General features: G+C 35.9%; 3 protein-coding genes, 2 long non-coding RNA genes and 1 pseudogene across 6 annotated transcripts; 3 read left to right on the plus strand and 3 right to left on the minus strand.

Moving 5' to 3' along the window:
• The first annotated feature begins 18,901 nt into the window (after nt 1-18,901).
• On the plus strand, nt 18,902-19,936 carry LOC110804825 (glutathione S-transferase T3-like). Its single transcript, XM_022010433.2, has one exon. It carries the CDS (start codon nt 18,902-18,904, stop codon nt 19,934-19,936), a length of 1,035 nt encoding a protein of 344 aa, XP_021866125.2.
• Nucleotides 19,937-20,593: 657 nt separating this feature from the next.
• LOC110780447 (protein ALP1-like) lies at nt 20,594-22,179 on the plus strand (annotated as a pseudogene).
• Nucleotides 22,180-22,742: 563 nt separating this feature from the next.
• Nucleotides 22,743-25,230, plus strand: LOC110804816 (pentatricopeptide repeat-containing protein At2g02980, chloroplastic-like). Its single transcript, XM_022010425.2, has one exon. It carries the CDS (start codon nt 22,743-22,745, stop codon nt 25,089-25,091), a length of 2,349 nt encoding a protein of 782 aa, XP_021866117.1. The 3' UTR covers nt 25,092-25,230.
• Nucleotides 25,108-31,843, minus strand: LOC110804817 (uncharacterized). The gene is made up of 5 exons (XM_022010426.2): nt 31,511-31,843; nt 29,458-29,747; nt 29,251-29,340; nt 25,598-25,941; nt 25,108-25,514 (listed from the first exon to the last, which is right to left on the minus strand). The coding sequence occupies exons 1-5, from the start codon at nt 31,728-31,730 to the stop codon at nt 25,250-25,252; spliced, it is 1,209 nt and encodes a 402-aa protein (XP_021866118.1). The 5' UTR covers nt 31,731-31,843; the 3' UTR covers nt 25,108-25,249.
• Nucleotides 31,844-36,390: 4,547 nt separating this feature from the next.
• LOC130459292 (uncharacterized) lies at nt 36,391-37,834 on the minus strand. Its single transcript, XR_008918589.1, has 3 exons — nt 37,779-37,834; nt 36,629-36,682; nt 36,391-36,540 (listed from the first exon to the last, which is right to left on the minus strand). It is a non-coding gene; the product is annotated as an uncharacterized lncRNA (long non-coding RNA).
• Nucleotides 37,835-37,916: 82 nt separating this feature from the next.
• On the minus strand, nt 37,917-40,608 carry LOC130459293 (uncharacterized). Of its 2 annotated transcripts, none has more exons than XR_008918591.1 (4): nt 40,166-40,608; nt 39,908-39,936; nt 39,171-39,292; nt 37,917-38,620 (listed from the first exon to the last, which is right to left on the minus strand). It is a non-coding gene; the product is annotated as an uncharacterized lncRNA (long non-coding RNA). The 2 variants fall into 2 exon arrangements; XR_008918590.1 differs by having other exon boundaries at nt 37,924-38,623.
• Nucleotides 40,609-71,773: the final 31,165 nt, after the last annotated feature.

Genomic DNA, 71,773 nt, shown 5'->3' on the forward strand with positions numbered 1-71,773 from the left:
TTTCTCAGATGCTCTTCGTGTTCCTCATTACTCTTAGAATATACCAAAATATCATCAATGAAAACAACTACAAACTTATCAAGGTATGGTTTAAAAATACGGTTCATCAAATCCATAAATACAGCTGGCGCATTGGTTAATCCAAAAGGCATCACAACAAACTCATAGTGATCATATCTGGTTCTAAAGGCTGTCTTTGGAATATCCTCGTGTTTAATTCGAAGTTGATGGTAACCTGACCTCAAATCAATCTTAGAAAACACTTTTGCACCTCGAAGTTGGTCAAACAAATCATCAATACGGGGTAAGGGATACTTATTCTTAATGGTAATCTTGTTTAACTCTCGATAATCTATGCATAGCCTCATAGTTCTGTCCTTTTTCTTCACAAACAAGACAGGGGCTCCCCAAGGCGAAACACTAGGTCGAATATATCCTTTTTCAAGTAACTCATCTAATTGTTTCTTTAATTCTTGTAACTCAGCTGGTGCCATTCTATATGGTGCCTTAGAAATAGGGGTGGATCCCGGAATTAATTCAATGCTGAAATCTAATTCTCTTGGTGGGGGCATACTAGGTATTTCTTCTGGAAAAACATGTGGGTACTCACAAGCAACAGGTATGTCGGTAATGGAAGGTCCAGAGGTATTTAAGTCAATAACACTACACAGATAACCAGATAAACCACTCTCAATCATTTTATGTGCTCTCAAAGCATGGACAATTTGAATCGTTGGTTTTCTTACTAACTTATGGAATGAAACTCTATCTCCATCTGGCGTTATAAGGGTCACACTTTGCCTCGAACAATTAAGGTTAGCTTCATACTTAGTCAACCAATTCATTCCCAAGATTACATCAAATTCAGATAGGTCAAAAGCTATTAAGTCTGCTCGAAACTCAACTTTCTTTATTATAATAGGGCAATCCTTATACATGGTTCTACATTTCACAATTTCTCCACTAGGAAGGGAAACACTCATAGCATGAAAGTCACAACATGGTTTCAAATTTAAATACTTTGCAAACAATGGAGAAATAAAGGAATGTGAAGCTCCAGAATCAAAAAGAACATGAGATGGTAAAGAATGGATAGAGAAGGTACCGGTGATAACATTATCATTCTCATCTGCCTCATCTTGTCTCATCACAAAAACTCTTCCAGCTGGCGGTGGTCGGGGTGGGTTGCGGTTTGAACCTCCTGTGTTGATGTTGTTCCGACCACGATCGTTGTTAGTTGAAACTGGTCCTCTCGTGGTTGGGGTTACCTGCTTCGGACAATCTCTGATGTAATGATCATGGCTCCCACATCGAAAACAAGTGTTCGATCCTACACGGCATTCACTCTCGATGTGGCCTCTTCTCCCACATTTGGCACATTCTTGCGCCCTATTATTCTGGTTTCCACGATAACCTTGTCCTTTGTTTCCAACATCGTTCCTCCTTTGGTTTCCTTGATAGCCTTGGTTAGGCTTCTTTGCTCCTCCTTGACTCTAGTTTTCATTCCTCCTTTTATACCCAACATTCTTCGCTTCTCGAAGCAGTACCACTCGCTCTACGTTAGCTGCAATATCAACCATATCCTGGTATGAAGTAAACCTCTGAGTGGACAACCTATCCTGGTACTTAAGGTGCAGTCCTCGCTCGAAACGGTTCATCCTGGACTGCTCTGTCGACACCAAGTCTGGTGCAAACCTTGACAACTCCATAAACTTATTTGCGTATTCCAACACGCTCATTGTTCCTTGTTGCAAGTGTAGAAATTCATCTTCTTTTTGTTTCCTCAGGGATGGTGGATAAAACTTGTCTCTCATTAACTTTTGTAGCTCGTTCCAACCAAATCCAGACCCATTCTTTCGTTCCTTGTTAACTTTCCACCATAATCCTGCTTGACCCGTCAAGTAGAACACTGCGAAATCAACTCTCCATTTCTCAGGGCATTTCAGGGTTTCAAACAACTGATCAATGCGACTTATCCAATCCTCGAACTCAACTGGATCGGGCTTGCCATCATAGGACGGTGGGTTAAGCGATGAAAAGTTCTTGAACATCGTTGCGCTCTCGTTCCCATTAACATCTTTCTTTTTCCGAGAATCATGGACTAATTCGGCCAACATTGCACTCACATTTTCCAATCGTTCCATCCTTTCCTCATGGCCATTAACATGGACATACTCCTCGTGAGTAATGTCGTTATCATCGTGAACATGATGCTCGTTGCGAGCTCCGTTGGTAACATCGTTGATATCATCAATGGTCGACATTCTGCATAACATATCTTATCAGATTGAAGCGAAATAATAATATAAAATAAACCCTTTGATCCCGTTCCTACACTCACACTCATATTCATTTTAACTTAGCAAGATTTTAGAACATTCTATTTTAACTCATTCCTTAAAATTCTTCACTTAAAGCCTAATGAATTCTATTCGTGCCAAAACCCGTAAGGTTTAGCACTTATGGTCCAGAACATTTGCTCTTGATACCAAACTGTAATGCCCCGACCTCTAATTCAATAATTAAAGCATAATTAGCAGCGAAATTAACCTAATTGGTCAGGGCATTACCTGCCGTAACTTCCTTTTCGGAAATTACAAGGCAAACATCAATCATAAGCCTTTAAATACTCCAAAATATATATAATAATCCTTTAATATTATTAAAATGAAACTACATAACTTACTAAGAGTCTTTAATTAAAACTATTAAACTATTAAAACTGTAAGCATAAACTAGGTGGATGATAATAAAGTGAAACTCCTCGCCACTACTCGTGTCCATCATCCCCCGCAGTACCTAAAACGGGAAACAAAACGGTGAGCCGAAGACTCAGTAATGAACTATTCTAGCAGCGTAAATTCATTTCAATTCATTTTATTTAATAACACAGGGAGAATAGAATAAGTAAAACATTTAATAAAACATCATATTCACTTCATTCATAAACTTTGCAATTTAACATGCTAGTTGTCGGCAAGTACGAACCGTGAAGGAATTCTCCACTGGGCCTGGGCCCACAAGAGCCTAGGCTCATCGTAACATGGGGCCTGGGCCCTGAGCATGGGCTCATAAACCATGGGAGTCTGGGCTCGTGATCCATGGGTGGACAGGTGTCCGTGGTGCATGGATGACCGATAGATAGGAAGATGGTAGTTTATATACCGCCAGACAAACCAGGTCTTTCACTTTCATTTATCATGTTTTGTATAATTTTACCAAGCCTTGGCTTGTATTTCAGTTCGAAATAACATAACTTATTTAGCTCATAAAACATCATTTTGATCCTGGGATCAATAAACATATTATTTCTTTCAAAGCATTGCATAAACATAATTTTATGAGAAAACTCAATCAAATCATATTATAATAAACAATTCAAACAAATCATATTTCATCCCACAATCCATAAAACACGTCAAAACATTTAATTCATAAATTCAATCATAACGTCATAATTTCATAAATCATATTTATAAGGGGATTGCGGGGACTAGCAATAGCCGTTACCTCACTTCCACGACTTTGCTAAGGATTTACGTTGGTTCGTTCGTCCTGAGCTCCGAGTCCAATTTCTTTAAAAAATATTAAATAATTGAATTAGTACCAAAATGATAAATAATCTAACTTAATAATTTTGAAACTTTATAATTAACCAATTTTCTAATAATAATGTTAAATATATATATATATATATATATATATATATATATATATATATATATATATATATATATATATATATATATATATATATATATATATATATATATATATATAATTTCATAGTTTTAATGAAAATATAATAAAACGCCAATTTTAGTGAAGAATATAATTAATTGAAATTTCAATCGAAACATGTATATATTTTCCTTAATTAATTTACACGAAAATCTTATTTAAATTTTGCCCTTGATAAATCCATTTAGTAACTTATTTTAGTTAAATCGATAATATAATTTAAAATCAATATTTTATAAAATCATAAATTTTATACGTAATGAATTTTATAAATAACGAGTTTTAATATAAATAACGAATTTTTAATTAAAATTATACTTTCGAAATTTAACGAAAATGTTATTATTAATCGAATTTTCAATCGAAATACATATATATTTGATAAATAAATTTCCATGTAATTAATATTTAAATTCCATTTGAATAAATAAAACTTGAATCTTTACTCTCATTAAATTGGTTATAAAATCTGAAAATAATAAATAATTTATTAGTAATTAATTAGATTATAAAAGATATTTATTAAAACGTAAATATTATAGAAATTCTGAAAATAATAAACAATTTTTATTAGTAATTATATATTTTGTAAAAATTATTAAACCATAAGTATTGACAAATGAAAAATCTGAAAATTCAGATTTAGCCTTACCAAAGGCCTAAATGGAATTTGGCCCAATTGTATGGGGGTTTGAGGAGAATAAAAACAAAGCCTTATAATCTGATTTATGGTTTTGGGTTTTGGTTGAGGCAAGAGCCGCACGACAGGGGAAGGGGAAACGAAGGAAGCAGGGGAGGAGGGAGCACGGTACAGGGAAGGAGGGGAAGGGAGGTGGCTGGCTGGGCGACGTGGTCTGACGCGACCGTGATGGCGGTGGTTTGCGGCGGTGGTACAAGCGAGAGAAGGAGGGAGTGCGAAAATGAAGGGGAAGCAGGGGAGGGGTTGTGAGGGAGAGTTCTGGCGATTTTGGGCGGAGCACCGGGGGTTTGTGTGGCGGCGGAGGTTGGTGTGTGGGTTGGTGATGGTGAGCGGTGGTGGAGTGCGATGGGGGGTGGTGCTGCGAGGTGGAGAAAGGAGCAGGAACAGGGGAGGGGGCAGGGCGTCGCGAAGGGAGGAGAGAGCGGGGAAGGGGATACGGTGAGGTGGTGGTGTTTGGATGGTGGTGAAATGGTGGTGGACAGGGGTGGCAGACGGTGATTGTTGGCGGTTGTTGTTATTGGTGGTGGTTCAAGCAATTGGAGGAACAAGGAGGAATTGCTTCTCAGTTTTGTAAATCGATTTTGGTTGAGAAACAAAAGGTGTTGTCTGATTATAAAATCAAGAAGAGTGAAGAACAAGGTGCATTCCTTGGGCTCCAAGGAGTGAATTTGGACAGCATATAAGGGAAGGAAGGAAGTATTGACTTCCTGGTTTGAGCGTGGAGAGCAAGCAAAAATAAAGCTGACATTTTCATTTTTTTATTATTTTTTTTATTTTTTTTTAATAAATTCACAATATTTGGCGAAAATTCAGGATTTGTAATTAATTTTCAGAAATAAAAATGTTTAATTAAAATAATTCCTTAAAAATAAATAAATTATCGTTAACGAAAATAAATAATTTCAGTTTATAAATTTATCGTTTAAAATAAATCGTAAAAACGATTAAAATAACGAAATTCGATTATTCGTAATTTAATTAAAAACGAAATCAAGTTAATAAATATATTTAATTTTAATAAATCGAATTTAAAATTCCGGGGTATTACATTAATTCCCATATTTGAATCATCAAAATCCATCTTCAATCCATTGTTTCTCTCACTTTATCTCTCCGAAAACTCACTAAAACCCTAAAATATTAGAGAACTAATCTAAATATATGTACATGGTTCTAACTCTCCCCCTCAAAATAAAATAGCTAAGACTATTTAAACTAAATGATAATAAAGAAATTAAAAAGAGAAAAGAAAACAAAGTAAAAGAAAACAAAAGAAAAGAACTAAAAAAGAAGAGGAGAAAATGAATTATAAAAAGAAAAACCAAAAAAATAATTAAAAACCTCCCTTTTTGTTAAAACCCACCCCGTAGCTTTCTTTTCTCTTTAAATAAGTCAGCCCCTTGGGCCTCCACCCTCCTTCGTTTCTTTTTAATTCGCAGCCCCCATCCCCTCTTCGTCCTTTTCTTGAGATTTTGCTCCCTCATAATTTTCAGCTGCTTCACAATTCATCATCATCAACATCGCCGTCGATCTTCCATCATCAGACCACCGTGCATCACCGTCCATCCACTTCCTCGGTCGATCCAGACCATTGATTTTCTTTGCTTCTCCCCTTCTTCACGCAATCGTGGTCGTTGAATTTCAAATAAATCACAACCGTCGGAGTTCATTAATCCGTACAACAATTGAGCGCCCAAAAGTTCGGTCGAACTTTAATGGAGGTTCGGACGAACCCGTTTCGGTTAGGGCGAACACCATTGAGGTTCGACCGAACCTCATACAATCAGGAACTCTAAATTTTCGGTTCAGCCGAACTAATTTACGGGTTCGAACGAATCAATTACTCTGTTTTTACTCTGTTTTCTGGGTTCTATTTTGATTGATTTTGATTGTATTTTTGCTGGGTTTTGTGCGAATTGGGTTGAGGTGGCCAGTTGTGGTGCTGTTGGCTGCGTTGAAGGTGGCGAGAAGGTGGGTGGCGATTGGTGTTGTTGTTGGTTGTGGTGTGGCGTGGAAATGGTGTACGGTGGCAGGTGTGAGGTGGTGTGAAGGGGCGAGAGAAGAGGATGGAGATGAGAGGCAGGGTGGTGTAGGATAAGTTTGAGGGGTGGTGTAGGATAAGGGAGAGGGGTGGTGGCAGCAGGGCAGCTTGTTGCTCTAGCTTGAAACCGTTGACTTTTCCTGACCGACCTAAGACTTGACTCAACCTTTGAAACTCGTGTTCGATAATCCACACCGTTCATCTATACAATTAAAATAAAAAATGAAGGGAGAAACAAATAAATGTAAAATAAAAAAAATAAAAAAATGAATAAAATGAATAAAAACTAATAATAATAATAATAATAATAATAATAATAATAATAATAATAATAATAATAGAAATAAAAATAGAAAATAGAAAATTAATAACGAAAACTAAATAATTAAACGATAAATTGTAAAACAAGTAAAATAAATAAATTACGGAATTAAGATATAAAAACTAACAAAAATAGCTAAAAATGCTAAACTAGGTTATAAATAGTCGGAATAAGAAATTAAGGAAAATAAAGATTAAAAATACTAAAAATAGAATAAAACGACTCAAATTATGCCTAAATCACTATCCTATGAGCGACATAAATGTCACTCATCAAATGCCCCCAAACTTGAGCTTTTGCTCGTCCACGAGCAAAACAAAGAAACACAAAGGGAAATAGGATAGAAAATTTGGGCAAAACGAGTTATTAAGAAGCTAATCAATATAGAAAATAGAAATTGAGATAGAATATACACTAACTCACTGTCGTAGGAATCACGATTGCATTTAAGCACATGCAATAAGCTCTTTAAACCCCTAAATCGCTCTAGAGGGCGAGTGAGATCTCGCAAGGGTTTCCCACAAGATTAACCCATAACTCTTATTAAGCACAATCAAGACAATTCACCCAAAGTCATCTCATCAAGTATGGTTCACCAAACATGGTCGATTCAAACAAACTTTCAAAGCATAGCCATCATCAAAATGCATCCATGAATTAGGAATATAAGGGATAGACTAATCTAAGGTGCAAGAGAATCACAATCAAAGCATCGAATCATCAATTAGGTTTACTAATGCATCGAAAAGTCAAAAATTGTTCTCAAATGGATAAATATGATCACAACCACCTAAAATGCACATTCACTCCCCCAAACTTGACTTTTGCTAAGAGGATCTTGGAATGTAAGATTAAGGGACTTGAGTAATGGGTCTAGAGTCTCGATTCTTGAGCCGCAATGACATTCATCATCACTAGGGAAAACTTTACTTAATAAATCTTCAAGCTCCCACTCAATCATCTAAACTAACCCACTTTCTCATGGACTTGTGGTATTTACCACTTATTGACTCTTTTTTTTTTCTTTTTGTAAACTTTAATAGGCTTATTATGCCTTGTGGGCTCATTGGCGCCACTTATTGACTCGGACTTGACACTTTGGCTTTCGCCTTGTGGGCTCATTGGCTCCACTTATTGGACTCAAAACATTAATCACAATCTTTTTGTTCTACAATCCAATGAACTCTTAGCATTGGTCTTACCTAAGGGAATGAAGTGTGCATCAAAGGGAATTAAGGTAGCAAAGAATTTCCAAAAGAGAACAAAATAGACTCTTTTCAAACCCAAGCTTATCATTTAGAATCATCAAAAAAAAATTCAAGGAGAGACTCAAGCAACAAAGATTAAGCTATCTCTAATCGCCCTAACTCATACATGTAAAAATTCAACGGAAATACCTTTACTCAATTATCCAAATGACAAGCAAGGGAATCCACATTAAAAATCATCAAGATTCTTCCTTTGGACGAACAAATCATTTTTTGTGCTTTTATTCAATCACTTGAGACTTTTTTTGGATTTTCTAAACTTTTTTGGATTTTTTTTGATTTTTTTCAAAAGTTTGAAAGAAAAGATAAATAAAAACAAATAAATAAAGAAAATATTTTTGGATTTTAAATTTTATTAAAGAAAAGAAAATAAAGAAATAAAAAGAATGAAGCCTCCCCCCAAGCTAGCGAAAAGCTATCCCCCCCAAACTAGAATTAAGCATTGTCCTCAATGCTTGAAACAAAGACTCAAGGGAAGGGAGGGGGGAAAAGAAAACACGCATTCAACCAATATACATAGTTCCACAAATCACAACACATTAGAGAAAGAGAAATGGAGGCATCCAAATCAATATTTTAAACCATCCAACCTCATGCCTCATCATTTCATACGCCCAATCAACCAATGGAGTAACGAAAAGAAGGAGAGGAAGGACACTACCGGATAGTAGGTGGGTGTAAATACCCGCAAATGATCCAATTTCTCCATTTGAAATCAACTTTCACCAAAGTCGCGCTTTGTTTTCATATGCTATCGAGAATGAACGTTTATTCCACTTAAGTACCTAAAACAAAATTGAAAAGAAACATAAGTAAGAACAAAAATAAAGAAAATGAAAGCAATAAAGCACGGGTTACTTCCTGAGAAAGGCTTGTTTAAGGTCCCAAGCACGACCTTTCTAGTAAATAACCCGACAAAGAACGCAAGAGTTTGTCAAATGCATCGGCACACATTTCAAGGAGTAAAAAATATGCAATGCTTAAAAGAAAAACATGCACAAATATTAGTGTCATTATATGCCAACAAGGAGAAGGATGCCGAAAAGAAGTAGGATCAAAAGGGAAAACAAGAAAATAAGAAGAAGAAAAATCAAAAGAATTAGAAAAAGAAGAAATAATCGGCAAACTCTCCTCTACAAACTCTTTTTGGGGGGGCAATCTCACTCTTTTCCTTAAACATGATTGAATTGGGAACTTTGAGGACAATGGAGGAAAGATTATCATCTAATGGAGATGGTTTGAGAAAAGAAAAAGGGTTTGAGGTGGGAAAAGAAGGAACTAGGCCAAGCTTTCTTGAAAATAGGACATAAAGGGAAGGGGTAGAAACAAGGGTTTCACAAACAACTCCTCCCGCATCACAAGACTCCAAAACATAAGCTTTTTCAACCAAAGGGTCCTCAATCAAGGATTTTTCCTCCAAATCATTCGCCTCAAAAACATCCTTAACGACCAAATGAGATGTCTTAATTTCACATTGACCAAAGAATTCACTCAAGGAAGGAGAGATACGAGAGGATGGTGCTCTAAAGATAGCGGAAAGGGAGTGAAATTAAGGTCACTTGAGATAGGAGTAAGAGACTCAAGAATCGAATCATCAATCAATAAGGGCTCATGATTCTCTACACCCTCAACTAACCAATCCCCAAAAGAGGCTACCTCACTCTCCTCAACATCATGCTCCTCATCTTCATCATCCCAAAAACCACCATCAAGATTTAGACTACTCTTTCCCAATTGATTTTCATTCTCAACCTTCACCAAATCATCATCAATAATAGCAAAATGGTCTATGGGTTTCCGAATAGCATTGATTTTAGCCTCAAGAAAGGTCATATGATCGGCTATTTGGTTGGCCCTAGAATTAAACTCTTTGATGCAATTCTCAAGGATAAGCTCTAAGTTAGGTTCCGATGATTCTGAATGCATAGAATATTGAAAATCAACAAGGGAAGAAGAATCACAATCAAGCATATGAGGGAGATCATGCGAATTCTTGCAAATAATTGAAGGACTTTGATAAGAAGCATCAAAAACATTTACATTAGAATGCAACTCATCAACATGAGAATAAGGGGAAACGAGATTAGAATCATGCATATTCGGCTCACTATTGAAAGCATGCGACATTTCAAGGAAATTCATGCAAAAACTAGAATCAACATTAGAAACATGAAAATCCCTAACACATGTCCTATGATTGGTCATTTCCAAATCATAGGTATCTCTAGCTAACCAATTATAAAAATTCCAAGCTTCATCCAATGATTTAGCCCGAAATTCACCATGAATGATATTCTCAACCATTCCCCTAGTAAGTTCATTAAGACCATCATAAATCATTTCACATAACTCCCACAAATCAAACCTATGATCACTTCCAAGAGATTCCTCAAGTCTTTCAAAATACCTCCAAAACCCTTCATGCTCAAATTGAGGAAACGAGAAACTTGCCATTTTTTGAATTTTTCAAAATAAAACAAATAAATAAGAAAAACAAAAAGAATTATGCACAATGACCTAGACTCATCTAACTAACACAAACTAATGCAAACCGAAGTCCCCGACAACGGCGCCATTTTGATAGGAGAAAAACTAGGTCGTTACTAGTCTCTCCTAATCAAACAAATTACCTAAACTAACCACTAAACACAAGTAAAGCGGTAAGCAAGGGTCGGAATCCACAAGGACTAAGGTGCGCTAATTTATGCTAATCGAACAACAAGCTAGGTCGAAACGAGTTGGAAAATCAACTAACCAACTAAAACTAAATCAACTAAACTAACTACCAAAGACAAACGAGGTTAGGGAATGGGGATCAAACGCCAACAATAATGAAACAAGTATATGAGAAACAATTCAGAACGATGATGCACAAGCAAAGCATGAATGAGACGTTGGTTAGAAATAGATCCCCAAATGACTCCCGCCTTGGATCAATTCTTAGAATAGTCAAATGCGAACTCCCGTCCTACACACAACTACCCTTAGGTCACGGTTAAGCACAAACCAAACAATAGTCAACTTAGGTCACGATCCCTCGATTTTCCTAAAGTCAACTACCCCAAAATCTAAGTCATACACAAGTAGCTAATTTGCATACAACAAAGTTTGAGTATGCTCAAACAAACAATAATTTAATCATGCAACATCACCAAATTCAAACTCATTTGCCCAAATCAATCATTGTTAGGTTTTCACCCAAACCCTAACCAATACAGTACTCAATCAACATAAAAATACTAAATTTAAAGACTTTAACAACTAATAACATGATACTAAGCAAAAACAACTAATTTGAAGATTAAATTATAAAACTAAACATGAAACTAATCTAATCAAGGAAACATATGAAACAATAAATAAGACAATAAATGAAGAGAGAAAAGTAAGAAATTCTCATTGATTAATTGATGGAGATCTCCAAATCATTAATTCCCATATTTGAATCATCAAAATCCATCTTCAACCCATTGTTTCTCTCACTTTATCTCTCTGAAAACTCACTAAAACCCTAAAATATTAGAGAACTAATCTAAATATATGTACATGGTTCTAACTCTCCCCCTCAAAATAAAATAGCTAAGACTATTTAAACTAAATGATAATAAAGAAATTAAAAAGAGAAAAGAAAACAAAGTAAAAGAAAACAAAAGAAAAGAACTAAAAAAGAAGAGGAGAAAATGAATTATAAAAAGAAAAACCAAAAAAATAATTAAAAACCTCCCTTTTTGTTAAAACCCACCCCGTAGCTTTCTTTTCTCTTTAAATAAGTCAGCCCCTTGGGCCTCCACCCTCCTTCGTTTCTTTTTAATTCGCAGCCCCCATCCCCTCTTCGTCCTTTTCTTGAGATTTTGCTCCCTCATAATTTTCAGCTGCTTCACAATTCATCATCATCAACATCGCCGTCGATCTTCCATCATCAGACCACCGTGCATCACCGTCCATCCACTTCCTCGGTCGATCCAGACCATTGATTTTCTTTGCTTCTCCCCTTCTTCACGCAATCGTGGTCGTTGAATTTCAAATAAATCACAACCGTCGGAGTTCATTAATCCGTACAACAATTGAGCGCCCAAAAGTTCGGTCGAACTTTAATGGAGGTTCGGACGAACCCGTTTCGGTTAGGGCGAACACCATTGAGGTTCGACCGAACCTCATACAATCAGGAACTCTAAATTTTCGGTTCAGCCGAACTAATTTACGGGTTCGAACGAATCAATTACTCTGTTTTTACTCTGTTTTCTGGGTTCTATTTTGATTGATTTTGATTGTATTTTTGCTGGGTTTTGTGCGAATTGGGTTGAGGTGGCCAGTTGTGGTGCTGTTGGCTGCGTTGAAGGTGGCGAGAAGGTGGGTGGCGATTGGTGTTGTTGTTGGTTGTGGTGTGGCGTGGAAATGGTGTACGGTGGCAGGTGTGAGGTGGTGTGAAGGGGCGAGAGAAGAGGATGGAGATGAGAGGCAGGGTGGTGTAGGATAAGTTTGAGGGGTGGTGTAGGATAAGGGAGAGGGGTGGTGGCAGCAGGGCAGCTTGTTGCTCTAGCTTGAAACCGTTGACTTTTCCTGACCGACCTAAGACTTGACTCAACCTTTGAAACTCGTGTTCGATAGTCCACACTGTTCACCTACACAATTAAAATAAAAAATGAGGGGAGAAACAAATAAATGTAAAATAAAAAAAATAAAAAAAATGAATAAAAACTAATAATAATAATAATAATAATAATAATAATAATAATAATAATAGAAATAAAAATAAAAATAGAAAATTAATAACAAAAACTAAAATAATTAAACGATAAATTGTAAAACAAGTAAAATAAATAAATTACGGATTTAAGATATAAAAACTAACAAAAATAGCTAAAAATGCTAAACTAGGTTATAAATAGTCGGAATAAGAAATTAAGGAAAATAAAGATTAAAAATACTAAAAATAGAATAAAACGACTCAAATTATGCCTAAATCACTATCCTATGAGCGACATAAATGTCACTCATCAAATCTTCAATTGTTTTGAAAATAATACCTGTAAGATCATGTGCTTTTCTCTATCTCATTCGATACATTTGTTTTCGATTTTCCCGGTGCATAATATAATAATTCTTTAGCTTCACCTGAAATAAATACATTTTCTTGTATATGATATTACAAGACTTATCCATACACATTGGACATATATACCTTGTTCTGGAGGTCATAAATTGTAGTTTTTGATCAATGTTGATCAAACTTTGTTGGTCATACTTTCATGGCAATACATGATAAATAACAATATCATCGTCCAACTTGGAGGTATAATATAGCTAATAATGTTATTTATGGTTCTTCTAGACCATGACATAATATCCATTGGAAGGACATTACATACCTTTATCTTATATTTTAAGATGATTCATATTTGTACAAGAATTCTTTCATGAATAAATTAATATGTATATTTCAAAACTCTCAAGTACTCAAACTACTGGTTGAGAAAACATTCCAAAAACACTCTTTTAGAGTTTTGATAATATCTCATCAATGTTGGGATGTTTGTATGCAAAACTCAAAAGGCTAGATGTTTAAGAACATCATGAATAAGTTTTTCAAGAACTTTTCTTATTTGCATGATTCATAACATACTATTAAATCAATATTATATTTCTTTTGCAACTACTAGCCCAATGAAGCAGGAATCTCATCTTATAAATTTCCATAAAGTTGCAAATCCGTCTTACCATTATTTGGATTCATATTTCATATACGACATCATAATAGTTTTGAAACACGTATTACGAAATTATAACTAGATAATTCTACATCATGCCATGATAAAACATAAAACAAACTAAATGTATGATGAATGATGCATGATGCATGATGCATTTACCTATTAACTACACATGTATATGAATGTAAGACTCAAATGCAAAACAATGTACAGTGTGGATATTTCAAATCCATAACTTGTTGGACTTCAGGCCCATGAGCTCATTTGATCATTATAGTCATGTCTACATCGAAACAGACATAGATTTACGATCCCCTATTCAAAATCCATTATTTCTCGCATATGCATTATATTTCGGTTCCATCATCTACCGGTATCATCAAAATTCTTCAACATATACTTTGCATGCTATTTATGAATGATATCTGAATACTTATTCAATAGGTACCATTCATCTTTTCTCACAGGCCATCTATTATATTTCAGATATCTATACCACTTCAAGGGTATTTTATACACTATATAATTAATAGTGTTTTCTTTATTTTCAAAAATATCATCAACTGCATTATCTTTCCATCCTTATCATATAATCACTATGTTGGAACCGTATATTTAATCTACACTTCAGGTGTAGAGATTTAAATAAATATTTGCAAGATATATATTTCTCAACACTTACTATATGTAACATCTAGCACTATGACTATCATACACCTTTATGCCTTTGAACATGTAACAGTTTAACACAATCAAGTCATAGATATTTATGTCCAAACATACTTCGAGGACATAAAGCTGGCATGTACACTTACTCATATGGGGATCAATTTATTATCTTTCAATTTTGCCAACTTATTCTTGCTCGTCTCCCCTAAGTTGGGAAAATATTTTCAATATGTTACGGGGGCATAAAAAATTTCACCAACTAAATAATACACTTTTCAACGTGTATTTTGATAAATATTACATACTTTTGTTCTCTTCTGGAGATCAACATTGATTATGGGGAGTAGATATAATATGCAGTTGTTTTCTTCATATTTTCTCTTTTTGTGCTGACGTATGATTGCCCCGATCAAGAGATTTATGATGCTTATTTATGATACTTAAATCAATCACAAAATACTTGTAAACTTATTGGTGATCTTCAAGTCACCTACTATCATTCTGGTGAAATTCAGGCCACTTACTATCATGGTGAACTTCAAATCACCTATCATTATACAATTTTCAAAATCATTAATATCTCTTGTATTTATTTTCTCAATCGATTCATTATAATTCGATTGAAATACAACTCAACCTCATCATTTTGTCCTGCCTTTGAATATATACAACATATGAGGGAGTGTCAGCACATAAAATTTTATTTGATAAGAATTTTCAAATTCTCATAACGGGTGTTCTTAAACCCGGATGGCCTGGATTATCACATCATGCCTATATAATATCATATAAAATATTTCATTCGATAAATGCTGGTTATCTTCTCAAAGTGATCACTGTAATTATAGAATACTATAATTTGAACATATTGTGATGTGATATAACGACACAAACTGGTGTCTCAATTATAACTGCAAGACAATCTAAACAAAACTTATGGAAGATAGCTTGTACTCTTCAAGAGTATTCATTACAACTTTGGTACATATCACAAAAGTATACATCTTCATAATGTAGTATATTACTCATACTCATAGAGCGAGTCAATAAGACATGATCAAAGATTTGTACCAAGTTTAACATATTGTATTATAATCCTGATCATATACTACTAATTTTATTATGTTGAGAGCTATTTCCCACTAATCCTTGCATGTATTCATGTATAAATTTGGTTTGGAGAGCGCTACAATGTTTACTAGACATATATTTTCATACACCATGTTTATCTACAATTTATTCCCTTTTGATGGGTGCTAATAAAGCTCAACAAGATGCTTTGGTGTAATGGGCCAAACATTTGTTAATTTTTCCTCTGCAACCAACCAAAAATATAAAATTTGTATTTTCTCATTATTAACTTTCACATGCTTTTCAACATTTACAATCTCACTTCTGGTGTGTATATGTGTATTTTGAAATTACATTTGTACTCATTTATTCACCCATGATTATATTATATTTTACTTTCACATCCTCGATCATGACTATTGACATTATCTTCACTATCTTTAGTCATACAATTTCTCATTCACTTCTGGGAATGGTTTACCTAATTGAATGTGATCATAATGATTTTCTTCAGGATTTCGTTATTTGTTTCCTCCACCAAAAAGACAATATATAACTATTTAAAAACACTCTTAAATCTCTCTCAAAAATATCGCGTCTGCAGGACCACACTAGTTTCATGAAAGAAATGTAGGGTATCTTGACAACAAGATTTAGAAACTATTATAGTTTTCTAGGTCATATTTTCTTCACTTCTCCAAAAGGTCTGCGGGCCTTTAATGGTCAAAAGTCTAAACTTAAGTCGTGAACCTATTTTGACTTGTAAACAACAGTCAAGGGTATATTCGCATTTCAACATATAACACCCTTGATAAAAAAAATTCTTCAGAAAGAGCAAGACCACATATTTAAGTTTTTCAATATTATCTAGTAAATTTTACTTGTTTTAGTAGACCAATATCCTTTTTCTCCATAGCGGTAACATACATTGGTCAAGTATCATTTTTATCTTGTTCTTGTTTGTTGACATCCTTGTCCCACTTCTGGTGAGGATATGAGTTATTGAGAGAACCATCTCGGCCTCAAACTCGACCATATTCGTATCCACGCCAACGTCCATGACCACGTCCTCGACCACTTTTGTTGTGTGGTATTTTTCTTTCCCATTATGGGATGTCCCATTCGCTTAAGGGAATGGAGCAGGACCAGTTGGACGTGAATCTTAATTTTTAATCAATAGCTCATTATTTTTAAAAAAAATTTTTCAGCCACAAGGAGACAAGATATAATTTCAAAATATTTCTTAATCTCTTTTCACTGTGTCTGCAGGACAACTTATTTGAGTGAAAGTTAGAATAGGTTTTCTCCATCATTACGTAGCATGACATATATATCCATAACGTAGCATACGTTTATATGCAAATCATATTAGTCAAACTATAGCATAAGTTTAGAGGCAAATCAAATAAGGCAAGAATCATTTACTTTGTAGATAAAAAAAAATGCTAAAAAGCCTGACCCATAACTATTGTAAATACATAATGCGGAAGTTCATACGGAGTACTCAAAACTACCGCTTCGCATGCATCCTTTGTTTGGTTAATGAGGATTACTATGTCGTGAAAACGGAATTATATAGATCAAGATTAAACAATCAAGTAATTAAAATAAGCTTATATTGATGGTTAGTTATGGTGTGATACAATCATAAAGGAAATAAAATAAACAACGATTGCGGCAATGCAATAACTCTAACCATTAACGTAACTCCAATTGACACATACTTTAATATGTTGGCATTAACTCCACCATTAACTCCAATCATTAACAATCACATATGCAAAATAATCACATCAATTCGCAACTCATAGCTGTCAACGATGGATCTCAATACCAACTAACAAATTTCAATCGCAGTTAAATGCTATAATCGCAAGTATATATGCTATATCAATCTCAAAGATTTAATAATAAGATTAGCAAATATAACAACATTTACCTCAACGATGAATGCATTTCTTTGGTTTTCGTCTGCTCAGCGGTTAGGGTTTGGTGCTGATAACGTGTTGTGAAATAGAGAGAAATGGAGGAGAAATTGGGAGAGAACAACTGTGTGTTTTATTCCATGAACAATGGGGTATATATACATACAATACAATAGGGTTTGTTTGGGAACAATAAACCCTAAGATCTAGAATATTCTGGAAATATACTAAGGGTATAATGGACATCTACATAATATTCATAACAGTTAGTTCTCTAAATCCGTACTTAATACATCGTAATAATAATTGTAGATGCCATATGTAATAATCCGTACATATTATTTATGACATTTTCTTCTTCCTGTCCAGAAAAATAAATGAAACAGAAGTCACAAAAATAATGCATACGATTCGATCTAAGAGCACTCCCAACAGTGGGGAAAAAATGTGCTCACGAGTAAAAATCGGTGAGGAAAAAAAAGAACACGGACAACATTAATGGGTGAAATGAAAAATGCTCGCGAGGAAGCGTAAATGTGCTCGCGCGGCATTCTGTTTGAATTATTTGCTCACGAAAATGTGGGCCCCGAATTGCTGTTTTGCAGGCGAATAATGCAGGAAATTGCAGGCAAATACTGATGATATGCAGGCGAAAATGGCAAAAATGCCGTTGGAATTGCACAATACAGCCAAAACATTTAAAGCAAAGATTCCACTAACCCACCATATCCAATGGACGGTCGCCACGTGTAACATCATCAACCAATCACAAAATTGTACAATTTACAACGGCTATATTTCTTTTAACGGGTAATTTTCCCTGAAATAATTTAAAATAAAATAAAATTATACCAACGGTCATAAAATTTCAAGACCTATAAATAGAGACCAATTTTGTTATATTTTGACACACTTTCAAAAATCATTTTTCTCTCTCTAAAATCATCAAAATCATTTTTCATATAAGTATTACTATAATTTGTGTTATTTTTTGAAAATTATTGAACATTTCCAGTAACATATATTTTCAAAAATCTTATTTCCGGTTGTTATTTATTAATTGTATTATTATTATTATTATTATTATTATTATTATTATTATTATTATTATTATTATTATTATTATTATTATTATTATTATTATGGGAAAACACCAAAACGTTACAAGCTTAACAAGCTACAAAGATCGAGGGAACTACAAGAAGTTGGAGGGGAGCCGAGATACAATCTGGGCCCCCACTCCTCTAGCTATGGCGAACCCGATCCTGCTGAAAATGTGGGCAGCTTATTATTATTATTATTATTATTATTATTATTATTATTATTATTATTATTATTATTATTCTTATTATTGTCATTATTGTCATTATTATTGTTGTTACTAGTAGGTATATTTACTGTTAAAATTATTATCGTTACTTATTAGTGTGCTTGCGTATTTTTTAAAAATAAAATGGACCCTAATTACTATTCTCAAAATTTAGAAAACAATTTTGATGATTTTGATCTCAACTCTGACAACAATCAGCATCCCGGCTATGATTCTTATTCGCAGGGTAATTCTTCCTCTCAAAATTTTCAACAATCTTTTTATGCTAACACTATTGTAGACCGTGAAGCTATAGAGGAACGTGTTATGGAGACACAAGAACCGATCATGACACATCCATTTCCCGTCAACCCAAATCAACCAATTAAGGTTGCATCTCAGTCTCGAAGTTGGTCGATTCAGGAGGATGAAGCTCTGGTTGATTCCTACATTAAATTTTGCTCCGATCAGATTATAGGCACCAACATAAGAAAAGCTGATATTTGGAGGCAAGCTGCTGCGCGCTATAGCCAAATTCAAGTAGGTAGACCGTACGAACTTCCTGTAAGAAATGCAAAATGTTTAGAGAGTCGTTGGGGAAGGATGTCTCCAGACATCATGTTGTGGGCTGCTAGTTTTGAAAAGGCTGGTAGGTTATTTGCAAGTGGGAATAATGATGCGGACCAAGTTGCTACCGCTCACAAGTTATACCGCACAGAAAACAAAAAGAATTTCACATTGATGCATGCTTGGAAGATGCTTACTAAAGAAAACCCAAAGTGGAGGGTGATGATGAGGTGGGGTATGTCAAAGACAGAGAGAGAAACATACGATGCCAGTCTACCAATTTCTACTGAAGAGAGTGATGGAAGTGGCAAGAGAACTAGAGTTGATGATGATGGTGACACCGTCTTGCCAAGTGGTGGGAGCTTCGTATCTAGAGGTATATCTCGACCAGATGGTGTAAAGAAAGCTAAGGCCAGAAGAAAAGGAAAAGGGGCAGAATCATCAGAGGCAGTTTCGTCTTTTGGAAGTCGTTTGCAAGCTAACACTGGAGTGAGGAATAATGAGCACGAACTTAATTTAAAGAGATTCGAGCTAGAAGCAGAAAAGACTATAATTAGGAGGCGACAACTTGACATAGAGGAACAGAGAATTCAGTTGGATAACAAAAAATGAAACATGATTTCTTGCAAACATTGGTGTCTAAGGCTTGTCTAACTCCTGATGAGGAAAAAGTTAAGGCAAGATAGATGTTGGAGTTTTATGGTGGTGATAATTAGCAAGGTGTTTAATGTTTAGTTTATTTCATGTGTTTAAATTTTATGTCACAATCTAGTTTTAATAAGTTTTCAATAATCTTGTATTAATTCGTGTTGTGCCTTTAAACTTGTATTAGTTCGTGTTATGTCTTTAACTTTGTATTGTTTTGTGTTATGTAATATATTATATTATGTTTTATTGCCAAGTAGTATTTCACACATTGTTGTTATTATATTATAAGAAAGTACAATATAATCCTATCAAGAAATCCATAAAATCTTATCAACCAATAGAAAATCTAAGAAAATCTGAGAACATCCAGTAACATCTTATCAAGAAAATCTTATCAAAAAAATCTAAGAACATCCAATAACATCTTATCGAAAATCTAAGAAAATCCAAAAAAATCTTATCGAAAATCTAAGAAAATCCAAAAATGTTATCGAAAATCTAAGAAAATCAAAAAATCTTATCGAAAATCTAAGAAAATCCAAAAATCCATATATTCTTATCCACATCACTCTTTAAATACACACACATTATCAAACTCATTTCTCACACTCACTTCTCATTCTCACACTCTACTATATCTCAAAAAAATGTTATTTGAATACAGTTCAAGCTCAGAATCTGCTGATGAGAATCCATACGGAGAAGTTGATCGAATGGTTGACGAATTTGTCACTCATCACTTACCAAACACATTCTTTCCACGAGGTCCTAGACTTCGAAATGTGAATGATACCATTCCGATTCCAGCAGATAGAAACCGTGAAGAAGGGCATAACCGCTTGTTTAATGATTACTTTGCGGAAAATCCAGTATATTCAGACAAACAGTTTCGTCGAAGGTTTCGAATGAGAAGACCTTTGTTTTGCCGTATCATGAACAAAGTGGTTGAAAATGATGTTTTCTTGCAACAGAGAAGAAATGCTGCCGGAAAATTAGGGTTATCGGGATTGCAAAAATGCACTGCAGCTATCAGAATGTTAGCGTATGGTTTGGCTCCGGATGCAATTGATGAATACCTGCGAATGGGTGAAACAACTTCAAAAAAATCATTATTACATTTCACTCAAGGGGTAATCAAGCATTTTGAAGAGGATTACCTAAGAAGTCTACAGATGAAGACTTAAGGAGAATCCTTTATCAAAATGAAATGCGCGGATTTCCAGGCATGACCGGTAGTATTGATTGTATGCACTGGGAATGGAAGAACTGTCCTACCGCATGGAGAGGTCAATACCAAGGACGCAACGGGAAAGCGTCCCTAATTCTTGAAGCTGTTGCAGATCAAGATCTATGGATTTGGCATTCATTTTTTGGTATTCCTGGTTCATCTAATGACCTTAATGTTCTGCACCGTTCTCCTGTTTTTGATGATGTTTTGACAGGTAAGGCACCTCCTATCACTTTTCAGGTGAATAGACATGAATACAACATGGGGTACTACCTCACAGATGGTATTTATCCAAATTGGGCTACGTTCATTCAAGGATTTTCTCGTCCCCAACTTGAAACGAAAAGGTTGTTTCTAACAGACAAGCGCATGTTCGTAAGGATGTGGAACGTGCGTTCTGAGTTTTGCAAGCAAGATTCGCCATTGTACGACAACCATCTCTGGCTTACGATGAAGATATATTAGGCGATATAATGAAGGCTTGTATCATCTTACACAACATGATAGTTGAGGATGAACGAGATATGTATGTCCGAGCTGATGTGTTACGAAGGTACTATGAAGAAGACCTTTAGAGCTTAACCGCAACAGTGAATAATGGTGAACCCTTTGAGTTCCAGACTGGACAACCCTACTCCATTAACGCATTATTGGGGAGAATAACAGCTTTGCGTAGCAGTCAAATTCATCACTCTTTGAAAGAGGATTTAATTGAGCATAACTGGGAAAAATATGCAGGCAATAATCATTAAACTCATGCCTCGAATAAGAGTTGTTATTTTAGTGGTTGCGTTTGATTTATCGTAATTTTTTTTTAATCATATTTTGGCTTTATGATGTTTTAGTTTATGACATAGTGTGTTTAGTTGTTGTAATGTTTTAGTTATCCGAAACTTGTCTTGCTTTAGTCCATCTATTATGTATTTATTCAATTATGTCCCTTTATTTTATTTAAATTTATGAAATATTTTCAATAAAATTTATAGTATTAAAAATAGATATAAAAATAACGTAAATAAAATGATTAACGTAAATTAAATAATTTATCTTAACTAATTGTTAAAAGTCATTTAAGTTATTAATATAATTGAATAAATACAAAAAGGATGGAGTATGTGGGAAATAGAAAGTGTGGTGGGGTTTAGTGAATAGTAAAAGTAAAAGTGGTGAGGAGTTTTTTTTTTGCTCATTGGTGGGATGAGTTTGTTGTAACAAAATTTGTATGTGAGGAAAGTGATGTGGAGGAGTAAGAAAGTGGTAGAGAGATAGTGGTGAGGAGTTTTTTTTTACCCATTGATGGGAGTGGTCTAATATCTTATTTAAACTCAACCTCTAACCAACGAATTAAAAAGCATCCACGTACGTTACTCGATCTACGAATCCAATCGAGTCATTTAGATATTTGTTCCGGCACAAGATTTTATCCCCCTTTTAGCAATTGTAAAGATAATGTGTTAATGTAATGTGTGGCTAGTTGGCTACTACAAGATTGAAAACATTCTATCAAGTGAGTAACCCAACCCATATTTATCAGCCTAAATTATGGCAACAACAACTTCCTTCACTGCTTTCAAATTCCAAATACTCCCACAACAAAAACTTCCCACATTCAAACTCAACCTTAAACAACCAAATCATAATCAAATTACCATTGATGAAACAAAGCAAATCCATGCCCACTTGCTAAAAACCTGCTTTCGAAATCCTCAAGAAATTAATCCTGCAATTCAACTACATTCAACCCCTGCTGCTCGCTATAATTTCCTCATAACATCTTATAACAAGAATTATCAGCCAAATTGTGCACTAAACATGTATTCCCAAATGAGAGAAATGAACATTGAAATTGACAGTTTTATAGTTTCTTCTGTCCTAACATCTTGTTCACAGATTGGTTGTGTTCTTTCAGGGAGAGAGATTCATGGGTTTGCACTAAAAAAAGGGTTAGATTTTGATGTTTATGTTGGGAATACTCTGATCCAAATGTACAGTGAATGTGGGTTTCTGGGTTCTGCACAGCTCGTGTTTGAAAAACTGGTTGAAAGTGATGTTGTTTCTTGGAATACAATGATTAGGGGATATATTAAGCAGGGTTTATTTGATGAAGCTTTGGGAATGATGAGAGAAATGCAGTATAAGTTGGTGAAGCCGAGTGAGAGTACAATGATTAGCATGGTAAAGCTTCTGGCAGATGATGGAAACAAGAAATTGACAAAGTCCATGTTTGCTTATGTGATCAAGAATAGCAGAATGAATCACTTGGGTACTAATTTGACTACTACTCTGATAGAGATGCATTCTAAGAGTGGGGATTTTTCTGTTGCGCGCTTCTTATTTGACAGTCTGACTGAAAAGAGCATTTATTCGTATACAGCCATGGTTGCAGGCTACATACATTGTAACGCCATAGAGGAGGGTGTACTACTTTTTGGACAGATGATGGGTGATGGGATTTTGCCAAATGAAGTCACTCTGCTGAGTTTAATAACAGAATGTGGAACAGTTGAGGCTTTGGACTTAGGAAAGCAGCTACACGCCTACCTTCTTAGAAATGGGTTTGCTTTAACTTTACCACTGGCTACTTCTCTGGTAGACATGTATGGTAAATGTTATGAAATCAGTAGTGCACGGACGATCTTTGATAAAATGGAGAGAAGGGATATCAGGACTTGGACTGCTCTCATATCAGCTTATACACATGGAAATTGCATTGAAAAGGCAATTGATGTCCTAATTCTAATGACAGAAAACAATATAAGGCCTAATCAGGTAACAATGGTTAGCCTTGTATCATTCTGTACGGAATCAGGAACACTTGACTTAGGGAAATGGATTCACATGTTTATAGACAAACAAGGGATAGAAATAGACATAGTACTCAATACTAGCCTTATTGATATGTATGCCAAATGTGGGGATATAACCACGGCATACCAGCTGTTCGATGAAGCTAAAGATAGAGATATACGCATGTGGAACTGTATGATAATGGGGTTTGGTTTGCATGGTTTTGGTGAAGAAGCTTTGGATCTTTTTATCGAAATGGAAACTTATAGAATCAAACCTAACGATATTACATTCATAGGATTGCTTAACGGTTGTAGTCATGCAGGGATGGTAACACAAGGGAAAAGGGCATTTGACAAAATGAGGAACAAGTATGGGTTGTTACCAAAGATTGAGCACTATGGTTGCATGGTAGACCTTCTAGGGAGAGCAGGTTTGCTTAGTGAAGCATATGATATAATAAAGAGCATGCCAATGAAACCTAATATAACTGTATGGGGTGCTCTGCTTGCGGCTTGCAAAGTTCATAAGAACCCTAACATGGGGGAATTAGCCTCTAAAAAACTGCTTGAAATAGATCGTGACAGTTGTGGACACAATGTTCTTATATCTAATATCTATGCAATAGAGAAGAGATGGAATGATGTAGTGAGTGTTAGAAAAGCCATGAAAAACAGAGGGATTAACAAGGAACCAGGATTCAGTTGTATTGAGGTAAATGGTTCAGTAAATGAGTTCACAACAGGAGGAGTTGAGGCACACCCAAAGTTTAGAGAAATTTATGATATGCTTGAGGAGATGATCTACAAACTCAAGGCGGCTGGTTACAAACCAGATACTTCTGTAGCTTTGCTTAACATACAAGAGAAAGAAAGAGAGCACTCACTTAAGTATCACAGTGAGAAGATTGCCATGGCTTTTGGCCTCATTAACACAGCTCCCGGTACTCCTCTTCGGATTGTCAAGAATCTTAGGGTTTGTGATGATTGCCATACTGCTACAAAACTCCTCTCCAAGATCTATAAGAGGAAAATCATAGTTAGGGACCGTAGTCGTTTCCACCATTTCTCGGAGGGATTTTGTTCTTGTGGCGACCATTGGTAATGCACAAAAAAAGAAGGAAAAAATAAACAGAATGTAATACATTTGTAACTTAAAAGTAGTAGAGTATATACAGTTAGAGCTTAGAGTTCTCTTTCTCAATGAAAATGATATTCTTTCTATCCCCAGATAGATATTCAAACACCATTTTCTCAATTAAATCAACCAAGCCACTGTTGACAACGACGGTCCCCAGCACCCCCAACAGCACGACGAATGCTGATCTTCTCATTTGAGTACTTCTCCTGAAGAGATTCAAAAGCAGTCACATCAAGCTTACCGGAAACTGACTTCCCTTGTTTTCTACGAGAAAGTTGCTCCCGTATTGAAGCCCACAGTTTTCCTATGGCATCCCTTTGACGAGAGGTGAACCTCGATACATTTTCAGAAGCATGTTTCACCAGTATGTCAATGACAGTCTGACACCTGCAAATAAGATGTTCATAGTCATGAGCACCAAAACCGCATATGAAGCAATCACCTTAAAACAAAGGAACGCAAGAACAAACCATGGGATTTTATAGCGCTTTGCAGCGATCTCCAAACAACTGATTATGGCTTCTCTTTGTAACCTCAGAAATCTCATTGTCTCTTCTTCCTCCTTCCCTTTATTTTCTTTTGCTTTCTCATCTTTTTTTGGTTTACATGAGATAAGAGCATCAAGCCCAAAAGGATCAAGCTCTTCTTTGGTGGTAACCTCAGTAGAAGAAATCACATCTTGGTTTGACTGAACCTCCCTACTAGCCATTTCTTTTTGATCTTCAAGAGCTGCAGCTTCCTCGGAATCATCTTCCTTGGTTGCCACAGGAAGATTAGATATCAAATCTTTGATGCGTCCAGCAGCTTTTGAGAACTACATATAGACAGAACAATTCAGCAGCTTATCACAAATGCATAACAGGCTCATGAAAATTAGAAAACAATTCACAGCAATGAAGCTTCACAGTGACAAAAAACTGGCAAAAAAAAATAGAATAAATAATGAACTAATTGACAAAAATGTCAAGGCAGGCTGCCAACCATTGAAGAGCTGCGAAAAATAATTTCAGCAAAGAAGGAAGACAAAGGGACGTGCGGACACCATCCAAAACTGCAACATGAAGTTATGATCTTTTAAATGCCTCCTGGTGGAGAGCAAAAAAAAAAAGTTACCAATTTACCAAACCATGCATTTCTTTAGAATTCTTAATTTATCTTCACCAGGTTAACGCTTATTAAGGACTACAGCTATGTTACTTCGACACCTTGGTTGACCGGGGTGTCGGGTGTCGACACGACATGACAATCGACATGACACTTTACACATGTCAGAGGAAGTGTCGACACCCATGTCGGCAAAGGATCCGAAATCAAGTGTCAAGATCAGAGAAGAACAGAAAAAGAGAACAAAAATGTTCAATTTTTGGCATCCAAGATGAAAATGAAGCATCATCTGTGAATAAATTAGTCTTATCATGTTCCCGGATGAAAAAGCTCTAAAGTAAAATAAAAGATTGAAAAATTAGGGTTAACTTAGTGCCCTCCTCTTCCCTTTCTTTTTATTATTTACATTTAAAATAATATAGGGTGAGATCTAAAGAACTAGTTAAGACACTCCATTGATCGTGTCGCGGTGTCCGCAAAAATTTTGGTCGGAGTGTCGAATAACACTTAAATCTGTGTGTGAGCAACATAGAACTAAAGTATCTAACATACTACATAAGTATATACTTCCTCCATTCCATATTAGTTGACAGTATTCCTTTTCGGGAAGTTTCTTTGTAGTGACAAGTTTCTGTTTTTGGCAAGTTTTGTGTGTTCAAATGTCAATGTTACCTTTACTAATTTCTCTAACTCTTCTTCTCTACCATTCCTTTCCCATACCAGACCCAACTTCTGTAGCCTCTCTCACCCCTCCGTCATCATGTTCGCCACATCCCCACTCCAAAGATTATACCACCACAGCACCACCCATCTTCCATAACCTCCACTGCCGCCACCACTCCACCACTCCACCACCACTAAACCCTTTTGTCTTTTCCTCTCACGAGTTTCTTCTCCACCCACTTCTCTATGTTCCTCAGACACGTAAGTATCCGACACTCGGATCCAAAATTTAAACTTTGTAGACACGACTACCAGTCAAATGAGTGTCTTGACTAGTTCTTTGGACACTGCTTTCATATAAAATGTCGGAAAAATGCTCACCCATATTATTTTAATATATAAAAAGAAAAAAGAAAAGAAGAGGGCAGTAAGTTAACCTAACTTTTTAGTTTTCTATTTTTACTTTATTTCTCCTTTATTTGCCTTTTCACTCTCCCCGTCTTCACCCTTCTATCTTCCATGGCTCCATTAAACAAGCTTTGATAACCAAAGCTTCTTGATCCGAAACATCCTATAAGGCTAATTTATTCACCCATGATGCTTCATATTCATCTTGGATACCAAAAGTTGAACCTTTTGCTTCTGTTTTTCTCTTATCCTCTCACCAGTTTATTTCGGATCATTAGTGTTATGTCATGTTGACACCCCTGGTCAAGGTCAAGCAGGATGTCAAAGTAACATAGCCACTTCTCCTCCCAAGCCCTTTCCTTCGGCTCCACCGCCTCCACCGTTGAGCGCCTACCATGACCACCTCTTCTCTCAGCTCTCCTCCCTCCGTTTCTGTGGCGGATTTTAGTCAACATCAACGAGAGCCCAACGAAAACAACGGCCCTTCCTAGCCCAACCCAGGAGTGAAATAACCTTTTTGAACCTTAAAACAATGTCGATGGCCACCGCTTTGCAATTCAAATCAATCACTATACCATTTTTATTGTTAGCAAGAGAAGGTAATTAGGTATTTTTGTTAATAGAGATCGAGAGGTTGGAGGAAATTATGAACACCTTGAAGGCCTCAAGCAGTTTCATGAGCAATGGCTTCTTCCATACGGGTGAGAAGAGGAGAGAGAAAAAGAGAAGTCAGAGGCGGAGCCAAGCATGAGATCTACTCCACTGCTTCTGTTCTTTTCTCTAATTTGATTTAGTAAAGTGGGTGCTTAGGTGTTTCACGGACTTGTGAGTCTCAGAAGGGAGAGGAGAAAAGGTTTAAGGTGAGGAAGATGGGGTCAGTGGTGGCTGAGGAGTAGACGACAGTGGGGGTAGTGGTGAAAGGTTGCTCTGTTAATTTGCCAAAGGAGAAGGGTAGATGGGGAAGGATATAAAGGGGTATTTTTGTCTATTTTCTCTCTCACTTCACCTCAATATGTGTGCCAATAACATAAGTGTCAACTAATTCGGAACGGAAAAGAAGAAAAATAAGAATAAGTATTATCTAACATACTCTGCAGTCTACCAAACCTACTTTTCAATTAGTTTATGGTAGTGATCTGTGGAAAGGGAAATTCTTCAGCATCATGAGGTTGACAATCTTGACATCATGGAGAAGATGCCAAACAAAGGAGGAGTAGTTTAGGAATCAGGTTCTTATGTTAAATACAAGGATTACCATGGACAACTTTTGATATGTTTCTAGGTCTTGACTTCATACTGTTTTGAAGGATTACCATGGACAACTTTTCCTCTCCCTTCTGTATGTACTCTATTTTGAAGGATAATGCTATATGTCCTTTTTTTCCATTTCAATTTCCCCAAAGAAGCCAGATAGTTAGCTATAGACCTTTCAATAGGTAACATGCTGGTGTGTTGAGGTTCAGGTTATGTATTGGGTTTGGTAAAATACAGGTCAGATGTATCTCCTTTGGGAATTTGCAACGCTCAATTTTGACCAGAGTTTTTTCTTGTAGCTTAACCAAGATAAACTTTATCTTCCTTGGTAGTTTTACATTAAGTGAATATCTATTGATTTTTCTAAATTTTCATCTCACCTTTAGATTGAGTGCGGTAATTGTGTTAAGAGGCAAATAGTACTAGAGTATTACAGCTAAAGATAAGATGAGAAGGATAAGATAGAAGGTGGGACCACAAGAAAGAAAAGAGATCAGAAGTGATACTCCCTACGTCTCCTTTTAGTTGCTCCATTCAACTCAAAAAGATTCTACTTTTCAAAGAAGTTTTGTCTACGCTTCAACAAATTCTATATATAACAGAAAACTAGTAACAATGCAAGCACTTGAATGCATTACCCATCTCATAAATTAGACACATATTCACATTACATTTTTGAAGAATTAATGCTTACCACAAAGCTGTCATCAGTACACAAGTCATTTGCCACCACAGCCCGGACGGTCCATGCTGTTAGCTGGTTCTTCTGACACGTATTCAGACACTACAAGGGAACAACACAAGGAGAGTCATCTCTATAAGAAAAGAATATTTAATCTGAGAAAGACGGTCATAACAAATATAAAAAACTAAGAATCAAAGAACACTGTCAAGAACTTACTTCTTTTGCATCTTCTGCAGCAGAGAACAATGCGTGATAATCTGCTCGTACAGAAGCATCGTTACACACAGTAGGCGAAAACATTGCTGCTTCCAGTATAGCAAAGAAGTGATCAGCGGTTTCAGGTTTAACACTTCCAGCCTGAATCAATTGTACAGCCAACTTTGAAGCTTTACCGAATTTAGCAGGGTTCGCAATATGAGAGGCTATCTTCTGCATAGCTTCTACAATCTGTGAGACAGATGCATCCGTGGTGGTTTTAAACCTCAGTTTCTTTCCAGATCCAATATCTGACAAAACTACAATAATTCAGCACCTTACTAGCACTTACTTACTATGTTCAGAAATATATAGTCACAACAATATGATACCATAATGTCTCATACTTGGTCTTTCTATTTCTCAGAACACCATGAAATGCCTATGAAAGATAATTATGAAAAAAATGGTCAAGAATCGAAGATCGGCAATGTAGTCTAATATGAGATATTTCTATACTACAACAAAAATACAAAATACAGCAGGTTCTCTAGTGAAAAACCCATGTGTGCAACCATAACAAACCAAACTGGAAAAGACCTTAGCTGATTTATGGCTATTAGAAAATAGAGACACAATCACACAAATGACTCAAAAATCTTGGAAAAATTAGAAGAAACTAGAGAAAATTATTAATCACCTATAAAAATGACATGAAAGAGTCAAAATCCTGAAGAAACCATGAAACTCCTTAATACCCTGAAAATCAAAGATAGAGGTAAGACGAAACTTTTGCAACTTCCAAGAATCAGACGAAGTGTAAATATATAGTCGACATATTTAGTCTGGTGCCACCTACTCACCTAGTCGCTAATGCAACAACCACAACAGAATATCAATCCTGTATACTAGTTTAACCAAAAGAATAACCATTGTATCATTGCATGGCCGTTTATAACCAGTGTTACCTAATCCCTAATTCACCCACGAATTATGATCCAAAATATACGAATAAACACATAAGAACTGATACAATGGAACACTTACATGCCAATTTATTTACATAAGGTAGAAAATTGTATTTCAGTACCTGTTCTACATGCCAAATAGTGCCGCGAATCAGATAGCATAGCGCTGACTATACAAGAGAAGTGAGAAAGAAATAAACCGTTGTCCCTATACCCTGATTTTTTTGTGCCAGAGGTTATAAATTTTATGGGTCATGTTGACATTTTCAGACAATAGTTCCTTAAGGATGTACTTGAATAAAATTTTACATTCCCTATTTAGCTATGACTATCTAGAAACACATATTAACCAAACCTATGAATTCATGCCAGCATCGACCCTTGTCACCAGAACATTATCCAAAAGCGAATCGACCACAATCAATATCATTTCTTACTCTGCGTATCTAGAACACTATACTAATATAATATCCAATACATATGAGTTATGAGTACATGTTGGTGACAATCCTTAATCACCAAAACTTTATCCAAAAGCGAATCAACCACAATCAATATCATTTCTTGTTTTTAATAAAAATTGTTCATCTCTGCCTATCAATAACACTATAGTAGCCATACCTATGAACTTATGTCAGCAACGATTCTTAATCACCAAAACTTTATCCAACAGCGAATCAACCCCAATCAACATCATCACTTGTTCTTGTTTTAAAAGTGTCCATTCCCTAAACTAGCTCTACCTATCAAAAACACTTTATAAATCAGACCTAAAGTTCCAAGTCGGTGACATCCCTTTATCACCAAACAATCATCCAAAAGCAAATCAATAACATTTGAACCAATCGTCAAACAGCCAAATCATCTAATCTTGAACTTGCACTACTTATAATTATTCAATTCCAAAAAGAACTAACTCTCCCTAATCATAAACCCTAAAATGACCAACTATGTCAGTTCAAGTCAGCAATAACTCACAATAACCCTAAAAATATACAAACTACAATCGCAACAACCAACAGCAATCCAATAACAACGAAGATGCAAAAACTATGAGCATGAAATTGAAAACATAAAGTAATTTAGAGAAAAGGGCGAAAAAATACCATCTGGTGAGGTGATTTCTGGAGGTTTGGACCGTTTCATGGCGCTTTTGAGGGGAGGAGGAGGGAGTGAATTTGGATCTTTATTAATACTATGTGTATTGATTTCATTGATTTTCACGGATTTGTGATTTTGAAGATGTTGCTGTTGTTGTTCTTGTTCTTGAGTAGAAGGTGAATGATATGAAGGAGGTGGTAAGTCGCCGAATAAGTCGCCCGCCATTGTTGAAAATTGAAGGTTTGTCTGAGGTTGTCGCTATGGTACAGTTGCTTGCAGATTCTTGTGAACGGGAAATTGAAAGGAAAAAAGAATGGAAGATTGGTCCTTTTTAAAAAAAACTAGTTGTGTAAAAATGTTATGTAAAAGACGACATCGACAAATTTGTGATAATGTTAGAAAAGGTAATACTAAATTTCGATTTGCATATAATTGATAATACAATGTCACAAGTACGTTTATAATATAGATGTATTGAAGACATTAAACTCTCAAACACTTGTTGTAGCATTTCACATGCAACATTAGAACGTATTTGTGAGTTAAATTTTGCACGCCCTACCCCATGATATAAAAACTAATTACATAAATTGAAAGGGTAATTACTTACGAATTAAGTTTAGCAAAACACATTAGTGGGATGACTGTTATCATCCTTGTCAATTTGTAAAAAATACTCGAACATTATGTTATTATCCAAATCAATGGAAAAGACATCAAAAATTAATGTGGGTGCTTAAGAGGAATCTGGATAGTCATTGATAAATAAATTCCTCAAGCAAAGCCCTCACATGCTTGCAACAATGTTAACTCAAAACTCCAGTTACACTTGGTGAAGAATTCCACGCTACTTAGGCGATGTCACGCTACGAGGATAACATTATAACAAAAAAAACTATCTCAAATCTCTCCCGTAACAACATAGTTAGCTAATCAACAAAATATCCAAACTTAATTAATTCATTAACAAAACGGTCAAAAAATATCGCGAATAATTATAATTACAATGCATATTAGTATATTACCTAAGGAAAATATTAGTGTTGTCTTCACAAAGATGTAAGAGGCATTTTCTGCAAAAAGCCTTTGGTTAGTAAGCCTCTTATCCTAGCTTCTATACTGCAATAGAATTCTAAGGGTCATCCACATAGGTGCAAAGATAAGATAGTTTACAAGTAAATCAGCTAGCTTAGTTACTACTCTGGCAGTAGCTACCTTAGCAAATGCTTCTCCTTGTCGATTTCATGAATACACTACATCGGAGGTGTTTGCTCGTGGCTGAAACACGTGATCCCGATATTGAGCAGACGATCCTCCCCAAAACACCAAAGCTTCTCCAAACTTGTTGTGTTCCCATCCTAAGCCAGAAGGTAGGCCTAGCATGAGACATGTGGTTCAATTTCTTCACGGAGATGTCAGCGTGCTTGCTTGATATTCCTTCTGATTATGACCATCAAAGCAACAGTTACTAGGTGGGAGTTAGATAATATCTATTTCAGTTCCATCATTATCTTCGGTTGGTATATATCATGCCACCATATCTCGCAATAATTCTGTCATACATAATGGCCTGTAAGTATCTGTATTTTACAATATCAAGGAAAATATGTTTTGCATTTTGTGTCTTGTATGTAGTAAACCACGTACAAATGCATAAATACGTCATTGTTCCTTGATAAGTCAACTTTTCAATAAAATGTAGACATTGAAATCTGAAGTGAAGAGTTTCCTCTTTATTTGCTTCTACTACGTATTTGCTGTGACATTATACTAAAACTGAACGAGATGGTTACAGTTATTTGTATACACTTGTGTGCTAGATGCCGTTGAGGTTTTTGGATTATATGATAAAATAAATGAAAAAAAGCCATCCACCTTTGCACACTTCGGGATTGTTCGGTACCAATGTTACTCATAACCGATTTCAGTTTTTAATATCCAGTTTTTTAAAACTACAGCTTTTATTCTGTTCCAGTTTAATCATGTGCGGAGTAATTTTTTTATAACTAATTATATAAAATATTTATTGTACAAGGAATAAATCATAGGAAGATAAATTATGATTTTATTCTTTCACTACGGAAGTTCTAACCCACACTACAAAGATCCCTCCCCCCTAAAAAATAAATACACACATGACCAACTATTTGCAATCTCAATCGGATCTCCATTGTTGGGTGCAAAAAATTACCACTGGAACTTTTTTCATCTTTTGGATCAGAACTTCATTGTTGGAGTATCTTCAAGCTTCTCATATTTTTGTATGAGATAATATAATAAAAAAATTATGATAGTGGGAAAAAATCAGAGAAGTAACCAGGATATGACTGGAATTGGAAGGAAGATCTAAAAATGAAGAAAAGATAAACAATTTTTCTTATTATATTAATTTTAGTACTCTTCTCCTTCATCTTCTTGTCTTTCCATACCACAACAATTGAGGGTGGCTGAAGAAGGCAGCGATGGTGGTTACGCGGAAGGAAGGAGATGTACAATCTGTATAAGAAGGCAAAAAACGAGGCAAGAATGAGAGCAAGAAGCCTATTATTATCAAGAAAATTGGAGGAGCCTAATATTTTTTTGGAGAAGGGTATCCAATTAATCCTTAAAATTTTGATAATCTCAAAATCAAAGAAAATAATTCTGAAGAACAAAAGATGAGATTGAGAGATGATAGATTATTATTTGTATGTGAAAACGAAAACAGGAAAACCAAAACCACAAATAGTATTTTGCCTTTTTCCGCTTTTGTTTTAGGGAAATGGGATTGAATTTTCTCCAGTCACTACATATATGCTAAGTCTGGTTGCTCGGGCCGTTGTACCTTTTGATTATGGTATGTTTTTCAAAACAGTTTAACCGAACATGTTTCGTTTTTATTTTGTGAAAAAACGGAAAACGAGCAAACGGTAGTAGTACCGAACACCCCCTTAGTTATCCAAATCTAGCTAACTGGTCCTGTTACTAATATATGCTTGGACAAAAAGTGAGGGTTTTTTATCTGTGTGATCAGTTTTGGAGTTTTGTCAACGGTAGTAGTACCGAACACCCCCTTAGTTATCCAAATCTAGCTAACTGGTCCTGTTACTAATATATGCTTGGACAAAAAGTGAGAGGGTTTTTGATCTGTGTGATCAGTTTTGGAGTTTTGTCAATTTCATGTATTGTATGAATAATTTCATCTTCTGGCTGTCTGAGAAGCAAATTCTAGTTCTAGTAAAATATGATATTGGACAATGGAGAAAAAAATGAGTTGGAAAATTCCATATCTCTGTATTCAGAACTCCCAGATATACATTTGCAACTCCATTAACTTCTCAGAAAGCTACATAAAAAAAAAGCTCTAATTCTTCAAGCAAAACCAAAAATGGAATAACATAAAAGTACATGTCATTTAACTTCAAGAAACTTGGGTCATTGGAAGTTAAGAAACATGAGATACATCAAGTACATAAAATGGAGAATGCTTCCTTTAAGTAAGAAGGCAAATTTTTAGTTGAACTTTGAGTATCATGTATGATTAAAGTTTAACGGTTATAATCTAGCATTTCTAGCCTGTATTATTGCTGACATTTCCTTGTATAGTTGGCTTACTGTCCTCTTAACAAGGAAATATTGACTGTATTCTTTAAGTTTTCTTCTTTTGTTTTGGCTGTATTTTGCTTGGTTTTCGTGATTCCCTGGGCTGACAGGTGTTATGAGTTAAGTGGAGCTTTGTTCTTTAAATTCAGTAAGTTTTCGTCTGTTGTTTAGATTGGGTCATTACATTTGAATGATTAAAATTGGATGATATGAAAAAATGAAAATATTTAGTAACTGAAGGACCAACCCAATGCAAAGACCCAAAGAAAATTTTGGAAGAACAATTATCAAGGATTCTGACAGTTTGGTAACATGTCTGAATAGTGAAAACTCTAACATGGTTCTTCGATAGCCATGTACAAATCTCAAATAGCTTTCAGTAAGTTCAAGTGATACTCCTGTTTAATGTGGAGTTATTCTTCCCAAGACTAATCTACACAGCTAAATTCACACGATGACAAGCGAGTAGTGTGTAAAGTAGTAGTAGTGGTGACATGGTTAACTAAAGGTGTTCATATAATATACCTTCCAACAATCTAATCAATTATTAAGAATAAATTTGTGAGATACGCCGTCATTTTACAATCTATGACTCTAACAAAGCTACATTTATAGATAAATCCCTTCTTAACAATATAAACTTGCTTTACTCAATCGAATTAAGAGTTAGCAAAGAACAAACAATTTTACCTTGTGAATCTTCTCAATCTCAGGACATCATTCTTTAAACTTCTTCCCAACTGAAGCTTCAGTTCATTTCTCGCTTGTCATAAGCTTTTCCTGCAGACAAACACATGGACATTATTTTTCTCATAAAGTTGATGGCAAATCCCAGCCAAAATTCAGTGACACTATACATTCATATCAATAATCAAAGCATATTTTTCTTCATTTATTACACAAAAATATTCGTTCTCCATGCTAAGCTGATTTCTACCTTCCAAAGTAGCTTATGCGATTAATTTGTCGAGATAAATGAGGGATTTCAAATAATTTTCCCAAATCATAATGCCAATTAATAAAAATATTCAAAATAAAGTGTAAAATTCAGCTACAAAGAAAAAATTGAGATGATCACTTAAACACAGATGTTTCAAAATTTTCGATATCTGTTCATTAATTTTGACTATGCAAATTATATTCAGTTAATATAAATGGCTGAACTCTACAAGAATGGACAAGTTAATATAATTGACCAAGCTTAATAGTATGTACTTGAAGACCAAGATTAACAATAGTTTATAAAAGATATCAGTGACATTGTGCACAACAGCACAAGTCAAACAAGTCACAGGGAGTCAGGGTCACTCAAGTTATTAAAGATACAAGATTAAGTCTCGCTTTATAGGGGAACATTCGGCTAAAAACTCACTGTATAGTTGGATAATTGCTTGTTCATGCCTGCCTTCCATACAACTTTTGGATTTCCATTTACCAAACCAACTATTGAGTCCTGAAATAAGAATTTGGAGGTAGAAATATGATCAATAAAGAGATCGCTTGTTAGTTATATACACCGCTAAAGGTAGCAAGAACTCTACCTAGAGAAGTTTGGAGTTCAACCTTAGCTTAGATGCTGAATCTGCCACTAAAAGCTACAATGAAATATGAAAAAGTTACATTTTTTTAAAATATCTAATATGAAAAAGTTACAAATTGATAATCATTTGCTTTCCATGGATATTGCACGAGTGGATAAAAAAGTAGCACATGTAACGTTAAAGTTAACACTGAAATATGTAATTTGATCATCATTAATCATTTTTCTGGAAACTAAACCTTGATATAGTGGCCAACCAGTAGCATATGTAGAAGCTGGGTCTGAGCTGTATACTTTGGACGCTCAAGCTTGGGGGCTGAATAAATGGTAATTTTGAAAACTCGTAGACTCAATTTTACGGAGAGGTTTCCTTCCATATAAGGAAAACTTGCAAGTGGCTAGCCTTGAAAATTGGATTAGAATAAGAAGCATAAGAAATGGTCATATATATGAATCCAGTTGAACTTACCCTCCCAACCCCTCCACAAGTTGGACAAATTCTAGCCTTTGCATAAATAGGATGGCCACGCCCATCTAAATCACAAGCCAAAAATGAAAATATATCAACTTTAGTAAGATGGGAAAAGAAGATTCTCAAATATTAGTGCCCAGAATAGTTAAATTGATAAAACAATTCTAGTATGTAGCAGTGACAGTGGAAGTATTATCAGTCAAATTGGGTTATAGGAAGTTCCAAACTCTTCATTGAGAAAAAGGCACAAGCTCTAACACAACTCTCAAATTCCATTCGAATTCCTATGAAAATCTTGACTCAACTTTCCTCATAACAGATACTCTGTAATAAGTAAAAGAAGATAAAACCCAAAAGATATAACATCAACAACTTCTTCCAGGCTTCCACTCAAGTAAACAGAATCGATGCTAAATGTTCAGTAAACAGAATCCCCCTACTAAAACTTCCTTTCTCCGAATGTTCTGGCATATCATATAAATAGCTAAGGAAAAATGTGAATAACTAAAACTGAGTGCCAAAATAAAGCCAACAACAAAATATGCATTCAAAAGAGTGACAGCCATCTTAAATCAATTTGAAGCTACTATAAGGTCTATAACTAGAGAATTCTGTACAAGGAACAATGAAGGTACAAACAAAATTTCATTTCTACAAATAAAATTGAGAAATTGTTCACCTTTTCACACACAATCAACTACTCACTCTGAATTCAGTCCGTCTGAATTGCTTCCCACAACTCCAAAACCCTACAGATCATGAAATGATGATGAAAATTAATCAACAAATGATCACACCTAGAATAGTGACAAATGACATTATTCTTAAGGAAAATGACAAAAAAAATTGGGGGCATATTTACCAATACAAAACACAACCCACCAAATTGTGATTTTGTTTGTCTGTTAGTCTCTTATATCTATTTATTAAAAGGCGATGATCAAAAAGTAATTGTAATAATCTATACTCATTCACTAAGTTGATGACCTCAATAGTTTTTTTAGGGTGGTCGATCCAGACCGTAGAGACAAAAGGCAAGAAGCAGTAAGCCAGTAACAAAAAAACGATATCCGGCAAAGGAACAAGGAGTTACAACTTCAAGGAGTACAAGTCAGGGGAGAATAACAAGTAACCTCACTGTTTTACTTTTGGGGTACATTTGGTTGAAATGTATCTTTGCAAATATGTTTTCTGAAGTACAATTCCCATTAGATACAATTAGAGATAAAGGATGTAACATCTATAAGAAAAGTTTTAATTCTGTTTACACTAATAGGAAAAAGCTAGTAAAGAACTGAAAACTTGCAAGTTGCAACAGGTAGTAGTTTATTTAGCATTAATAACATGATATTTAAGCAATAAGTCAGGCGACATACGATAGTGCTATTATCATTTTCAGATCTTGGGGGAGTTAGAAGAGGAAAGGAGTTACGGCTAAGCCTCGGGACATTGTACAATTCCATAACCTTCTCATAGTTACCCGTCCATCATTATTGGGCATGCCATTTGTTGAACATATATCTGCTAATAAAAGCATACAAACCATCAGAACCCAGATTTCATACTCCGTACTATATAGCCTTAAAAAACGTATACATAAACAAAGACATTGTAAGAATATTCACATATAACTTAGTATGACTTTCTGAAACTGCATCAATATATACCATAGATCTACACCATAAATTTCATGGTACATGTGTAATAGCTTCCAAAAGTAGGACTTAAATTCATACTGCAATACTATTTTTTTGGGAACAGTAATAACACGAGCTTGACACAAAGTTACAAAGCCTATCAATATCTATGATACCCAGACTCTTTATTTCACATTAAGAAAACGTGTCTGGTCCACTACAGTCTACAGTCTTACATGTATCCACACTTGAACACAAGAAAAAGGATTTTGCAGTGAACAGTCATATATATGGGTTTTTCCCATCCCCTGTATAAACTTTATGTGCTTTCTCGGAGGAACTTATGAAATTGATGAGGCGAAGCAAGATAAAAGAAACGGAATATTGATTGATAATTCCACACTTACAATAGTTACAAACTATATACAACTTACCATAGCCTTCTATCCACTATATATGATGCTTCTCGATGTCATATGCTTCCTTTACCATCCTTGTTTTCATACTTGCATCTCGCAAAGTTTTAAGAGAAGCATTATCCTCGTCGCTTTTCTCACTGCAAAGAATAAGAGATAGGATATATGTGAGAGCCTCTACCTCATAATCTACTTTAAAAAAAAATAAAGCTTGGTCTACACGAAGAAAGTCACATTCTCATCATTATTAATAGAATAAATTCTAGATTATATAAGCGTTCTAATGAGCTTATAATCTTGTACTGGACAAAACACCTTACATCTATTTGATCAACATGTTCAGCACTATTTTTTGAACTCGCCCGTATATAATATGCAAAGAAAAAGTTCCTCCCAATGATCAAATCTCAGTCTTCCGTCCTTAAAGTCGAATTGACAATCGACATTAACATAATGGATCAAATTATTTAAACACTTGAAAGATATGACAATTCCTACGTGCTACCAGTTCTACTAAACAATTTAACAACTGGATAATCAAATATTACTAACGAAAATCATAAGCTAATCCAAATATCCAAAACTCAAAGATTGAAGAGGAGAAAATATGCGTTCATTGTGTATAATATATATTCATTTACATAATTCAACTACACAAAATCCAGCTACACGTTATCTTATAAACCCCTATAGTTAAGAAAAAATGAGGCAAAAATTCAACCATAAATCCCAAAAGAAAAGTAATAAACTCTAACCTGACATTGCCAATTAGATTCCCCAATACCTGCACCCAAACAAAAATAAATGAAGTAGGAAAATGTTACAAGCTTAAAATCTCAGAAACCTTAAAATCACAACGCTATAAAACAAAACATTAATGAAATTGAATTAGAAAAGAGATAAAAATAAGAACCCTAAATTCAAAATCACTGGAAATAGACCAAATAGATTATCTTAATTGATGAATTAAAATGTCAAATACGTATACACTAATTAAAAATAAAAACTCAGACCTGAGATTCGAGGGTTCAAACGGTTTTCGCAGCGGAGAATTTGTTTGAGAGAGTATAATCATGAAGAACCTGGGTGCTGATTGTTGAAGAGGCGAATTAAGAATCAACCGATTCGTCACATGAGAGCGGATAGCTAGGGTTGAAAATGAAGGAGGTAGTGAGTTAAACTGACCAAAAATAGCAAAATTAATAACAAAACCATAGAAAACAATCGATTATCACATTCGAATGCATCAATGTCGGACTCCTTCTCAAAATCCTCGAACGTGGCCTTTGATCACCATAAAACAACATCCTCTTGAAGAAAAACGGGGATTGACGATCTGAAAATCCAGGATGATGGAAGGAGATAGGTGAAGGGGGCGATGGAGATTGTGGAGATTGCGGAGATAGAGCTAGGGTTTCTAGAAAATGGAAGGGGAAGAAGATCTCAGTCGAGGAAAGAGAAATGGAAAACAAAGAGGAGCAAACCAGGCAGATGGCTGATGGAACACGTGGCACCATCCAACGTCATGGAAAAATCCAGTAATTAAGGTTGAAAGGTGGGGGCAAAATCGGCAGCACACTATTGCTGCAATAGTAACTTGAAGTTTGTATGTTTTAAAGTGTTAGGATTGGGTTCGCAAAATATGGTTTATACACCCGGGTGCACAATGCTCACAGTGCATCCTGTTTTTAAATGAACATGTAATTCAAATACAAAGAACATATTGTTCATATCCAAAGAACATATAGCCAATGAACATATAATTCAAATCCATAGAACATATAGTTTAAATATTTCACTAGTATATGTACATTGAAATCATTCTCAATGTTCTTTAGATTTTCAATAAATGTTCAACAGGGTGCACAATGAGCACTGTGCACCCGGGTGTATAATCCAAATTGCGGGTTCGCCACTGGTCGTGGTCCTTTTTTTTATTTATTTATTTTAGTCACTTGATTTAGATTGAATCATATTCTTTGTCAACCCGGCTTTCCTTCCCTCCAAAATTCATGCAGCGAGAGGCTCCAAAAACATCAACCCCAACCTGTCAGTGAAGTTCAGAACATTGTTGAAGTAACAGAAGGAAATGTGTCATTCACCAAGGTGCATTAGTCTAATACAGAATACTAAGGTTCAAATTAATTACGAATAATTAATTCAGTAAGATCAAGTGATCGGAACAACTAGCTGGATCAATGTTTCCGATCAGTGAGTTATAATACTCATTAGGCTAACAGCTTACTCTTGACTGAACCTACAAGGTCACACCAATGACAGGAAACATATCGCCGGATTAAATGATATGATATTGGATCGTCAAATACGATATGATAAATAAATTGTCGAAATATAATTTAATTGCAACACGAAGAGCAATCCATGAGCCAAGTGCAAGGCCCATAGGCGCAGCGCTGGGCCAAAGGCCTTGCTGTTGTGGCCCGCGCAAGAGGCACAAAAAAGGGCAAAGAGTAATGTTGAAATACACTTTATATGACGCCTTATAGGCGTTCTTCAACTCAGCGCGCTATAAAGTTTATAAAACGGGTAAAAGAAGCGTCTTATATACCTATGTTAGGTTATGATACATATGAACAACATAAATCATGCGGAAAAACCTTAATGCCAGGAATCATATTCATTGCACATAATCATATAATTAGTCCAGGATGCATACACTTTGTAGCGTGCCCTCCCTAGCTGCGCCCGAACCGAACAAGAACAAGTCTTTAGGACTCCAAGTGTCGTCCCTCCGTAGAAAGTCCACAGCACGTGCGGATCCGCCTTAAGCTTGACCAACTAGAATCGCCCTTAAGGTTCTTAGAATTTTCGACTATTAGGGTGCAAGTGTTTGGCTGGTTTTTTGCTTGAAAATCTTACCGTTGAATACTTGAAAACTTCTGTATAAATTTGTGAACCTAGGCACATATTTATAGAGTCATGGAAAAGGATTTAGAATCCTATTAGGATACCAATTTGTTTAATTAGAATCTTATTAAAACTCTATTAAACAAATTCTATCTTTATTAGGATTAGGATTTAATCATAGAACAAATTCCATTAGCTTTAGGATTTGTATTGAACACAAGCGTTGCACAAGCACGAGCACGAGCCGCACAGCCCGCGCAAGCCTTGCGGCCAACGCGAGCAGCATAGCCCGCAGCCCACGAGCTCGGCGCGCACCATGGCCTTGCTGGGCTTGGCCTTGCGCTGGGCCTGGCGAGGCTTTGCTGCGTTGTGTTGATGCACATGGCTTGCTGGATGCGGGCCTGGCTTCGTGCTGGGCCTTCGTCTAGCAAGTCTCGTCTGATGCTAATTCGTACGATGCGCTTCCGATTAAATTCCCGATTCCGGAATTCATTTCCGATACAAACAATATTTAACATTTCCGATTCCGGAATTAATTTCCGTTTCGAACAAATATTTAATATTTCCGTTTCCGGAATTATTTTCCGATTCCGATAATATTTCCGATTCGAGCAATATTTCCGTTTCCGGCAATATTTCCGATACGATCCATATTTCCGTTTCCGGCAACATCTACGACTTGGATAATGTTTATATTTCCGATACGATCCATATTTCCGTTTCCGGCAATATCATCGTTTCCGGAGTATTCATTTACTTGCCTTTGACGATCTCAGCTCCCACTAAAACCAAGATCCTTCGATTCCGAATATCCATAGATGGAGTATTTTTTAATGTCATTAAATACTCGATCCGTTTACGTGTTAGGTTATGATTCATATGACAGTTCATAAATCATGCGGAAAAACCATAAAGCCAGGAAACATATTATTTACACATAATCATTTAGCATAGTTTAGATGCATACTCTTTGTTGCGTGCCTTCCCTAGCTGCGCCCGAACCGAACAAGAACAAGTCTTTAGGACTCCAAGTGTCGTCCCTCCGTAGATAGTCCACAGCACGTCCGGATCCGCCTTAAGATTGACCAACTAGAATCGCCCTTAAGGTTCTAATATTTTCGGTTAGGTAGGCAAGAATATTGGCTGATTTTTCTGCTTAAAAATCTTAGTTTTGAATACTTAAAACTTGTGTATAAATAATGACCCCTAGGCCTTTATTTATAGAGTTATGGAAAAGGAATCGTAATCCTAGTAGGATACGAATTAATTGAAATTAGAATCCTACATGAATTCTATTTAATTAATTTATCCAATTAGGAATAGGAATTTAATCATACACTAACTCTTGTAGATTTAGGAATCACGCATGAGCACAAACTCACACACACACGGCAGCCACAAGGGCTGCCCATGTGCGTGCGAGCAGCAGCCCACGCAGCGCGGCCCACGCATCCGTGGCCTTGGCGCGCGCTGGGCCTGCCTTGCGGTAGGCCTGGGCGCTGCCTTGGCTGGGCTTGTGGCGCGCGTGCTTGCTGGGCGATGGCCCGGCTTCGTGCTGGGCCTTCGTCCGGCAGGCCTCGTCCGGCAGGCCTCGTCCGATGCTAATTCGTACGATACGCTTCCGATTAAATTTCCAGTTCCGGAATTTATTTCCGATACGAACAATATTTAATATTTCCGATTCCGGAATTAATTTCCGTTTCGAACAAATATTTAATATTTCCGTTTCCGGAATTATTTTCCGATTCCGGTAATATTTCCGATTCTGACAATATTTCCGTTTCCGGCAATATTTCCGATTCTGGTAATATTTCCATTTCCAATAATATTTTCCGATACGTACCATGTTTCCGTTTCCGGCAACATCTACGACTTGGATAATATTCATATTTCCGATACGATCCATATTTCCGTTTCCGGCAATATCATCGTTTCCGGAGTATTCATTTCTTGCCTGTGACGATCTTAGCTCCCACTGAAACCAAGATCCGTCGGTTCCGAATATTCATAGATGGAGTATTTAATGCCATTAAATACTTGATCCGTTTACGTACTATTTGTGTGACCCTACGGGTTCAGTCAAGAGTAAGCTGTGGATTAATATCATTAATTCCACTTGAACTGAAGCGGCCTCTAGCTAGGCATTCAGCTCACTTGATCTCACTGAATTATTAACTTGTTAATTAATACTGAACCGCATTTATTAGACTTAACATAGAATGCATACTTGGACCAAGGGCATTATTTCCTTCAGTCTCCCACTTGTCCTTAGGGACAAGTGTGCATTTCCTAATTCCTTTGTCGCTCGATGCTTGCTCTTGAACATAAGGTAAGAGTTGTCATCCTTATTATGTCCAGAGGCGTTCCTCGGTTTCAGAGTTCAACTGATCAAATAAACAGATAATCATAGCCTATGATTCATCCGAGCACGGCCATGCATTTCACAGTTTCTAGCTCTCCGAGTGGCCTTGTACAACTTTTAAGCATCTCATCCCGATTTATGGGAGGACAATCCCAATCTTGCGATCTTGAGATTAGACTTCGTTTGATAGGTGATTACCTGAGCGTTGCCTTTATAGCCTCCTTTTACGGTGCGACGGTTGGTCAACGTCAAAGCAACCAGTTCTCAAACAAGTAATCTCAAATCACTCAGGTATTGAGGATTTAGTGTCTAATAATTTAATGAAATTTACTTATGACAGACTTTCATCTCTTACAGTAAAGTTTCATAGGTCTTGTCCGATACTAGTCTTCCCAAAGTAAGTATCTATGCAAATGATTATGACATTGCCATGTCCACATAGTTCAAGAAACAGAACTACTAGTCATCTTGCATTCTAGTCGTCTAACGTTTTCTATGCGTCCGATTTTATAGAAAACTCCGACTAGGGACCATTTTCAACCTTTGACATTCAAGTTCACTTGATAGACATTTCTTAGTCACAGGACTGGTCCTGACAGTCTATCTTGAATATATCGTCAAATTGAAGGGACTCATCATTTAATACTAAACCAAGATTAAATGGAATATGAAAATACATTTCATATATGATAAATGTTCAACCCCAATGTTTTACAACCATGGGCCTCAAACCCATCTTCTAAAACAGTTCATGGAATTTCAAAGCTATGCTTGATTTCCAGTGCTACAATGTAAGTGTTGCTTCTCACTTGTTGCATAGGTTTAGTTATCATGCTTTGCCAATCTTAATATCCTTTTCATCGAATGTTCTTCGAGATAGATGATAAGATCTTTTGAGTATGTTTATTTTGTGATCTAGTCTTTCTCGCTACAATGGTGGTTCTACGCATTTCTCAATGAAGAACCATCAAGTTAGCAGACCTTTTTCTTGCTTCAAGAGTGGTTCTACGCATTTTTCAATGAAGAACCATCAAGCCAGCAGATAGGTGATCTTCCCAAGTTCAGTGAAGAACTCTTTAAACAACCCTGTTTTATTGCTTCTTAGGCAATAATTACTTTTACTTCAACTGTATAGGTTGCTAGTGATGCTTTGTTTGGTTTTACCTATCCAAGCAGTTCATAGATATGTGGAAGACTCTCCAACTATATCTTAGAACATAGAAATTATTATTTTAATTTCCCACGCAACAACTCATGGTCTCCAATCCATGTTGCCATTTCAAAACACGATGCTCTATAGCTCGTCCTTATCAATGGTTAACTCCAAAGGGTCTTGCTTGATCCTTTGCCAGTGTTTATGCGTGTAGCATCAATATTTAGCATATCTTTATTTCCTTGAATTCAAGAACTATTCCTTTGTACCTTTTCAAGTACCATAAGTATTCTTGATCTCAAACTAGTTGATCTTTACTTAGATCAATAGAGATTGGTATATGTTCGTCATTGCTAAAGTCATACAATACGTTTTTGGCGATCCTCATATTATATCATACATGATAAGTTCTTTTGCAGAATAATTCCCAATTGAATTCTATTCATGTAACTTTAGCTCATCTAGTTTCAGTAGATACTAAATCCAGCTAAATTCTTTGACATATAATATAGGTTTAAGAATCTTACTTAGATTCTTTGATGTTTAACTTAGTAAATGCTTATACATAGTTCAAACATCCTTTACTTAGATTTATTCATATGGGTCGAATATCTCCAATGGAGTCTTTCGTGTTTGATTTAGTAAATGCCATTACTTAATCCAAAACAATATCATAAGATCTTTGTAAATAGATCTTAATATCCAGTATGTACTAAGTTTCGCCATGGTCCATCATTGATGAATAATTTCAAATCTAAGTCATTAGCATTTGAATGTTGTTTCACAATAGAGAGATATGTGTGTGATACACATAGGACCAAATAAGTTTTTATGTACTCCCACTAAACTTCTTATATATCTATAAGAATCATGTATATTTTATGAAACTAAAATACTTATTAGCTTCACTAAAATACATTTCTAATTCCCAATTGCTTGCTTTAAATCTGTACTTAGATTTTATAAACTAGCTTTCTCTTTCAAGCATTTATTTGGATCCACAAATCCTATGACATACCATGTACATAGTTTCTTCCAACATTTGATTGAGGAATACGTTTTGTCATCCAATTGCTATATGTACCAATATGCAATCATTGCTTGAATTATAGACTTGAGCATTACGATTATGCATGAGGTTTCAACACAATTCACACCATGAATTTGCTTGTAACCTTTAGCAACTAATCTAGCTTTGTGTGTGAACACAATTCCATGTTTGATGGTTTTTATCCTTAAAACAAACTTGCAACCAATAGGTGTGAACCTATTCTTGCAAATCAACAAAATTTCAATTTTGTCATCAAAACATTGAGTATGTTTTATGGCCTTTAACCAATTAAACATATAGTCTATATATGGCCTCTAACCATTTTAGGGAATCTGGGTTTCGTCATAGCTTTCTTACAAGTCACTTCTTTTAGTTTGACTGCAAGTTGTAGGTTTCTTTACTATCTAATAGAAGAATTGCATAGTTTCAGTGACCTGAACTCCATGTTTCTTCACTATCTAATAGAAGAATCTCATAGTTCCAGTGACTTGAACTCTATGCCTACTTGGGTATAGAACATCAAACATTAGAATATCAATAGCCACTTAAAGTCCTTTGAATATTCTGTTCTCCTTGAAGCACTTGTAAAGTCTTCTAAGAGATGTCTATTTTTTAAAGCCACTTCTAAAGTCCTTAAAGAATAAGTTCGGATTTTCTGAAGCACTTCGAAAAGCCTCCGGAATTTCCGTTTATGTTTGTTGTTCGCCTCGAAGACTTTCGAGGTCTATTTTCTCCCACTTGTCATTTTGGAAACGAATCTCCAAAGGACATTATTCCGAGCAAACAAACATTATGTTCTCAAAAATTCGTGGTAGAAACAATACCCTTGTGTCTCATTAGAATAAATCACAATGAAACATATATCTAGACTTGGGCCTTAGTTTGTCGAATGACAAACACTAAGCTCCCACTGAGTTTTGCAACTCTCTAGATATTTTATGAAAAGTTATTCTGAAATTACTTTTCAAAAGCTTTGACGAATTTGGTTTAGTTTGGTGGTAGTTGAGCATTTTGTTTTAGAAATTATAGGAAAAGTCTTTATGATTCATCATTGATCGAATCAAGTACTAATCGACTTCGATCATTCCAACTTAGATATGCCATATCTTATGGACCTAGATTGTGAAATTACAACACACAATCATTGATGATCATATTTGGTCTCAAGTAATCATCAACATGATCTAACCTAGATCTTTATGATTTCTTGCCAAGTGGATTTTATACTTCTGAATCTTTGAACTAGCCAAACAGATTCAACTTATATCACATTTGAGTAAATAAACCTATATTCACTCAAATCCATGTGAAATAATAAAGTCATAAAATCTTTCTTTAGCTTTGAACTCTATTGTCTAGGCGTTCTAACAATAGTTCATATCTTTTGTTACTTTCAACAAGTAAGACTAGTCGTCTTAAATTGATCTAGAAATCAATGAACTTTCAAAAGTCCATCAAAATAGAGCTTTTGAAGTTTAACTTATTGATATGGTCTAAGCAACAATGCCAAAGATTAGTGGAACTCAAATCAAGGGTTTGATTTGAACCTTAGTAAAGTTCTTTAAAGAGTTGTTTGTTTTAATCAAGCATATTGACTCAACCTGTAATTGACCATTTCATTCAAATAAACAAACAAACATTGTTTTTGTTCTTCTGAATGTGAGTCTTTCTGTGTTTGAAACAGAAATTTAGGTATGCTGATTATGGAACAAAGTAGCCATTAAGTTCCAGCCTTTGAAAGGACTTAAAACAAACTAGATGACCCTACAATTAATGTAGCAATGCCATGCTTCATTTCCCACTTGTAGGTCATTAGTGTATCCTAGCTTCCATTGTTTGAGTTATTACCGAAGTAAGAACCTCAAGCGGTATATGATACCAAGGAAGTTTGATTGCTAGGTCACTTCTCTTTAAACATAAACTTATAGGTAGAAACGGAATCGTAAATTCCTTTCATTTGTTCCTCGTTTTCCTATTTCTTGTACCCTTTCTTATAGTCTTAAGAATTGAATTCTTTAGTGTTGACTTTTATACTTTGTTAGACATGTCCAATGTCACCAACAAGGTTCTTTACCATTTTAATTTATGTTGAATATTTTGTTTCAACTAGATGATCTTACCAGAAGCTTCTAAAGTTCTCTAAGCATCGATCTATTCGAATGTCTAGGGACTAGACTCATTCGAGAATTAAATGGACAAAGATATTAGGTTGTTAACCATTGGTAAGGCTGAGCGTTTAAACTCAATGCTTTACGATCTCAAAACTACATTGTATTTTGAATTCACAAGCACCAATTGGTTTGCCATTCGATTTTGATATTCGAAAACAACCATAAAAGTCGCTATAAGAAACGTACACTTTAAATTGCTCACTTTCTCTCATTTCCGTGAATCGTTCTTGGATTCACTACCAATCGAGGAAATTTACTGTTACCTTTCTAAAAGGATTTATTGCAGTGCAAGATATTTAATTATAAACAATAATTAAAACATTCATTGAAGCATGCAAAGTCTAAACATTTATCATGAGTAATAACTTGAAAATGAAAGCAATCATGCAATCTAAGCAAGTCATTAGCATTTTATTCGAATTATGTGTTCCGGCAGGTGTGAATAAAATGATTCCAAGATCCTAAAATCATTGAAGAACTAAGCACAGTTTGTCGACTTAATCCTAGAATATCTTAGGTAAGCAAAAGCCTTTTGCTAATAGTCTAGAAACTATTCTTGGTTGATAGGTACGTCTAAGAACTTATTAGGTAAACCTATCGAATTTGCCACGACATAAAAGGACTCCTTACTTATATCGTTGAGTTTCACCAAAACTAACATGTACTCACAATTATTTGTGTACCTTGCCCCTTTAGGACCAATAAGTAACACCTCGCTGAGCGAAAACTATTACTAGATTGATGTAAAGGATATCCAAGCAAGTGTATATTTTGGCATGGCACCTTTTAACTCAATTTTTAAGTTTGGAACTTAAGGCTCTTACTATGTTGGTTAGATTTTAAGTGAACTAAAATCCTTAATCATGCAACATAATCAAGCTTTTGATCTCATGCATTTTAAGACATATTTAAAACAATAAATAACTTAAAACATGCATAAGATATTTGTGATCTAGTATGGCCCGACTTCATCTTGAAGCTTTGACTTCAAAGTCCGTCTTGAAAATCTCCGTGGGAGGCACCATTTTCTTCAAATAGGATAAGCTATAACTAATTACAACTATTTGATGGTTCGCAGACCATATTTGAATTGAAAAATAACTTTGGTACTTTAGACCAATTACATTCAAATTAATGGTACGCAGACCATATTTTCTATCCTATTTGGGCCATACTAGTCACTTCATAACCTGCAAAACAGTACATATACAATATATACCATTCACCCATTCATTATCATGAATGGCCCACATAGCTGGTTAGTAAAACACATTATGCATCACGTAAACATTTGCAGCAATTAATCAAGGGCACCAATAATCTACCAATTATTCAGTCCTTATTAATTCTAATCAAGTTGTTTTAACCTTAAGGATTTGTAGACCTAATCAAGAGTTTATGACTAAAAAGCGCTCCCACTTAAACCAATAAATTCATATGCTTTACCAATTTTAAACATAAAAATGTATTTCTAGTCTAACCGGAAACATACAAATTTAATTAAAATTTAAAGCTCATATCAATTTATAATTGAATCCAAAAATTTAATTTAATTTCAGTCGTATTTAAATTAATTCATGATTTTAATTTTAGTAAAATAATTAGAATAAATAACATTTATTATAATTATAATATTCAAAATTAAAATCCAAGAAAATAATTCAAATTATTAATTTTAAAATTAATTAAAATTACGTGAACTGAAATTTTCAAATTAAACATTCAAAACGATCTAATCGTAACGCAAACACCCTACGCGTTGCACGCCCATGGACCGTACGCACACAACCATTGCTGGCCATGTGCGCGCAGCCCATGCGCTCGTCGCATAGCTGCTGCTTCCCTATCGCAAGCCTCCGCACGCATTGGTGCTCGCTGCGCGCGCCAGCGCTCATCGCACGCGAGCTATCGCTCGCAGTGCGCGCGCGCGACATCGCTCGCTGGGCGCGCGACATCGCTCGCTGGGCGCGCGAGCCATCGCTCGCTGGGCGCGCGAGCCATCGCTCGCTGGGCGCGCGACATCGCTCGCTGGGCGCGCGACATCGCTCGCTGTGCGCGCGAGCCATCGCTCGCTGGGGCGCGACATCGCTCGCTGGGCGGGCGACATCGCTCGCTGTGCGCGCGAGCCATCGCTCGCTGGGGCGCGACATCGCTCGCTGGGCGGGCGACATCGCGCGCTGTGCGCGCGAGTAATGCTGGGCGCAGCGCTCGTGGCACGCGAGCTTGCGCTCGCTGCGCGCGAGGCTGCGCGCTCTTGTGCGAGGCAGCGCGCGTTGTGGCGCAGCTCGCTTGCTGCCCACACGCGACTGCCTTGGCTCGCCCTTCGCCCATGCCCATTCGTTCATTGCTCGTGGCACACGACACAAGGCAGGGCTGCTGCCTTGTGCTCGTGCACTACGCCCTTGCTCATTGCATTCGTGCCGCACGGGCGACGAGCTCCCTTGCTCGTCGTCGCATGCCCGCATTATACAACACCCCTTAAGGGTAACACGAAGCGTCCATTGCTTCGTGCGTGCAAGTTTTATGAACGAATCGCATAAAAATTTAAAATTTATATTTAAAATTAATGACAAATTAATAAATAATATTAATTTCATAATTTTAGGGCGAAAAATCGAAAATTTATTATCCAATTGATTTCCGATTGTTATGGATTCAAGTCTAGGTCATAAAAATTTAAAATTTATCGTAAATTTACAATTTTTATGGTGGTTTTTAATCATAGGTTTCTAATTAAATTACAATTAATTATGAAAATCAAATTAATTCTAAATTATTCTAATTTTCAACAAATTAATCATAATTACAAATTAGATTGCATAATTAACAAGACTAGGCATTCAAACTTGTTAAACATATGCAGTAGGTCAATCAAAAATTCAAGATTTATCAACAAGAATCGCAAATATTTAATTTAACATCTTAAATTTACGAAATTTTGCATTCGAAAAACTAAAGCCTTCGAAAAGTCATAGTTAGGCTTCGAATTTGAGAATTCTGGGTTCGGCCGAAAAACACTATTTTTGTCAAAATTTTAGAATGCCTTTTACATGCGGAATTGACACAAAAATCACTCGATTTGGATGAGTAACGAAGAAACTGCCGAAAAACTGCGTACGTATAATTAAATAAACGCAATTTGCAATTAATTAACAATTACGAAAATTAATCACCCCTTTTAATTCTTGCAAATTTGTAATATTTAACCATGTTCATGCAATTTAGATTATGAAAATAATAAGGGGCTCGTGATACCACTGTTAGGTTATGATTCATATGACAGTTCATAAATCATGCGGAAAAACCATAAAGCCAGGAAACATATTATTTACACATAATCATTTAGCATAGTTTAGATGCATACTCTTTGTTGCGTGCCTTCCCTAGCTGCGCCCGAACCGAACAAGAACAAGTCTTTAGGACTCCAAGTGTCGTCCCTCCGTAGATAGTCCACAGCACGTCCGGATCCGCCTTAAGATTGACCAACTAGAATCGCCCTTAAGGTTCTAATATTTTCGGTTAGGTAGGCAAGAATATTGGCTGATTTTTCTGCTTAAAAATCTTAGTTTTGAATACTTAAAACTTGTGTATAAATAATGACCCCTAGGCCTTTATTTATAGAGTTATGGAAAAGGAATCGTAATCCTAGTAGGATACGAATTAATTGAAATTAGAATCCTACATGAATTCTATTTAATTAATTTATCCAATTAGGAATAGGAATTTAATCATACACTAACTCTTGTAGATTTAGGAATCACGCATGAGCACAAACTCACACACACACGGCAGCCACAAGGGCTGCCCATGCGCGTGCGAGCAGCAGCCCACGCAGCGCGGCCCACGCATCCGTGGCCTTGGCGCGCGCTGGGCCTGCCTTGCGGTAGGCCTGGGCGCTGCCTTGGCTGGGCTTGTGGCGCGCGTGCTTGCTAGGCGATGGCCCGGCTTCGTGCTGGGCCTTCGTCCGGCAGGCCTCGTCCGGCAGGCCTCGTCCGATGCTAATTCGTACGATACGCTTCCGATTAAATTTCCAGTTCCGGAATTTATTTCCGATACGAACAATATTTAATATTTCCGATTCCGGAATTAATTTCCGTTTCGAACAAATATTTAATATTTCCGTTTCCGGAATTATTTTCCGATTCCGGTAATATTTCCGATTCTGACAATATTTCCGTTTCCGGCAATATTTCCGATTCTGGTAATATTTCCATTTCCAATAATATTTTCCGATACGTACCATGTTTCCGTTTCCGGCAACATCTACGACTTGGATAATATTCATATTTCCGATACGATCCATATTTCCGTTTCCGGCAATATCATCGTTTCCGGAGTATTCATTTCTTGCCTGTGACGATCTTAGCTCCCACTGAAACCAAGATCCGTCGGTTCCGAATATTCATAGATGGAGTATTTAATGCCATTAAATACTTGATCCGTTTACGTACTATTTGTGTGACCCTACGGGTTCAGTCAAGAGTAAGCTGTGGATTAATATCATTAATTCCACTTGAACTGAAGCGGCCTCTAGCTAGGCATTCAGCTCACTTGATCTCACTGAATTATTAACTTGTTAATTAATACTGAACCGCATTTATTAGACTTAACATAGAATGCATACTTGGACCAAGGGCATTATTTCCTTCATTACGTACTATTTGTGTGACCCTACGGGTTCAGTCAAGAGTAAGCTGTGGATTAATATCATTAATTCCACTTGAATTGAAGCGGCCTCTAGCTAGGCATTCAGCTCACTTGATCTCACTGAATTATTAACTTGTTAATTAATACTGAACCGCATTTATTAGACTTAACATTAAATGCATACTTGGACCAAGGGCATTATTTCCTTTAGTCTCCCACTTGTCCTTAGGGACAAGTGTGCATTTCCTAATTCCTTTGTCACTCGATGCTTGCTCTTGAACATAAGGTAAGAGTTGTCATCCTTATTATGTCCAGAGGTATTTCCCGGTTTCAGAGTTCAACTGGTCAAATAAACAGATAATCATAGCCTATGATTCATCTGAGCACGACCATGCATTTTACTGTTTCTAGCTCTCCGAGTGGCCTTGTACAACTTTCAGCATCTCATCCCGATTTATGGGAGGACAATCCCAATCTTGCGATCTTGAGATTAGACTTTGTTTGATAGGTGATTACCTGAGCGTTGCCTTTATATCCTCCTTTTACGGTGCGACGGTTGACAACGTCAAAGTAAGCAGTTCTCAAACAAGTAATCTCAAATCACTCAGGTATTGAGGATTAATGTCTAATAATTTTAATGAAATTTACTTATGACAGATTTTCATCTCTTACAGTAAAGTTTCATAGGTCTGTCTGATACTAGTCTTCCCAAAGTAAGTATCTATGCAAATGATTACGACATTGCCATGTCCACATAGTTCAAGAAACAAAACTACTAGTCATCTTGCATTCTAGTCGTCTAACGTTTTCTATGCGTCCATCTTTATAGAAAACTCCGACCAGGGACCATTTTCAAATTTTGACATTCAAGTTCACTTGATAGACATTTCTTAGTCACAGGACTGGTCCTGACAGTCTACCTTGAATATATTTTCAAATTGAAGGGACTCATCATTTAATAAACCACAAATTAAATGGAAAAATGAATTCTATTCATTTATTGTGAATGACTAACCAATAATGTTTTACAAAGTATTAAACTATAAAACTTTAAAACATTAAACTAGGACATCAAAGCCATTCTCCAATATGCTTGATTCCCATAGCTGCAGTGTGAGAGTTGTGCTTCGCCTGCGGCAAAGGTTTAGTCAATGGATCTGAGATGTTATCATCACTTCCAATCTTACTTATCTCGACTTCTTTTCTTTCAACGAACTCTCGTAGAAGGTGAAATCTACGAAGTACATGCTTGACTCTTTGGTGGTGTCTAGGCTCCTTTGCCTGTGCAATAGCTCCGTTATTATCACAATATAGAGCTATTGGTCCTTTAATGGAGGGGACTACACGAAGTTCACCTATGAACTTCCTTAGCCATATAGCTTCTTTTGCTGCTTCATGTGCAGCAATGTACTCCGCTTCAGTTGTAGAATCCGCAATGGTGCTTTGCTTAGCACTTTTCCAGCTTACTGCCCCTCCGTTGAGGCAGAAGACAAACCCAAACTGTGATGTGAAATCATCTTTGTCGATTTGGAAACTTGCGTCCGTATAGACTTTAACAATTAATTCAGCATCTCCACCATAGACCAGGAAATCATCTTTGTGCCTTTTCAGGTACTTCAAAATATTCTTGGCAGCAGTCCAATGTGCCTCTCTTGGGTGTGACTGGTATCTGCTCGTAGCACTGAGTGCATACGCAACATCCGGGCGTGTACATATCATAGCATACATTATTGAACCAATCAATGATGCATATGGAATCCCACTCATTCGTCTACGCTCATCAAGTGTTTTTGGGCACTGAGTCTTGCTTAGAGTCATTCCATGAGACATGGGTAGGTAGCCTCGCTTGGAGTCTGTCATCTTGAACCTTTCAAGCACCTTATTGATATAAGTGCTTTGACTAAGTCCAATCATCTTCTTAGATCTATCTCTGTAAATCTTGATGCCCAGTATGTACTGTGCTTCTCCTAGATCCTTCATCGAAAAACATTTCCCAAACCAAATCTTGATAGAGTTCAACATAGGAATGTAATTTCCGATAAGTAATATGTCGTCGACATATAATACTAGAAAAGAAATTTTTCTCCCACTGACCTTCTTGTATACACAAGATTCGTCTGCGTTCTTGATGAAACCAAAGTCACTGACTGCTTCATCAAAACGTATATTCCAGCTCCTTGGTGTCTGCTTCAATCCGTAGATTGATTTCTTAAGCTTGCATACCTTTTTAGCATTCTTTGGATCCTCAAAACCCTCAGGCTGTGTCATAAACACAGTTTTTGTTAAAACACCGTTTAAGAAAGCGGTTTTGACATCCATCTGCCATATTTCGTAATCGTAATAAGCAACGATTGCTAACATTATCCGAATAGACTTTAGCATTGCAACTGGTGAAAAGGTTTCATCGTAATCCACACCGTGGACTTGCCTGTAACCTTTTGCAACCAATCTAGCTTCGAAAATTTAAAGTTTCCCATCCTTGTCTTTTTTCAGTTTGAAAACCCATTTGCTTCCTATGGCTTGGTAGCCATCTGGCAAATCGACCAAATCCCAAACTTGGTTTTCAGACATGGAGTCTAATTCTGATTGCATGGCTTCATTCCATTGCTTGGAGCTAGGGCTCGTCATAGCTTGTTTGTAAGTCGCAGGTTCATCACTTTCAAGTAATAGAACGTCATAGCTCTCGTTCGTCAAAATACCTAAGTACCTTTCCGGTTGAGATTTATATCTCTGCGATCTACGCGAGGTTACATTTCTAGATGGTCCATGATTCTCACCAGATACTTCTAAAGATCTCTGAGTTTCATCCTGAATGTCATCTTGAGCATTCTCTAGATTTTGTTGTTCGACTCGAATTTCTTCGAGGTCTACTTTTCTCTCATTTGTCATTTTGGAAATGTGATCCTTTTCCAAAAAGATACCATCTCGAGTAACAAACACCTTGTTCTCAGATGTATTGTAGAAGTAATACCCCTTTGTTTCCTTTGGATAGCCCACAAGGATACATTTGTCAGATTTTGGATGAAGTTTGTCTGAAATTAATCGTTTGACGTATACTTCACATCCCCAAATCTTAAGAAAAGACACATTTGGAGCCTTTCCAAACCGTAACTCATATGGAGTCTTTTCAACAGCTTTAGACGGAGCTCTATATATTTATAGTGAGTGCAGCTGTATTCAGTGCATGTCCCCAAAATTTTATTGGAAGTTCGGCCTGACCCATCATTGATCTAACCATGTCTAGCAAGGTTCTGTTCCTCCGTTCCGACGCACCGTTCCATTGTGGTGTTCCAGGAGGAGTCAATTCTGATAGAATTCCACATTCTTTCAGATGGTCATCAAATTCATAGCTCAGATATTCACCGCCTCTGTCAGACCGCAGTGCCTTAATCTTCTTGCCTAATTGATTTTCTACTTCACTCTGAAATTCCTTGAATTTGTCAAAGGATTCAGACTTATGCTTCATTAGGTAGACATAACCATATCTACTGAAGTCATCAGCGAAAGTGATAAAGTAGCTGAAACCACCTCTAGCATTTGTACTCATTGGTCCACATACATCTGTATGGATTAAACCCAATAGTTCATTTGCTCTTTCTCCAACTTTAGAGAAAGGTTGCTTTGTCATTTTGCCAAGTAAACATGATTCGCATTTACCATAATCCTCTAAGTCAAATGGTTCTAGAATTCCTTCCTTTTGAAGTCTTTCTAAACGTTTCAAGTTTATATGGCCTAATCGACAATGCCACAGATAGGTGAGATCTGAATCATCCTTTTTGGCCTTTTTGGTATTTATGTTATATACTTGTTTGTCGTGATCTAATAAATAAAGTCCATTGACTAATCTAGCAGATCCATAAAACATCTCTTTAAAATAAAACGAACAACTATTGTCTTTTATTCCCGGTCCGATGCTAATTCATACGATGCGCTTCCGATTAAATTCCCGGTTCCGGAATTCATTTCTGATACGAACAATATTTAACATTTCCGATTCCGGAATTAATTTCCGTTTCGGACAAATATTTAATATTTCCGTTTCCGGAATTATTTTCCGTTTCCGATAATATTTCCGATTCTGACAATATTTCCGTTTCCGGCAATATTTCCGATTCCGGTAATATTTCCATTTCGAATAATATTTTCCGATACGTACCATGTTTCCGTTTCCGGCAACATCTACGACTTGGATAATATTTATATTTCCGATACGATCCATATTTCCGTTTCCGGCAATATCATCGTTTCCGGAGTATTCATTTCTTGCTTGTGACGATCTCAGCTCCCACTGAAACCAAGATCCGTCGATTCCGAATATCCATAGATGGAGTATTTAATGCCATTAAATACTTGATCCGTTTACGTACTATTTGTGTGACCCTACGGGTTCAGTCAAGAGTAAGCTGTGGATTAATATCATTAATTCCACTTGAACTGAAGCGGCCTCTAGCTAGGCATTCAGTTCACTTGATCTCACTGAATTATTAACTTGTTAATTAATACTGAACCGCATTTATTAGACTTAATATTATATGCATACTTGGACCAAGGGCATTATTTCCTTCAGTCTCCCACTTGTCCTTAGGGACAAGTGTGCATTTCCTAATTCCTTCGTCGCTCGATGCTTGCTCTTGAACATAAGGTAAGAGTTGTCATCCTTATTATGTCCAGAGGTGTTTCTCGGTTTCAGAGTTCAACTGATCAAAAAAACAGATAATCATAGCCTATGATTCATCCGAGCACGGCCATGCATTTTACAGTTTCTAGCTCTCCGAGTGGCCTTGTACAACTTTTATCATCTCATCCCGATTTATGGGAGGACAATCCCAATCTTGTGATCTTGAGATTAGACTTCGTTTGATAGGTGATTACTTGAGCGTTGTCTTTATAGCCTGCTTTTGCGGTGGGACGGTTGGTCAACGTCAAAGCAACTAGTTCTCAAACAAGTAATCTCAAATCACTCAGGTATTGAGGATTTAGTGTCTAATAATTTTAATGAAATTTACTTATGAAAGATTTTCATCTCTTACAGTAAAGTTTCATAGGTCTGTCCGATACTAGTCTTTCCAAAGTAAGTATCTATGCAAATGATTACGACATTGCCATGTCCACATAGGTCAAGAAACAGAACTACTAGTCATCTTGCATTCTAGTCGTATAACGTTTTCTATGCGTCCATCTTTATAGAAAACTCCGACCAGGGACCATTTTCAACTTTTGACATTCAAGTTCACTTGATAGACATTTCTTAGTCACAGGACTAGTCCTGACAGTCTATCTTGAATATTTCGTCAAATTGAAGGGACTAATCATTTAATACTAAACCAAGATTAAATGGAATATGAAAATACATTTCATATATGATAAATGTTCAACCCCTAATGTTTTACAACCATGGGCCTTGAACCCATCTTTAAAACAGTTCATGGAATTCAAAGCTATGCTTGATTTCCAGTGCTACAATGTGAGTGTTGCCTCTCACTTGTTGCATAGGTTTAGTTATCATGCTTTGCCAATCTTAATATCCTTTTCATCGAATGTTCTTCGAGATATGATGATAAGATCTTTTGAGTATGTTTATTTTGTGATCTAGTCTTTCTTGCTACATTAGTGGTTCTACGCATTTTTGCAATGAAGAACCATTAAGTTAACAGACATGTGATCTTCCCAAGTTCAATGAAGAACTCATTAATATAAACAACTCTGTTTGATTGCTTCTTAGGCAATAAGTACTTTTACTTCAACTGTTTAGGTTGCTAGTGATGCTTTGTTTGGATTTACTTATCCAAGCAGTTCACAGATATGTGGAATACTTTCCAGCTGTATCTTAGAACATAGAAATTAATATTTTAATTTCCCACGCAACAACTCATGGTCTCCAATCCATGTTGCCATTTCAAAACACGATGCTCTATAGCTCGTCCTTATCAATGGTTAACTCCAAAGGGTCTTGCTTGATCCTTTGCCAGTGTTTATGCGTGTAGCATCAATATTTAGCATATCTTTATTTCCTTGAATCGAGAACTATTCCTATGTACCTTTTCAAGTACCATAAGTGTTCTTGATCTCAATCTAGTTGATCTTCACTTAGATCAATAGAGATTGGTATATGTTCGTCATGCCTAAAGTCATACGATACGTTTTTGGCGATCCTCATATTATATCATACATGATAAATTCTTTTGCAGAATAATTCCCAATTGAATTCTATTCATGTAACTTTAGCTCATCTAGTTTCAGTAGATACTAATTCCAGCTAAATTCTTTGACATATAATATAGGTTAAGAATCTCATTTAGACTCTTTGATGTTTAACTTATTAAATGCTTATACATAGTTCAAACGTCCTTTACTTAGATTTATTCATATGGGTCGAATATCTCCAATGGAGTCTTTCGTGTTTGATTTAGTAAATGCCATTACTTAATCCAAAACAATATCATAAGATCTTTGTAAATAGATCTTAATACCCAGTATGTACTAAGTTTCGCCTTGGTCCATCATTGATGAATAATTTCAAACCTAAGTCATTAGCATTTGAATGTTATTTCACAATAGAGAGATATTTGTGTGATACACATAGGACCAATTAAGTTTTTATGTACTCCCACTAAACTTCTTATATATTTATAAGAATCATGTACATTTTATGAAACTAAAATACTTATTAGCTTCACTAAAATACAATTCCCAATTCCCAATTGCTTGCTTAAATCTGTACTTAGATTTCATAAGCCAGCTTTCCTTTTCAAGCATTTATTTGGATCCACAAATCCTATGACATACCATGTACATAGTTTCTTCCAACATTTGATTGAGGAATCTTTTTTGTCATCCAATTGTCATATGTAACAATATGTAATTATTGCTTGATTTATAGACTTGAGCATTAAGATTATGCATAAGGTTTCAACACAATCCATGCCATGAATTTGCTTGTAACCTTTAGCAACTAATCTAGCTTTGTGTGTGAACACAATTTTATGTTTGATGGTTTTTATCCTTAAAACAAACTTGCAACCAATAGGTGTGAAACTATTCTTGCAAATCAACAAAATTTCAATTTTGTCATCAAAACATTGGTTATGTTTTATGGCCTCTAACCATTTAAAACATTTGAGTCTATATATGGCCTCTAACCATTTTAGGGAATCTGGGTTTCGTCATAGCTTTCTTACAGGTCACAAACTCATTAATCTATATGACAATATTTGACTGCAAGTTTTAGTTTTCTTCACTATCTAATAGAAGAATCTCATAGTTTCAGTGATTTGAACTCTATGCCTACTTGGGTATAGAACATCAAACAATAGAATATCAATAGCCACTTGAAAGTCCTTTGAATATTCTGTTCTCCTTGAAGCACTTGTAAAGTCTTCTAAGAGATGTCTATTCTTTAAAAGCCACTTCTAAAGTCCTTAAAGAATACGTGTTCGGATTTTCTAAAGAACTTCGAAAAGCCTCCGGAATGTCCGTTTATGTTTGTTGTTCGCCTCGAAGACTTTCGAGGTCTATTTTCTCCCACTTGTCATTTTGGAAACGAATCTCCAAAAGGACATTATTTCGAGCAAACAAACATTATGTTCTCAAAAATTCGTGGTAGAAACAATACCTTGTGTCTCATTTGAATAAATCACAACGAAACATATATCTATACTTGGGCCTTAGTTTGTCGAATGACAAACACTAAGCTCCCACTGAGTTTAGCAACTCTCTAGATATATATTATGAAAAGATATTATGAAATTACTTTTCAATAGCTTTGACGAATTTGGTTTAGTTTGGTGTTAGTTGAGCATTTTGTTTTTAGAAATTATAGGAAAGTTCTTTATGATTCATCATTGATCGAATCAAGTACTAATTGATTTCGATCATTCCAACTTAGATATGCCATATCTTATGGAGCTAGATCGTGAAATTACAACACACAATCATTGATGATCATATTTGGTCTTAAAGTAATCATCGACATGATCTAACTTAGATCTTTATGATTTCTTGCCAAGTGGATTTTATACTTCTGAATCTTTGAACTAGCCAAACAGATTCAAACTTATATTACATTTGAGTAAATAAACCTATATTCACTCAAATCTATGTGAAATAATAAAGTCATAAAACCTTTCTTTAGCTTTGAACTCTATCGTCTAGGCGTTCTAACAATAGTTCATATCTTTTGTTACTTTCAACAAGTAAGACTAGCTTGTCTTGAATTGATCTAGAAATAAATCAACTTTCAAAAGTCCATCAAAATAGAGCTTATGAATGTTAACTTGTTGATATGGTCTAAACAACAATGCCAAAGTTTAGTGGAACTCAAATCAAAGGTTTGATTTGAACCTAGTAAAGTTTTTATTGTTAAAGAGTTGTTTGTTTTAATCAAGCATATTGACTCAACCCGTAAATGACCATTACATTCAAACAAACAAACAAAACATTGTTTTTGTTCTTCTATATGCGAGTCTTTCTGTGTTTGAAAACAGAAATTTAGGTATGCTGATTGTGGAAAAAAATAACCATTAAGTTCCAGCCTTTGAAAGGACTTAAAACAAACCAGATGACCCTACAACTAATGTAGCATTGCCATGCTTCATTTCCCACTTGTAGGCCATTAGTGTATCCTAGCTTCCATTGTTTGAGTTATTACCGAAGTAAGAACCTCAAGCGGTATATGATACCAAGGAAGTTTGATTGCTAGGTTACTTTTCTTTAAACATAAACTTATAGGTAGAAACGGAATTGTAAATTCCTTTCATTTGTTCTTGTTTTCCTATTTCTTGTACCCTTTCTAATAGCCTTAAGAATTTAATTCTTTAGTGTTGACTTTTATACTTTGTTAGACATGTCCAATGTCACCAACAAAGTTTTTTACCATTTTAATTTATGTTGAATATTCTGTTTCAACTAGATGATCTTACCAGAAGCTTCTAAAGTTCTCTAAGCATCGATCCATTCGAATGTCTAGGGACTAGACTCATTCGAGAATTAAATGGACAAAGATATTAGGTTGTTAACCATTGGTAAAGCTGAGCGTTTAAACTCAATGCTTTATGATCTCAAAACTACATTGTATTTTTGAATCCACAAGCACCAATCGGTTCGCCATTCGATTTTGATATTCGAAAACAACCATAAAAGTCGCTAAAAGAAACGTACATTTTAAATTGCTCATTTTCTCTCATTTCCGTGAATCGTTCTTGGATTCATTACCAATCGAGGAAATTTACTGTTACCTTTCTAAAAGGATTTACTGCAGTGCAAGATATTTAATTATAAACAATAATTAAAACATACATTGAAGCATGCAAAGTCTAAACATTTATCATGAGTAATAACTTGAAAATTAAAGCAATCATGCAATTTAAACAAGTCATTGGCACTTTATTCGAATTTATTGTTCCGGCAGGTGTGAATAAAATGATTCCAAGACCCTAAAATCATTGAAGAATTAAGCACATTATGATTGACTCAATTCTAAAATATTTTAGGTAAGCAAAATCCTTTTGCTAATAGTCTAGAAACTACTCTTGGTTGATAGGTACATCTAAGAACTTATTAGGAAAACCTATCGAATTTGCCACGACATAAAACGACTCCTTACTTATATCGTTGAGTTTCACCAAAACTAACATGTACTCACAATTATTTGTGTACCTTACCCCTTTAGGACCAATAAGTAACACCTCGTTGAGAGAAAACTATTACTAGATTGATGTAAAGGATATCCAAGTAAGTGTTTATTTTGACATGGCACCTTTTAACTCAATTTTTAAGTTTGGAATTTAAGGCTCTTACTATGTTGGTTAGATTTTAAGTTAACTAAAATCCTTAATCATGCAACATAATCAAGCTTTGATCTCATGCATATTTATGACATATTTAATAGCAATAAATAACTTAAAGCATGCATAAGATAAATGTGATCTAGTATGGCCCGACTTCATCTTGAAGGTTCAACTTAAAAGTCCGTCTTGAAAATGGATTGGAAACTCCGTCTTGAATTTCACCGTGGGAGGCGCCATTTTCTTCAAATAGGATAAGCTATAATTAAACTAATTACAACTATTTGATGGTACGCAGACCATATTTGAATTGAAAAACAAATTTGGTACATTAGACCAATTACATTCAAATTAATGGTACGCAGACCATATTTTCTATCCTATTTGGGCCATACTAGTCACTTCATAACCTGCAAAACAGTACATATATAATATATACCATTCACCCATTCATTATCATGAATGACCCACATAATTGGTTAGTGAAAACACATTGTATGCATCACATAAATATTTGCAGAAATTAATTAAGGCCACCAATAATCTACCAATTATTCAGTCCTTATTAATTCTAATCAAGTTGTTTAACCTTAAAGGATTTGTAGACCTAATCAAGAGTTTATGACTAAAAATGCTCCCACTTAAACCAATAAATTCACATGCTTTACTAATTTTAAACATAAAAATGTATTTCTAGTCTAACCGAAAACATACAAATTTAATTAAAATTTAAAGCTCATATAAATTTATAATCAAATCCATTAATTTAATTTATTTTAGTTGAATTAAACGAATTTAAATTAATTCAAGATTTAATTTTAATAAAATAATTAGTATAAATAAAATTTATAATAATTATAATATTCAAAATTAAAATCCGAGAAAACAATTTAAATTACGAATTTTAAAATTAATTAAAATCGTTTCCAAACTGAAAATTAAAATTTAAATTCAAAGCGCATCAATCGGGTCAAGACGAGGCCATGGGCTTGCGCCCATGCCCCGTCGAGTCCACGAGGCAGCATCGCCCCTCACGAGTGATCGCACAGCAAGGCACGAGCAGCAGCCACGCGCAAACACAGCAAGCCAAGCCACGCTTGCGCGCAGCATTGCTCGCTGGCTTCGTAGCGCAGCAGCTGCTTGGCGAGGCAGGGCGAGGCAGCGCTCGTGCTGCGAGGCACCCCTCGCTGCCCACGCGCGCCCCTGCCATCACTCGCTCGACTTGCTTCTTCGCCCATCCGCCCATGCATCATCGCAGCACTCGACGCAAGGCAGGGCTGCTGCCTTGTGCTCGCGTGCTACTTGCCTTGCTCGCTGCATTCGTACCGCATGGGCGACGAGCTCCCTTGCTCGTCGTCGCATGCCCGCACTATACAACACCCCTTAAGGGTAACACGTAGCGTCCATTGCTTTGTGCGTGCAAGTTTTATGAGCGAATTGCATAAAAATTAAAACTTTTATTTCCAAAATTAATAACAAATTAATAAATCATATTAATTTCATAATTTTAGGGCGAAAAATCGAAAATTTATTAATCAATTAATTTCCGATTAACATGGATTCAAGTCTAGGTGATAAAAATTTGAAATTTAACACAAATTAACAATTTTTATGGTGGTTTTTAATCATTGGTACCTAATTAAATTATTAATTAATTATGAAAATCAAATTAATTCTAAATTATTCGAATTTCAACAAATTAACCATAATTACAAATTAGGTTGTATAATTAACAAGGCTAGGCATTCAAACTTGTTAAACATATACAGTAGGTCAATAAAAGATTCAAGATTTATCAACAAGAATCGCAAATATTTAATTGAACATCTTAAATTTACAAACTTTTGCGTTCGAAAAACTAAAACCTCCGAAAAGTCATAGTTAGGCTTCGAATTTGGGAATTCTGGGTTTCGACGAAAAATATTATTTTTGTCAAAATTTTAGAATGCCTTTTACATGCGGAATTGACACAAAAATCACGCAATTTGCAATTAATTAACAATTACGAAAATTAATCACCCCTTTTAATTCCTTGCAAATTTGTAATATTTAACCATGTTTATGCAATTTAGATTATGAAAATAATAAGAGGCCCGTGATACCACTGTAAGGTTATGATACATATGACAAAACATAAATCATGCGGAGAAACCATAAAGCCAGGAAACATATTATTTACACATAATCATTTAGCATAATTCAGATGCATACACTTTGTTGCGTGCCCTCCCTAGCTGCGCCCGAACCGAACAAGAACAAGTCTTTAGGACTCCAAGTGTCGTCCCTCCGTAGATAGTCCACAACACGTCCGGATCCGCCTTAAGCTTGACCAACTAGAATCGCCCTTAAGGTTGCTTAGGAATTTCGGCTATTTAGGTGCAAGTGTATCGCTGATTTTTCTTCAAAATCTTACCTTTAGAATACTTCAATTGCGTCTATAAATTATGACCCTAGGCACCTATTTATAGAGATATGGAAAAGGAATTATAATCCTACTAGGATGTGGATTTATTAATTAGAATCCTATTTGAACTCTAAATAATAAATTTAATCTATTAGGATTAGGATTTAATCAATACACGAATTCCGATAGGATTAGGATTCGTTACGAACACGAGCGTCCTATGGCCACGAGCATCTCACCACCCGCGCAGGCCTTGCGGCCCACACGAGCAGTCGCTGCTCGCAGCCCACGAGCGCGCTCAGCGCGCGCGCCAAAGGCCTTGCTGGGCCTGGCCTTGCGCTGCGCCTGGCGAGGCTGTGGCAGCTCCGTGTTTGGGCGCTCGGCTTGCTGGGCGCGGGCCTGGCTTCGTGCTGGGCCTTCGTCTAGCAAGCCTCGTCCGATGCTAATTCGTACGATGCGCTTCCGATTAAATTCCCGGTTCCGGAATTCATTTCCGATACGAACAATATTTAACATTTCCGATTCCGGAATTAATTTCCGTTTCGAACAAATATTTAATATTTCCGTTTCCGGAATTATTTTCTATTTCCGATAATATTTCCGATTCTGACAATATTTCCGTTTTCGGCAATATTTCCGATTCCGGTAATATTTCCATTTCCAATAATATTTTCCGATACATACCATGTTTCCGTTTCCGGCAACATCTACGACTTAAATAATATTTATATTTCCGATACGATCCATATTTCCGTTTCCGGCAATATCATCGTTTCCGGAGTATTCATTTCTTGCTTATGACGATCTCAGCTCCCACTGAAACCAAGATCCGTCGATTTCGAATATCCATAGATGGAGTATTTAATGCCATTAAATACTTGATCCGTTTACGTACTATTTGTGTGACCCTACGGGTTCTGTCAAGAGTAAGCTGTGGATTAATATCATTAATTCCACTTGAACTGAAGCGGCCTCTAGCTAGGCATTCAGCTCACTTGATCTCACTGAATTATTAACTTGTTAATTATTACTGAACCGCATTTATTATACTTAATATTATATGCATACTTGGACCAAGGGCATTATTTCCGTCATGGAGGATGGTGTCTACAGCCATTTCCTGAGAGAATTGCTGATCCAGCCGACTCATATTCTCAATGAGTCCAATCATTTTGAGAACATGTGTACTTACGGGCTCGCCTTTCTTAAGCTTGGTCTCAAGAATTTGCCTATGAGTCTCGAATCTATCGACCCGAGCCAGATCTTGGAACATGTTCTTTAACTCACTGATGATCGTGAAAGCATCTGAGTTGATGAACGTTTTCTGTAGATCTGCACTCATGGTTGCAAGCATTAGACATTTCACATCCTTGTTGGCATCAATCCAACGATTGAGGGCTGCCCGAGTGACCCCGTCGCCCGCGGCTTCTGGCATCGCCTCTTCCAGGACATACTCCTTTTCTTCCTGCATAAGAACTATTTGCAAGTTCCTTTGCCAGTCAAGGAAGTTTTTCCCGTTCAACTTCTCCTTTTCGAGAATTGAACGGATGTTGAATGAATTGTTGTTTGCCATAGTTAAAACTACAATTGAAAAAGAATAAACAAATAAATAATCATTCACAGTTTCTCTTAATAAACTTAAATTCTAGCATGCATGCATAATTTAATGTTCATTAAGCATTTTATTCAGGTTATGTGTTCCGGCAGGTGTGAATAAAATGATTCCAAGACCCTAAAACCATTGAAGAATTAAGCACATTATGTATTTAAACTCAATTCTAAAATCTTTTAGGTAAGCAAAAGCCTTTTGATAATAGTCTAGAAACTACTCTTGGTTAATAGGTACGTCTAAGGACTTATTAGGTAAACCTATCAATTTTGCCACGACATAAAATGACTCCTTACTTTTATCGTTGAGTTTCACCAAAACTAACATGTAGTCACAATTATTTGTGTACCTTACCCCTTTAGGATCAATAAGTAACACCTCGCTGAGCGTAAAACTATTACTAGATTGATGTAAAGGTTATCCAAGTAAGTGTTATTTTGGCATGGCACCTTTCAACTCAACTTTTAAACTTTGGAACTTAAGGCTCTTACTATGTTGGTTAGATTTTAAGTGAACTAAAATCCTTAATCATGCAACATAATCAAGCCATAATCTCATGCATAATTAAGACATATTTAAAGCAATAAATAACTTAAAGCATGCATAAGATAAGTGTGATCTAGTATGGCCCGACTTCATCTTGAAGCTTCAACTTCAAAGTCCGTCTTGAAAATGGATTGGAAACTCCGTCTTGAATTTCACCATGGGAGGCGCCATTTTCTTCAAATAGGATAAGCTATAATTAAACTAATTACAACTATTTGATGGTAGCAGACCATATTTGAATTGAAAAACAAACTTTGGTGCATTAGACCAATTACATTCAAATTAATGGTACGCAGAACATATTTTCTATCCTATTTGGGCCATACTAGTCACTTTCAATAACCTGCAAAACAGTACATATACAATATATACCATTCACCCATTCATTATCATGAATGGCCCACATAGCTGGTTAGTAAAAACACATTGTAATGCATCACATAAATATTTGCAGCAATTAATCAAGGGCACCAATAATCTACCAATTATTCAGTCCTTATTAATTCTAATCAAGTTGTTTTAACCTTAAAGGATTTGTAGACCTAATCAAGAGTTTATGACTAAAAATGCTCCCACTTAAACCAATAACTTTATATGATTTACTAATTTTAAACATAAAAATGTATTTCTAGTCTAACCGGAAACATACACGTTTATTTAAAATTTAAAGCTCGTATAAAGTTATAATCGAATCCATTAATTTAATTTATTTTCAGTTTAATTAAACGAATTTAAATTAATTCAAGGTTTAATTTTAGTAAAATAATTAGTATAAATTAAAATTTATAATAATTATAATAATCAAAATTAAATCCCAAGAAACAATTTAAATTATTAATTTTAAAATTAATTAAAATTATTTCCGAACTAAAAATTCAAAATTAAAAACAAAACGTATCAATCGTAGCAAGAAGAGGCACTTGGGCTTGCGCCCAAGCCCCATCGAGCCATGAGGCCGCATCGCCCCTCGACAGACCGTTGCACAAGGCACGAGTAGCAGCAGCCATGCGCAAACGCAGCAAGCCAAGCCACGCTTGCGCGCAGCCTGCTCGTCCGCATCGCATCGCAGCAGCTCCCCTCGCGAGGCATCGCTCGCTGCGCGAGCCAGCGCTCGCTGGCGCGAGGCAGTGCGCGCTGTGGCGCAGCACGCTTGCTGCCCACACGCGACTGCTAGCAGTGTCTTGCCTTTCGCCCATCGCTCATTGCCCATCGCATATCACACACGGCCAGCACCATCGCCTCGCGCGCGCACCATGCTATGTTTCTCGCGGCATTCGTACCGCACGGGCGACGAGCTCCCTTGCTCGTCGTCGCGTGCCCGCACTATACAACACCCCTTAAGGGTAACACGTAGCGTCCTTTGCTTTGTGCGTGCAACATTTATGAGCGTTTTTCATAAAAATTTAAAATTTTTAATTCAAAATTAATGACAAATTAATAAATCATATTAATTTCATAATTTTGGGGCAAAAAATTTAAAATTTTTTAATTAATTAATTTCCGATTAACATTGATTAAAATATAGATCATAAAAATTTCAAATTTATCACAAATTAACAAGTTTTATGGTGGTTTTTAATCATGGATACCTAATTAAATTATTAATTAATTATGAAAATCAAATCAATTCAAAATTATTCGAATTTCAACAAATTAATCATAATTACAAATTAGGTTGTATAATTAACAAGTCTAGGCATTCAAATTTGGTAAACATATACAATAGGTCAATCAAAAATTCAAGATTTATCAACAAGAATCGCAAATATTCAATTTAACATCTTAAATTTACAAACTTTTGCGTTCGAAAAACTAAAACCTCCGAAAAGTCATAGTTAGGCTTCGAATTTGGGAATTCTGGGTTCGGCCGAAAAATAAATTTTTTATTCAAAACTTTAGAATGCCTTTTACATGCGGAATTGACACAAAAATCACTCGATTTGGATGAGTAACGAAGAAACTGCCGAAAAACTGCGTACATATAATTAAATACACGCAATTTGCAATTAATTAACAATTACGAAAATGAATCACCCCTTTTTAATTCTTTGCAAATTTTTAAAATTTAACCATGTTTAAGCAATTATAGATCATGCAATTAATAAGGGGCTCGTGATACCACTGTTAGGTTATGATACATATGAACAACATAAATCATGCGGAAAAACCTTAATGCCAGGAATCATATTAATTGCACATAATCATATAATTAGTCCAGGATGCATACACTTTGTAGCGTGCCCTCCCTAGCTGCGCTCGAACCGAACAAGAACAAGTCTTTAGGACTCCAAATGTCGTCCCTCCGTAGAAAGTCCACAGCACGTGCGGATCCGCCTTAAGCTTGACCAACTAGAATCTCCCTTAAGGTTCTTAGAATTTTCGGCTATTAGGGTGCAAGTGTTTGGCTGATTTTTTGCTTGAAAATCTTACCCTTGAATACTTGAAAACTTTTGTATAAATTTGTGAACCTGGGCACATATTTATAGAGTCATGGAAAAGGATTTAGAATCCTATTAGGATACCAATTTGTTTAATTAGAATCTTATTAAAACTCTATTAAACAAATTCTATCATTATTATGATTAGGATTTAATCATAGAACAAATTCCATTAGCTTTAGGATTTGTATTGAACACAAGAGTTGCACGAGCACGAGCACGAGCACGAGCCGAACAGCCCGAGCAAGCCTTGCGGCCCACGCGAGCAGCACAGCCCGCAGCCCACGAGCTCGCGCGCGCACCATGGCCTTGCTGGGCCTGGCCTTGCGCTAGGCATGGCGAGGCTTTGCTGCGTTGTGTTGATGCGCATGGCTTGCTGGACGCAGGCCTGGCTTCGTGCTGGGCCTTCGTCTAGCAAGTCTCGTCTGATGCTAATTCGTACGATGCGCTTCCGGTTAAATTCCCGATTCCGGAATTCATTTCCGATAGGAACAATATTTAACATTTCCGATTCCGGAATTAATTTCCGTTTCGAACAAATATTTAATATTTCCGTTTCCGGAATTATTTTCCGATTCCGAAAATATTTCCGATTCTGACAATATTTCCGTTTCCGGCAAAATTTCCGATACGATCCATATTTCCGTTTCCGGCAACATCTACGACTTGGATAATATTTATATTTCCGATACGATCCATATTTCCGTTTCCGGCAATATCATCGCTTCCGTAGTATTCATTTACTTGTCTTTGACGATCTCAGCTCCCACTGAAACCAAGATCCGTCGATTCCGAATATCCATAGATGGAGTATTTAATGCCATTAAATACTTTATCCGTTTACGTACTGTTTGTGTGACCCTACGGGTTCAGTCAAGAGTAAGCTGTGGATTAATATCATTAATTCCACTTGAACTGAAGCGGCCTCTAGCTAGGCATTCAGCTCACTTGATCTCACTGAATTATTAACTTGTTAATTAATACTGAACCGCATTTATTAGATTTAACATTAAATGCATACTTGGACCAAGGGCATTATTTCCTTCAACCTAGTCATACAGTACAGTAACAAGGGATAAGCGTCCTCTATTCCCTTCTTAAAATCAGAAAATAAAAAAGGAATATAGAACGGTTAACGTACATAACCGTCCCCTATACATTATAATAGAGCGCATCTTCCGTACATAACCGTCCTCTATTGTTCCTGTTAAATATTGAGATAGAGAACCTCTTTCGTACATAGGCGTACTTTAACCTTAATGTTTAATATTGAGATAGAAAACAGTTCTTTTACACAACCGTTCTATATTCTACCCCTTTTTAATATTATTCAAATAAATAACAGTTGTACATAAACCTAGATCCTCACTATACGCCTTAGGAGCGTTCTTCAGCTAAGCGATCTCTAAAGTTTATAGGACGGTTTGGATAAGCGTTTTGTATACCTTGGTATGGATTCTTCATTTTTGTTTAAAAAGACTAGTTGGGCCTCCGAGTGCTACACACGCGGCAGCCAACTTGGTTAATCGACGGTTGAAATACTTGATAGATTTGCTGTAGCAGTCAATATATATCTCAAAAAAGAACATA

This window comes from Spinacia oleracea, chromosome 4, assembly GCF_020520425.1.
Source record: "Spinacia oleracea cultivar Varoflay chromosome 4, BTI_SOV_V1, whole genome shotgun sequence".
In the NCBI taxonomy this organism is placed as follows: domain Eukaryota; kingdom Viridiplantae; phylum Streptophyta; class Magnoliopsida; order Caryophyllales; family Amaranthaceae; genus Spinacia; species Spinacia oleracea.

Coding starts and splice junctions, on each gene's coding strand:
- LOC110804825 (XM_022010433.2), top strand. CDS start 18,902: ATGGACCCTAATTACTATTCTCAAAATTTAGAAAACAATTTTGATGAT.
- LOC110804816 (XM_022010425.2), top strand. CDS start 22,743: ATGGCAACAACAACTTCCTTCACTGCTTTCAAATTCCAAATACTCCCA.
- LOC110804817 (XM_022010426.2), bottom strand. CDS start 31,730: ATGGCGGGCGACTTATTCGGCGACTTACCACCTCCTTCATATCATTCA. Junction 29,748..31,510: donor AGAAATCACCTCACCAGATG/GTATTTTTTCGC, acceptor TAGTTTTGTCAG/ATATTGGATCTGGAAAGAAA. Junction 29,341..29,457: donor CTGCAGAAGATGCAAAAGAA/GTAAGTTCTTGA, acceptor GTTCCCTTGTAG/TGTCTGAATACGTGTCAGAA.